Here is a 72089-nt window from a genome sequence, read left to right as displayed (position 1 = left end):
TGATCAACTTTGTGGGTATGGCGAAACTCCTTCGAAAGGTCTCAAGCTCATGTCATGTGTCCAAGCTAGCAAGTATCTCCGCAAGGAATAAAGAGCTTTCTTGGCTAACATTGTAGTAGCGGAGAAGGAAAAGAAAGCGAGTCCTGGAGTGAGCGATGTTCCCGTGGTTTGTGAATTTCCTCATGTATTTCCTGATGAACTTCCAGGCTTGCCGCCAAGTCGTGATATCGACTTTCGTATCGACCACATTCCTGGAGCAAACCCTGTTGCTAGAGCTCCTTATCGACTCGCTCCGTCCGAAATGCGCGAACTCTTGAGTCAGCTCCAGGAATTGCTTGATAAAGGTTTCATTCGCCCTAGCACCTTTCCTTGGGGTGCACCAGTCCTTTTCGTCAAAAAGAAGGATGGGTCGTTCCGGATGTGCATCAAATACAGGGAATTGGAGAAGCTGACCATTAAGAATCGCTATCCCCTGCCTCGAATCGATGATTTATTTGATCAGTTGCAGGGTGCTTCATGTTTTTCCAAGATCGACCTACGTTCAGGCTATCACCAACTTCGCATCCAAGCGGAGGATAAACCCCAAACCGTTTTTCGCACTCGTTACGACCACTATAAGTTCGTTGTTATGCCTTTCGGTCTAACCAACGCAACCGCGGTTTTCATGGATCTGATGAATCGCGTGTGTAAACCATTTCTTGACCGCTTCGTCATCGTGTTCATCGATGATATCCTAATCTATTCCAAATTGAAAGCCGAACACGCGCAACATCTACGTCTGGTTCTCGAGCTACTCCAAGGGTGCCAGGTTCTCCAAGTGCGAAATTTGGCTGGAGGAGGTTCAATTCCTCGGTCACATTGTCCATAGTCAAGGTATTCATGTCGATCCCGCGAAGATCGAAGCTGTAAAGAGTTGGGTTACGCCTAAGAACCCGTCTGAAGTCCGTTCTTTTCTCGGACTAGCGGGCTATTACCGCCGTTTTATCGAAGGATTCTCTAAAATCGCTGTGCCGCTTACCTCTCTCACGCATAAAGACAGATCCTTTGTTTGGGGAACTGGACAAGAGTCTGCCTTTCAAACTATCAAGCATATGCTCTGTAATGCTCCCATCCTTGCTTTACCCTACGGAAACGATGACTTCGTTGTCTATTGCGATGCCTCGAACCTTGGTCTTGGTTGTGTTCTTATGCAACGGGACGAGGTTATCGCTTACGCGTCTCGTCAGCTCAAGATCCATGAGAAGAACTATACAACCCATGACCTCGAGCTAGGCGCAGTTGTTTTTACGTTGAAGATCTGGCGACACTACCTTTATGGTACAAAGTGTGCGGTTTTCACCGACCATAGGAGCCCACAACACCTCTTTAGCCAGAAGGAACTTAATATGCGTCAACGCCGATGGGTAGAACTTCACAACGATTACTACTTTGAGATTCGTTACCATCCTGGCAAAGCAAATGTCGTTGCCGACGCACTCAGCAGACGAAGCTATTTGCATAGCATTTGTAATGTTCAAGCCCAGCATCATCTCGAAACCCTCATCCGCGAAGCCCAACATACTTATTTTACCGAGCGAACTTTGAAGAAGGAAAGGATTCTCAACGATGGAGCCCAGCTTGTGAATAAGTCAAATGGGATATTACATTATCTGGACCGAATTTGGATCCCTAACCGGACCGATTTACGACAGATTTTGATGGACGAAGCCCATAAGTCTCGATATTCTATTCATCCCGGTGCTGATAAAATATACCAGGACCTTCGCTACAAGTGCTGGTGGCTGGGCATGAAGAGAGATATCACTCTCTATGTTTCGAAGTGCCTGACTTGCTCGAAAGTCAAGGCCAAGGACCAAAGACCCTCTGGCTTACTCGTCCAGCCTGAGATCCCTATGTGGAATTGGGAGAGTATTGCCATGGACTTCATAACAAAACTTTCGTGCACGCCACCAGGTCACGACGGCATCTGGGTTGTCGTTGACCGCTTGACCAAATGTGCTCATTTTCCGCCAATACGAGAAGACTACAGGGTAGACAAATTAGCCCGAATCTACACCAATGAGTTCATTTGTCGACATGGGACGCCTCACAACATCATCTCTGACCGCGATGGTCGGTTTACCTCACGTCTATGGGAAACATTTCAATCCGCTCTCGGTACTAGCTTAATCTAAGTACTGCATTCCATCCCCAAACCGATGGCCAGACTGAAAGAACGATTCGTACCCTTGAAGACATGCTCCGTTCGTGTGTAATAGATTTCGGTGGTAATTGGGATGCATACTTACCTTTAGTCGAATTCTCGTACAATAACAGTTATCATTCCAGCATTCATATGGCACCATTTAAGGCATTATATGGAAGAAGATGTCGATCGCCTATTGTGTGGCACGAGATCGGACACTAGTAATTAACCGGTCCTGAGCTATTGCAAGAAACGACTGACAAAATCCTCTAAATTCGAGACAATCTGCTGAAAGCTCAGAGTCGTCAGAAAAGTTACGCCGATAGACGACGCAAGCCCCTTGAATTTGACGTTGGCGACCATGTACTCCTAAAGGTATCACATTGGAAGGGTGTGGTTAGATTCGGAAAGAAAGGGAAACTCGCACCTCGATACGTTGGACCCTTTAAGATTCTGGAAAGGATCGGAAAAGTGTCCTACAGACTCGAACTAACGGAGGAACTTAGCAACGTTCACCCAACTTTCCATGTTTCGAACCTCAGAAAGTGCCTGGCTGAGCACGATTTGCACGTGCCACTTGAGGATCTTCAAGTGAACGAAACACTACGCTTCGTGGAAAAGCCTATCGAGATCATGGACCGCCAAACCAAGCAGCTCAGACGCTCGCGCATTCCCAATGTGAAGGTTCGATGGGAAGGCAAACGAGGCGCAGAGTTCACTTGGGAACCCGAAAGTGACATGAAGGCGAAGTACCCGCAGTTGTTTGTTATGGCTTCAGCCTAATTTTGGGACGAAATTCCCTTAAGAGGGGGAGGCTGTAACACCCCGTATTTCGAAAGTCAAAGTCAAAGTCAACATTTGAAGTCAAAGGAAGAAAAGATTGCTAATTGCGATCTGTCTCTCCTTGCTCAACTACCGTTTGACTTCTTTGACTTGTAGATAGTCTGTTTACTTTGTTACGTTAGTTGTATTATAATCGAGGTTTAACCGCTATATATTGCATGTTTTACCGCTTTATCGCTTATCGCATCGCAATCGCATCCGCAACTCGAATTATGCGTTCTGAATATTGTTTTACGTGTGTGTGTTATTTGTGTATTACTTGTTCATGTTTATTTAGGTTTATATTGTGGTGATTAATCGAAAACGCAAACGCAACGCTATCGCAATGGAATCGCAAACGCTAAACGCAAGTTAATTAGGATGATTGTATGCTAGATATAGTAGTTGGGATTAATGGATAATTCTATCACATCGCTCAACGCATCGCAAAACTCAATGCACGAAACAAAACGCCAAAACTCTACACGTCGGAGCCATTCGATCGAGTGACAACTCGATCGGATGGCCACCCGATCAGATTGTCGTCCGATCGGATTGCCACCCGATCGGATAGTCATCCGATCGGTGACCCACCCTATCCATTCACACTTTCCTTTTTGGGAAACCCTATAAATACCAACCTGTCACATCAGTTGTGATATGACAGCTCCCACTCAACCCAGCCGCACTCTCAAGCTTCTTTCTCTCGATTTCTCACGATTCTAGTAAGTTTTCAACCTAAATCTTGTACTTTCTTGATCTACACGCACTCCTTCACCTTTCTATCTTTTGATTCTTAACTTGTAACCGTGAAATCACCGGATTTGAGGTGTTCTAGGATGATGTCATCATGGAGTTCTTATGAACTTCATGTTTTGGCTTCAATCCACCAAGGACAACTTAGATCTGAATGATTTCCACATGAATAAACAAAGATCTTGCATATATCTGAACATATTCATGGTGAAAAAGGATTGAAAAATGGTTTCTAAATTTCTTTCAACTCTTTTGAACTCAAAACCGATAGAATCGGAGCTTGTTCTGATCTTCTACTCCTTCTTGTTGATGTGTTGGTTCAAGATCTGAATTCTATCCAAGAGACTACCGATTTCGTGTTAAACACGAAACACCGTCTCAGACAGTAACTGGTCAGACTAGGGTGGTTCCTGTCCGATCGGGTCACTTGAGCCATGGCGAGTTTCTGTTGATTAGCACGTTATCAAATCATCTCGAATCAAAACTGCAAACCATCAAAATCACCAAGTGTCAAGACGATCAGGTTGCTGGGACGGATTGCCGTCCGATCGGATTTCCATCCAATCGGATTGCCACACGATCGGGCAGCCACCCGATCGGCTTGCACCTTGGTCCCACACTTAACTATTATTTCAACCTTTTCAAGTTTTGAACGTCGAATGGATTGCCGTCCGATTGGATTGCCATCCGATCGGACGACTATCCGACCATGTGATGTTTGGAACTTCAACACTTAAATAATTTTCAACATGTTCAATGCATTATCAGTTCCAACAGATTGCCACCCGATCAGTAGACCATCCGATCGTGTGACAACACTGCTGTAAACTTGTTCTCTGAGGAATGTCTCACCGATCGGATGACCATCCGAACGGATTGTTATCCGATCGACCGGCCATCCAATCGGATTGTCATCCGATCGAATTACCGCCCGATCCATTGACGCTTCGCATCGTTTTACGCGTCGCTTATCATTTATGCTATCGTTAACTGTTCAGGCTAATCTCTCTCAGCGCTCCCTTCAATCCAAGGCTGTGTTTATTTGTTAAACACAATCTGTGAGTATACTCGATCCCTTTTTGCTTTATGCACTTTTGGGTGTTACATACGTTATCTATATTCAAATCACAAACGACACACAACGCAAACACTCTTTATACGCTAACCGCTATTGCATGTTATACGTGACTCGATGAATGCCTGTTTGTTATGTTTACACATTGATTGCTGTCTACCTGCCTTAGCAACGATAGTACTATAGCTTGGACTCAACACCTGTCGTGGGTAGGGGTTGTTAAGGATATTACTTCACGTGTTCGCAATGGTGAACATGTGATGCGCACTCGTTATTCGCAGTCATTAGTATTGATAGTATCTTTGTCGATAACTTATGCTTCACATTATACGTTGTACATGCTGGTTATGCGTAAACGATTTCGAACTCTATTATGCTATACCAAACTTGTATGCTCACCTTTATACTATGTGTATTGACTCGTATTTTAACGTATGTGACAAGTGCTTAGGATGTTTTTGCTGCAATGTGGGAATCAAGATTAGGATGGAGTCTTAGAAACAAACAATTAAATGAAATCTGAGTTGTCGGAATAGTATTTGGTTTTTGAGACAATTATTTGTAATAACTGTTTGTTTAGATAAGTTGTGGTATAGGACATGACATTTTAATTATCTGGTAATGAATAGTTGTTATGGATACTCATGAACAATCTGTTTCGCTCAGTGTCGCGCCCCGATGATTCCGCCATCGGTTGGGGTGTGACAACATTTATCTCAAAACGCTAACAAATCACGGACTCTTGCATCTTATGCTTCTCGCTTAAGTTACTCGCACCTCGTTCTCGCTACTCTCGAACGCGCTCGCGGAACTTGAATGATAGGTGAATACGTGCAAAATATAGTCTGATATGTGCTTCCGTGCTCTACATGCTTATGTGATTCTGTGGTTTATGTGCCTACGTGATTATGTGGCTATGTGTTAGACGTGTTCCTGTGCTTTACATAAAGTAGGTTTTGGAGATACGCTAGAATATACTCGATTTAATCAAAATCGTGTTTGAGTCCTATGACGATGTCTGTTGCAGACAATGTCGTCGTCTGGATCTCACATTTCTCGTGCTACCCGCCGCAACCACGCTGACAAATGCATCGCCTCGCTAGTGGCCAAGGAAATGGCCAAGGTCATTCCGCAAATCGTCAGCGAAATCAATGAAATCGGTAGCAAGTCCTCTGAGGAATCTAGGACTGACTCGCCCCACGCTACTTTTAGTTTCAAGCAGTTTAAGGCCTGCGGCCCCAAAGACTTCACTGTTGAAGACGGGCCCAGCGCCAGGTTTCAATGGTTTGATTCGATTGAAGTCACTTTTTGCCAAAGTGGATGTCCAGACAACCTCCACACTGTTAACGCAACTGGCGTTTTCCAGTCCAGGGCTCTGGACTGGTGGACTGCCGAAAGAAACAGGCGAGGTAACGATGCAGCCTATGGGCTTTCTTATGAGGAATTGAAGGAAATCATGATGAAAGAATTCTATCCCCCACAAGAGCTTCAGAAGCTGGAGGACGAGTTTTGGAACATCAAGCAGGAAGGTGGAGACGATGCTGGTCTTACTGCTCGCTTTAAGCAGCTTAGCATCATTTGTCCTAGCCAAGTCTCAACTCCCGACATCACAATCAAGAAATATATCCGCGCTTTACCTGATTGTGTTGCTGACTTCGTGCAAGCCGCCAAGACGACTACCATCGAAGAGACTTATCAATTCACTGTAGAAATCAATGACAAGCGAGTTATGGCTAGTTACTTGAAGAACACCACCAAGAGTCTCCACCAAGTTACTGCTTCTCCCACTCCTGAAACCGCTGCATCTCAAGGGTCGAAATCTTCACGCCGCAAGCGCAAGAGAAACAACAACAACAACAACAATAACAAAAAATGTGCTATCACCGCCGCACCTCTCAACGTTGTCCCTGCTTAACCAGAACCAGAACCACCAAGTAGCCGCACCCATGACCAATGCACCACCTGCAAAACGTGCATACACTGGTCTGCACCCTCTATCCCCTACTTGTACTTACCATCATACTGTTGGGATCGCATTGTTAGGGGGGAGGGGTGGTCACTAGTGATACAATTTTATCACTACCAAGCACCAATCAACTCATGCCATGTCATCACCCAATATTCTATCACTAGTGATAGAAATGTAGTGGGGGTGGTCACTAGTGATAGAAAATAGTTATTTAAAAATAGTTATTTAAAGTATAGCTAACAAAATTTGAGGGGCTAAATTTGAACTTTTCATCAAACTTTTCATTAAAAATAGCTAACAAAAGCAAGCCAACGGTCAAATTCTTCCAACTTTCAACACGTGATATATTTCACTCGTTGAAAACTTAACGCGTGATGGGGGTACCGGCGGCGGTGTTCATGGAAGAATAACGAGTGACGGGGGAACCATCACGGACCGCCCCGCCTGCCCTTAGGATCTTAGTTTCTTATGATTGTGTTTGTTTAAATAAAATGAAGATGAACAAAGTAATTGCAGCGGAAATGTGTAAATAAACTTTCAACACAATCAAAGAGAGAATTGTTTTAAGCAAACATGTTTATCATTGAACAGAATGATTGTATTTATTTCAATCTTCAATTACAAAAGCATGCATGCATACAATCTCCCCCTCAGCCAGAGCTCACAGATGGTTTGTTCGTACAGAATGACTTGGAGAAGAAGAGAGCTAATAGAACAGTACATGGTACTGTTCTATTTATAGTACAGAACAAACCACTATGGCATCTTTGCTGACGTCACCATGAAAGTGACATCTAACCTCCTAACAACCTACAACCACTGACCTATTACAAACACTGCTTACTATCTACTGATTACAAAACAATACAAGTAATATACTAAACTACTGCTTTTCCTTCCACTGTTGTGACTCCAGAAGTACTTTGTATCTTCAGCAGTGCTTGACCCATATTAGTAGATTGAGCATCAGTGCTTAGTCTTCAATAGTCTTTAGGTCATCATCAGTTGTTGAAGGTCAGCAGTTGTTGTAGAAGAACAGTGGATGGAGGTTATCAGTTGTTAGGCCACTTTCAAGGGGGAAAGAACTGTTGCATACAACTGCTTATTGTGAATCCACTGGTTTGATCCAGTTTTGGCTTTATCACCTGTTCCTTTGGTAGGGTTCAATCCCCACACGCATGTCGATCCTGTGTCCACTGCAACCTTTACGGGCACTTTACAGCCAACTACCGTACTGGTCCCCGTCAGCAAGCTCAAGTTCAAGCTCCTCCTACACTGCTAGCTCCTCTTCCCGCTCCCCAAGGTACTCAAACAGCTCATGCTCCCGCTGCTCACGCTAGAGCCTGCTTTGCATGTGGTGATCCTAACCACTTCTCAAACATCTGCCCGAACTAAGTGGTGAAGCAAGAGCCACAACAGCAACCAGCGCAGCCACAACATCAACAGCAGCAGCCTCAGCAGCAGCAGCAGCCAGCTCAACAAGCAGCCCGCGGCAGAGCATTCAACATCAATGTCCGCCAGGCTATTCGATCGAATGACTTTACTTATACTGCAACGAAAACTTCAAAAGTTCAAAATTTTACAAACACACCTTCCTCAGTCGAATGACCATCCGACTGAACGGTCATCCGTCCGGATGACCATCCGTCCGGATGGCCATCCGATCGAACCACCATTCGATCACTCTTCTCACCAACACGTTGTTTTACACACTGTGCAACGCTTATACTGTCGTACTGTGATCAGGCTAACTCTCCAGCGCTCCCTTCAATCCAAGCTTGTGTTTATTTATTAATTATTTATTAAACACGAACTGTGAGTATACTGGATCCCTTTTTTCTTAACGCACTTTTGGGTGTTACATACGTTATCTATACTAAATCACATCAACAACAACGCAAATACTTTTATACGCTAACCGCTCTTCATGTTATACGTGTTATTCGATGAATGCTTGTATGTTATGTTTACACAGTGATTGTTGCCTGACACCTTAGTAACGATAGTACTATAGTTTGGACTCGGCACCTGTTGTGGACAAGGGTTGTTAAGGGTATTTCTTCACGTATCACAGTGGTGATATGTGTTACGCATTCTACAACTCGCAGTCATGTCTGTGCATATTTCATTGTCGATAGCCTACTTGCTTCACATTTCAACGTGTTACATGCTGGTTATGCGTAAATCGCTTTTCGCTACTATATGCTATTAAACTTGTATGCTCACCTTACACTATGTGTATTGACCTATTTTAACGTATGTGACAGATGTCTAAGATGCTAGGATTGCTTGACTTTTGTGGAATCAAGTTAGGTGGTCTAGAAACCCACGAATAATTTATGTGTTGTCGGAACAATATTTGTCTTTGAGAACAATTATCTGTAATAACTATTTTTACTTTATCTGTTAGTAGTATGGGATATTAACATTAAGGATTTGGTAACATATTAGTTGTTATGGATTCTCTTGGACAATCTGTTTCGCTCAGTGCCTCACCCCGATGTTTCCGCCATCAGTTGGGGTGTGACAAAAATTCCTGTTGTTTGGTTTTTCAAAGTTTTCTGATCAATTGTTAATCTTTGCAGGTTCTTCTCGATTATCTCAAAGTTTGAAATCATGGAGAAGAGTTTTACGACGAATTCTATGATGCTTTCACGACTTCAGTAACATCCACATCAAAGAATGTATAGAATGTCATATCTGAAAGTTTGAACATTGAAAATGCATACGGAACCTATCAAAAACCACCCAAACTGATGAACATGGAGGATTAGAGTAGGTGGAAAGACATATTTGAGAGTTGGGTTAAAGATTATGCTTATGAAAGTTGGGTTTTGTTAACACTTGGATATGAAAAACAAACAAATGATAAGGGAGAAATAATACCAATTAGAGAATATGATGATAGGGATAAAAAGGAATTCTCAAACGAATAAAAAAATGATTACACTGTTACAACAATCAGTTAGAGATGATATTCTTTCTCTGCTTCAACATGATAAAACTTCAAAATCTATGTGGGAAGCTTTAAGAATTAAGGCTGAAGGTGGAAAAGAGATAATGAAAAACAAAAGATCACTACTTAAGAAAGAGTATGATTTGTTCAGCTGTTTGAAGGGTGAAAATGTCCGACAGATGATAGAATGTTTCTGAATCTTGAACCGGAAACATCTGAGATTAAAAAGGACAAAGAAGAATTCATCGACAAACTCATTGAGGCGTTATCACATGAAGATGATTGGCAAACGTATATCATGATTCTAAAAAAACAGTTCAAAGTTTGATGAGATAACTTTAGACATACTGATTGAAAAGCTGGAAAGTCATGAGCTGGAACTCCAAAAAACAAAACAAAATGAATAGCTCAAACTATCAGCAAAATGTGAATCTCTATTATCGTGGTAGCATGTTGTCTAACAATCAATCGTCAAAGATTGGTATTGCTTTTAGTGCAGAGAATGTGAATAAATCACCAAAAAGCAGTTCTTGAAGTTGTGATTTTGGTTATTCGGGTAAAAATGACAACAATCAATCATCTTCAGCACCAAACAACTCCAATTCAAATGTGGTTCAATGCAACATTGCCATGAATTTGAACAATTCTTAGAGTATGAATGCTAATTCAGCCAAACAACAGATGATCTTCTTAGCATCAATTCTGGAATCCTACGAAAGTCTGGTGGCGGGTAAAATTGGAAACCCAAACATGACCAATGAGGACTATGATCAAATTGATCCGGAGGAGATGGAGTTGATCGACATTAGATGGTGCATGGCAAGTGTAATCAGAAGGGCTTAGAGATTTATGGAGATTACAGGTAGGCAATGTCTTGGAGGTCCTACAACAAAACTGGGATTTCATAAATCCAAGGTTACTTGTTTCAAATGCAAACAGAAAGGACACTTCAAGAGAGAATGTTCGGGGGCAAAAGTGAAAGTGCACTAATTTTAACGTTATTTTAGTTATCTCGTGAAAATAATGTTAAAAGAGGGGGATGGTTAATCATGCATCATGTGGTGGCGTTGATAGCCGAAAGACAAGAGAGTACATGCACTAATTGGTCTTTGTCTTAATTGTCGAGTGTTATGTGTCTTATGTCCAAGGCTTGATGCAAAACTACCATCGAGTCGGGGGTCTCACTGGAAGCAGCCTCTCTATTTCTACGGGGTAGAGGTAAGGTTGTCAACATTTTACCATACTTAGACCCTACTTTAGCTTTGTTATTGGTGGTATTTATTGAGGATGATGATGGTGATGGTGATGGTGATGGTGATGGTGATGGTGATGGTGATGATGATGATGATGATGATATAGACAATTTTCTCTCCATTTTATTCAAAAAGGATTTACAGTGCTTCAACAGAAAATGCAATCCTAGTCCAAATTCAGTTTATTAGGAGAACATGGAATGAAGGTGTGATCCTGCTAACATGGGAAAGAGAACAATTATGATCATGTGTCACATGGGAAGCTATATTCCCCCACTAAACAAATAACATAAATAAATTAATATGTGCTCAATTCAAATAATAATCCATCTTGACTAATTCTCGAGTCCACTGCTTCCCAAATCCAACATGTTGATAGTGGCCTTTGGCCCAGCTGTGGTCATCGGTTCATCATTCATGTAGCAATGGTGACCAATAGTATGAGGGTATCATTTCTAGAGTTGGTTTTTAAATGTTTAGATCATAATAATATGTTTTTATTATTTGAATTTGAATTTATGTTATGTAATATCAATCTAAAAAGGTTTCCTATGAGTTTAATATATACGAAATATAAAAAAAGTAATTTATTATAAATGGAAAAAATTGGACATAAATTAATAAATGTAACGGTGATGATATGGATGCTAGGCCAAGTAGAGGTTTGAAATAGTTTAGGGTAAAATGAAAGTTTTTGAGGTTGGTAGGAAATCTGATAGGTTTTTGGTGATTTGAAAATCATTTTAAAAAGTGTGTCTAAACATACCCGCTCCCCTTTCAAGCATACCCCTATGTGAGATGTTTTTTTTTTTTTTTAACGGTGGATGCCTTCTATCTTACAAATTTATGAGATACGTTTAGCACAACCTTTTAAAAAATAAGATGTGCCTACTCATGTCTCACCAAATACGATAGCTAAGCCATTCCATCAAATTACCAAGAATAATAAACAAACAAACAAAATACATATAATCCAGTCTCACCAAATTCAGTCGATTTAACAAAACTGGATCACAATTTTGTACATAATTTTGACAATGAGAACTGATTTCCCTATTGTTAGAACTAATAGGTGAGAACCGATTTCAGATCATGAGAAATTATGAGCGATTTCCCTAATGAGAAAATCGAAGAAAAAAGAACCTCACTCGTCCATAATATTCTACTCTCAAATGTGTTAAGCAGTCACAAATTTTTAATAATAATATACCTGACAGAATTTGGTAGTAAGAAATAAAAAACTACAACTTGAGGTTTTTTATTACGTTATGATTCAAGTTGATATATACATAATGCTTATATATATTGGCACTAGCTAGAATTTTCTAATATAATATTGACAAAATATTTAACTACAATTAAGAAAATACGTTATTTCGTAATGTTTTATTATTATCATTATTATTTATTTTTAAAAATTAAATGGGTATTCGGCTCACTAACCTAATACCAATAGCTTAATTTCTAAAATCTAAAAATTGTTTTGTAATTGAGTTTATTCTGGAGTTGGTATGAGTATACCATTTAAAGTAAAATTAGCAATATATATATATATATGTGTGTGTGTGTGTGTGTGTGTTTAGGGAAAGATTTAAATAAGAACACTAAATATTGTAAGAATCGTGAGAACGAATGAAAAAAACCGTAAGAATTTAGTTAAAAACAATTCAAATTCAAAATTTCTTTTTACACTTATCATTATTATTATAATACAATGTTATAAATTTAATTTACACGTTTAAATTTACGTGAATTCGTAAATAAAGAAAATTTACACATGTGTAAGTTTGTTATTTATACATGTGTACATTTGTTGTCTTTATACGTGTAAAAATCTAATAAGAGTGATTTTAAGAGAAGAAATAAATTATTTGTGTTGTAAATTTTTTTTTTTTTTTTGATGTTTTATTTTAATTACAATGAGATTCGTATTAAAAAAAATAGTTTCCATTGTTTTTTCTCATTCATTCTCACGGTTCTCACAATATTTAGCTTTCTCAATATAACCCTCCTCTGTATATATATCGGATTTAAAAAAAAAACACGTACCCCTCGAAATCATGGCCCCTGTGCGGTAGTCCTTCACGCCCATGTGAGTTTTCTTTATTATGTAATGTAAGGAATCTAGTTGAGATGAAAATAGTATTTTATCAACAAAATATAATATAATATATTACTTTAAGTATGCTCATAGTTCTACCAAGAGTTAGGATCGGTGTTCAAGTTTATTTGGATTCTGTTACAGATTTGCTTCTTTGTTGTGATTGCAGAAATGACAAGAAGAAGATGGTCATGGATGAATGAGTTGCTGCCATTTGTAGCTATGCTAATGACAACATGTTTGGATATGGGTGCGTTGACATTAGTCAAAGCTGCTATGGATGGTGGTTTGTCCATCATCGTCTATATTGTTTACCATAGTGCTCTTGGAACATTCATCCTTCTTCCTTTTTTCATCATTCATATTTACAGGTTCGTGTTATGCATGTTCATTTGTTATCTGAGTAAAAAATCATATATTATATAAAACTCTACTTTTAACTTCTACAGAAACATTGGGCGTCCGCAATTGACTTTTCATATTATGTTAAGGTTCTTCATCCTTGGCCTTCTAGGGTAAGCGATTCTCAATTCAGAATTTCTGATTAAAGTTTGAGGCCGGTAGTATCTGTAGAGGCACCTGCGGAACCACTTGGAAGTCCAAGGGTCCTCTTGGCCTCCGGCAGGCCAATGTGGAAGTATTTTAGTGACTTTTTTTTTATAGGTTTGATTCGTGAAAAACCATAGTTAATATAGTCGAAATGAAAACACCCACCTCACCCCACCACATCACCCAAAAACCTAAACTTACTACACCAACACCCAAAACCTAAACACACACCCCCACTCTACCACTACCCAAAAAACCTAACCGTTTTTTTATGTAGTAGGTTTATTTTTATAAGTCTTTGTACACTTCTTATTTTTAGGAGGCTTTGTATTTGATTCTAAATCTTTATTATTTTCTTTAATTTAAGGTATCGTACTTATTTACCAAATTTTTACTAAGTTAATTTTTATCTATTTCCTTTTATATATTATTTAAAATACGGAATAATTTTTATCACGTAAAGGCACATTTTTTATAAAATCTACTTTGTTGTGTTGAAAATGCTCAAACCAAGCGTGATAAGGGTGGAGGGTATGGTTCAATCACTCTGAGGTGGTTGACTGATTCTCTAGCCAATAATATTATGTCATGTCAACTCCACATTCCACTCCTCATTTTGCACTCGATCACTAGGTATGGTTCAATCACTCTAGGGTGTTTGAGTTATATATTTTTTATTTTCTAGAAATTATAAATTATGTATAAATAAATAAAATATATTTTAAACTAAATAAAAGTACTTTTAATTAAAAAAATACATTACATACTTAAAACTAAAAAATTAAACCATAATAAACCTAATATTTAGAAATTGCATGGCCAATTATATTTTTTTGCGATATCTCGTTTCCTCGCCAGAATAAACGGCAACATCCCGGGTGAAGCATGGTCGTGTGGCTTAGTAAATGTCTCCAAATCCTGATCATACAAAAGTTGTTTCATCGCCTCGCGTTGTTCCGCCACTAACGCTATGGTGTCTTCCTCGCGTTTCTTTCTTACATTCGTCAACTCTATCGCCCGTGCTTTTTTTTCTTCTTTCATAAGAGTGTATTGCGCGAGCTTCTCAGTGAGGGCCTCTTTGCTATCGGTTGTTGATGTTGCGGGCCTCTTTTCTTTCTTTTTTTGTCTTGTTGGTGAGGGGTCTACGTTTATGTCCGGTATATCGCTATTGAACTCAGTTCCCGGTGTACCCGTATTGTAGTTATCCGAATCAGACGACTTTCTTTTTTGTCCTGAACTTCCACTATCTTCACCCAACAATGGTATCAGTGCCTATTTGTCATCTTTACGAACGACCTCCCATGCCTCAATATGTTAAAAACCACTCGGATATTTTGATTTGAAATCAGTTAAAGCCCTGTTCATGACGTCGACGTCGCCACACCCACTAGCACGAATACGATCGTACATAGATAATAAATATAAAGTAAAAAATAATTAAACATAAACAATGTTATGGAAAATATTTTTTAAATGTTCAAAAAAAATGTTACCGCTTGATGCCAAAGACCGTTGAAGTAGTTTATCTTAGTCAACATAGGCATCCATTTTGAACGTAGTTGATGAACTGTTCGAGTACTTCCGCCGACCGTTTCGTTGTAATGGTCAAGAACTTTTTTCCAAAAATTGTGCCCTTTTTGTTGGTTTCCTTGTTTCTTGTTTAAAGAACAATGAACCCATGCCTTAGCCATGTTTTTTCGTCCAACTTTGACGCTCCGCCTTGACTCCCTTTTGTTTTGGCTCACTTGTTTCACCAATATCATCGTCTTCATCCTCCCCACCGAATGGGGGTCACCGAATTAGAGGAAATGGTTCACCGATCGGTGAATGGGATCCCCGAACCATTCACCGAAACCATACCGAGTACCCTAAGTATATATCTTGATTATGCTGAATAGTGGATAAGCAATCCTCTTACTATACTAAATCGATCACACTCTATCTTTATTTATGTACCAAATTTTAGTGCCAAATTTTAGAGAAAAGTATACTTATAAGCTTATATCCTTAAGATACATATCTTACAGGTAAAAGAGTTAAATATAAGTATAATAGTATTTAAGAGTAAGATTGGGGTAGTTCAAACTAAGTTTTTGTTTTCACTCCAATCAAAATGTTCTAGTCATTACAGTAGAGGTCAAAATTGCTATTTAGTCCGCTCAGGGCCCGATGCTTGGATTAATCTGTATTTTATAATGTACAACTGGAAGTTTTAAAATAAAATTTTGACTAACATATATATGCAAAGTTTCACAAACAGATGGAATGAACTTTGGTTAGTTGTTATATTTCTTCGTTATTAAATTCAAATATTTTTTCTTGGAAATGAAAATTAAAGCAAAATGGTCGTTTCTCTATTTCATATGTAACTTTTACCGGATTTTGGATAGATAGCTCGATATTATATTATGTCATGACCTCGTTTTACATATGTATATATAAAGTAGAACATAATGACATAAACATTATTTTTTATCTTTGAATCTTAAAGGTTAGCATAATTTATCCTTGCCCTATGACACATGCGTCGCTTCTTGATTGTTTTTCACTTTTTTTGGATTTTTTATACTTTTAAAGGGTGGAGATACAATAGGAAGTTTATTTGGCTAGGAAGGATAGGAAGTGATCTTGACCATTCATTAAGTTAATCAAGGGCTAAGATTAAATCAGGGAAATTGAAAAGAATAAAAGAGGCGCGTGAGTTTGTTCAAGGGCATTCTAGTCAATCCAAGCCAATAGTTTCTCTCTCCTCCAATTCCCCCCCATTTTTTAAACGTTAATAACTCTTTCATACGACATTATTTTTTTATAAAAATTGCACCAAAAAAAACGAGCGTTTTTTTTTTCTTTAAAACGAGTATACTATTGCTATATTTTAAAAAAAAAAATTAAAACCCAGTTGCGTAAAACGCAATAGAAAAACCACCAGTTACGTAAAACGCAATGAAAAAAAAAACCTAAAAAATGACATTTTTCTAAAACGCAATGCACCAAAAACACAAAGAAATGACTTATTTGTAAAACGCAATGGCCAGAAAACACACAGAAATGTCTTATTTGTAAAACGCAATGGCCAGAAAACACATAAAAATGTGTTCTACCTAAAACGCAATGCACCAAAAACACAAAGAAATGACTTATTTGTAAAACGCAATGGCCAGAAAACACACAGAAATGTCTTATTTGTAAAACGCAATGGCCAGAAAACACATAAAAATGTGTTCTACCTAAAACGCAATGCACCAAAAACACAAAGAAATGACTTATTTGTAAAACGCAATGGCCAGAAAACACACAGAAATGTCTTATTTGTAAAACGCAATGGCCAGAAAACACATAAAAATGTGTTTTACCTAAAACGCAATGCACCAAAAACACAAAGAAATGTCTTATATGTAAAACGCAATGGCCAGAAAACACTTAAAAATGACTCATTCTAAAACGCAATGGACTGAAAACACCTAAAAAATGTGTCACTGTGAACTGTCTGAATTGTCTACGAATTACTGTCTTCGAAATGAGCCAATTTATGGTAAATTAATTTTTCTGATGCGTTTTTAGTACAGCAATTTAATCGAAAAAAAAATTTTCCGAGCTGACCCCAGCCAGGGGCTCTGCCCCTTGGACCCCGCCAGGGGCTACCGCCCCTGGGACCCCGCTACCGGGGGCTGCCGCCCCCGGACCCCCGCAAAGATTGTAAAACGCAATGACTAAATCAAAAACCCAGATCGTGAAAATGAAATTAAAGAATTTCTTACATGGATCGAAGCCGATTTCTTCATCAATTGACAATTTTTGAATGATAGAAACACTTATCAACGCTCGAATCGAACGAATCGAGTGATTATCTCCAAAATCACCGGAAAAAACGAGATTTTTTTATGAAATTAAACTGGGTTTTCTTCAAAAAAAGCTAAAGAACACGTTGATCGGGTTCTGAATCATTGATTGGTGATGAAAATCGCACTATAATGTAGTGATTATTGAGATAGAAAGTGAAGAAATAGTTGAAGATGGTGGGTTTTGAAAATGGTGGGTTTTTGAATTTACTGGGTTTTGAAAAAGGAAGAAGAAGGAGTTGGATTGACTAAAATACCCTTTCTCTTTATTTTAAAATTTGCCACATGTCATAATCCTATGGCTTCCTATCCTTCCTAGCGAAAATTAACTTCCTATTTGATCTTTTCCCTACTTTTAAAAACAACGGAGGGAGGGATACATGTTAAATTTCTGGACAAAGAATGGGAAGAACATTGGTCTGTCGATCAAACTTTTTGAGTGTTAAGATTGATTAAATCGTAACACTAGAATCAATAGAAACTTAAAATGGGATGGAAAGGCAAAAAAAAAAAAAAAATGTTTGAACTTCTTAGAGATATGAATATGATAACTATATTTGTTATTTTTATAAGAAGATTATACATTGAAATCAGATTTTTGTTTTCTTTATTTGAATAGAGCATTGTTGTATAATGTGGGGCGGACCTAGAGTGATAGAAGGGGTACCCTTTGACGCTCCGGTGACGCTTCGACGGTAGTGTAAATTTTGAAAAAAATTGACGTTTTTTCGATTTCGTTACCTCTTTTTATTGAAACATTACCCTTATGCGGATTTTCTAGATCCGTCACTGGTTGTATGTATTTTTTAAAACACGGTTTTTTTAAAAAGTTTGATACACTACGCAACAAACAATGAGTCTAATTCACACAATGGCGCATCTAAACCATTTAGATTTGTTCCTCTAACATAACAATGGTATGCACAAGTTGTCTTGTCTTCATGCAAGAACTATCCTTGCAATTGGAATAGTGCTTCCATAACTAAAAAAAAATCACTTGTAATCCCTTGCATAATGGATTTTCAGTATATATACTGAAAAACCTAAATGAAATTTTTGTATCCTTCGTTTTTTTTTTTTTTTTTCATTTAACAAAATTTGTTTTGTATTGTTGGGTCAAGTTATTCTACAAAGGCTTCTAATTGTAAGAAGTGTAAGAAGGATTTATAGAGTGACAAGTGTCCAATAACCTAAAACTAAACCCACTACATCATCACCAAAAACCTAAACACCCGCCCCCACCCCACCCCACCACCACCCAAAAACCTAACCCCCCACCCCCCCCCCCCCCGCGCGGCAAAAAAAAAAAACTATACCTCATAAAAAAACCCCCAAAAGACCTAAACCCCACCTCCCCCCCCCCAAAAAAAACCTAAATAAAAACCTAACCCCCCCCCACCCCACCCCTCCAACCCACCCCCCAAAAACCTAAAAAAACCTAACCCCCCACCCCCCCCCCCCCCACCACCCCCAAAAACCTAAAAAAAAAATCTAAAAAAAACTAAACACCCACCCCCACCCAAAAACCTAAACTCCCCACCCCCTCGGCAAAAAAAAAAAAAAAAAAAAAAATTTTTTTTTTTAGGGTGGGTGATGTGTGGGGGGGGGGGGGGTTAGGTTTTTGGTGGTGGCGGATGTTTAAGGTTTTTTTTGTTTTTTTTTTGTAGTGGGGTTTTTTGTGTAGTGGGTTTTTTTAGGTTATTGGACACTTGTCACTCTATAAATCCTTCTTACACTTCTTACAATTAGGATCCTTTGTATTTGATCCTAATCCTTGTATTGTTTGTAGACTTTGTCTATACCAGATACTTGGATATGTAGGTGTTTACTACAGCTCTCCAACCATGGCAAGTGCATTGGGGAACTTGACTCCTGCAATAACATTTGTCACTTCAATCATTTTCAGGTTGGGAGCATTAATCCTTATGTTTTTCACTTCTAGAAAAGTGGACAATTGCAACCAAAATTTGAGACCAAAAGTAATGGTCGCAAAATTAATGGCCGACTAAAATCCAGTTGCAAAACGGTTGTAAATTTTGTGACAACCTAGTTTTAATTTTCGGCCAAAAATGTCATAATTTCCTAGTTTTCTAGTAGTGTGTATCACTAATCATGTATTTTATAGGATGGAGAAAATAGACATGAGAAGCTCTGTCAGTGTTGCAAAACTATCGGGTACCATAATAACGATATGTGGAGCGATGGTGTTCACATTCTATCAAGGCCCTCAACTTTTTGTGACGATCCGGTCCCCTGGTTCACCTGATGATCAAATTCTTTTGTCACAACCATCGAATTGGGTATTCGGAGGTCTAATGATTTTCATCGGTGGAACATTTGGTTGCATATGGAACGTTTTACAAGTAAGATCTACCATCCATTTTCTTAAACCGGATCAATTATCAAACTGCTTATATCACATAAAATCTAATTATACTTTAGTTGTGTTTTTTTATGTTTAAACAACAAAAAAATATAGGCTTTTGGACAGAAATTATATAAACAAAATAATAGATACATTTTTCATAAAACAGTTTCCAGTTTAAGTATCTAGAAATGTAAACCAACATTTTTAGAATAAGTCAGCAAACACTTTAGAAGTTCCAAATTAAAATCTTATAATCTAAAGAAAAAGTCTCAAAAACATGAAAATAACTCGAAACTTGTTCACCGGTTCCCAACGCATTCCCGACATGTTTTGCGGTGGGAAATGACCAACTTTTCTGGTAGTTGCGATAGCGGCTTGATTATGATTTTGTTTTAAAAACATTAATCTTCATATTAGTTTTTACTCTTTAGCTACTAATTCTTGATTTATACATCTAGTCAGCAATAGCTAAAGAGTTCCCGGATCAATTCACCATTGTCTTTTTCTTCTGCCTCTTTGGGACGATACAATGTACAGCTCTATCTCCTTTCCTAGAACCAAATCCAAGTGCTTGGTTGGTGCAATCCGGAATTGGGACGATTGCTGTTGTTTTTGGGGTAGGTGTTCTGCCTAGAATAAACTTAATTTTATTACTTAGTATTGGTAGACTGACATACTCCGCTTGAAGGCAGTGTATTCTGTTGGTATTCGAATTAGTATTCTCACTTGGTGCTTGGAGAAGAAAGGGCCCGTTTATGTGGCCATGTTTTCACCACTCTCCATAGTTATCGCGATCATCATGGGTGTCACATTTCTTGGTGATGCACTTCATATAGGAAGGTAAATAGTTAACATGAAAACATAATGGATGAAGATGATGCATTTAAGCCTTTATGGAATTATGTTTTTTTGTGTAACTTGAAACGTTGATTCCTATCCGGGTTAGGGTCTTAGAACGCAAGTTTACGTTAATCAGTAAATGCTAATGATCATAATCATAAACATAATCAGACATCCAAACGGCCCATGAATATTGGATAAGCTTCATTGATTCATATCAATATAAATGTACAATATCTTTTAATTCTTGAATTCATATAATAATCAGTGCTATTGGAGCAGTGATAATTATTGCAGGATTTTATGTTGTGATGTGGGGGCAGGTACAAGAGAAGAACAAATTAGAGGATAAGCATTTGGATGTTGCAAATGAATCTGGACTGTCAGACCAAACTGCTCCTCTCCTTTTTCCTTAAATGAATCAACATGTTAGTATGTAATGGAACTCAGACCATCAACTAATTTGTAAGCAGATAGACTATTGAAATGAAAACTAGTAATTTAAGATAAAAAAGATAAATAAATAAAATTTAATCTTGTAACTTATTAATCAGTCAAGTTCGTTGGCATATAAATTTTTCTATTTGTTCTAGAAGTTCAAAGTTTGTCTATGGTATAAATTAAAAAAATGCTATCATTTATTTTTGGCAAATTGAAAAATAATAAGCCAACCTATCTGAATTTGGCCAATAATCCCAAGTCACGAATTAGTCGCTAATAATCCGACCTCGTCCAATTTTTTTTTGTAAAATACTCCATAGTTAAATCTAGCTAACGGTGTTATAAAGAATGGTGACGTGGCTGCTACATGTTAAATGACTCAAATGACATGGATTTTTTTAAATGACATGGATTATTTTAAATCTTTTATTGGTTTTGTTGACTGAGTATAAAGGGGCATTGACCCCAAATTAAAACACCATACGATCAAAACACACCAACATGGACCCTAATTCTACACATTCATAAACGAACCCTCAATTCTACACACCGCTGTACTCAACCCGGGAACTTCAAACCCATTTAACCCAATAAACCCATAAGGGTTCTGATCAAAACCCACTTGGGAATTGTTCAGATTCCAACACTCCTCGTTTGTATAGGTTTCTGATTATTATTTGAAGATTCTTGAAAAACCAGATGATCATCAACGGTTATAACAAGCTGGGGATTGGAATTTGAAGATGAAATTAAAGGGGTTTTGAGATCTTTAGGTTCTTCTGCCATTTTTGAGTGAAAATGGGGGGGGGGGGGGTTGCGGTCAAAGGTTGAGACTTTATTGGGGAATCTAAAGATTGGTGGCCCTAAATTGTGGATTTTGACATTAGAGATTATGGGTTGTGTTGTAATTTAATTGAGGGTCGAGTAATCTGGACCATGAAATAAGGGGATTGCGTAGTATTATGATGTTAGCATACCTGATCGTTTGCAGCTTTCTTCTTTAGATGAATTTTAGGGTTTTCAAGAGATGGTGTTTTGATCGTTCAAGTGTGTTATGTTGGGGTCAATGCCCCTTTTATAGTCAGTCAACAGTAAAGGATTAAAATAATCCATGTCATTGTTAATAAATAATCTCATTTGAATCATGTTAAGATGTGGCAGTCACGTCACTATTTTTAATAACGCCGTTAGCTAGATTTAACTGTGGAGTATTTTACAAAAAAAATGGACGAGGTTGGATTATTAGCGGCTAATTCATGACTTGGAATTATTATTGGCCAAATTCAGATAGATGTGATTATTATTTTCCAATTTGCCTATTTTTAAAGGAACTCATATATATAATTTTTAAAGGAACTCAAAGGAACCTATAGGAACAAGCTGAAGTATCTTATAGTAATACATAAAAACATGTGTCAATGCATCATTTTATAAATCGGTGTACTAATACACACTTTTATGTAAACGAGCTAAAGTTTTTTCCTTTTTTTGAATCATATCAAATTTTACAATTTTGTTAACCGAAAATAACTTAAAAAGTAAGATGATAAACATTGAAGCCGTAGCGTATAATATTTTGCAAGTTAAACTGTAAGATAGATTTATCTGATTATCATTCACTAGTACAAATTTGATCAAAAGATGCGGTTAAATTGGCTACGAGATGCGGTTTTAGACCTGCATCTTATGGCAAGGCATCTTTTAGCTATATGCCAAAAGATGCGGTTACAAGAGATGCGGTTCTAGAACCGCATCTTTTGATATATTAACAAAAAAACTCATTTTCCTAATATACTCAAGAGATGGGGTTCTAGAACCGCATCTATTGGTGTTTAGAGTAAAATAATATATATATGTATATATATTGTTAATAAATTCCCATAATTAATAAATTGTGTAAAAATTAAAATAAAATATACAAAAAAGAACAAAATTAAATTAGAACCAATATAATATGACCCAAGATTACAAAATACAAAGGTTTCAAAGTAACACAATATTACAAAAGTTTTCCAATAACACAATAATACATATAACTCTAAAGATGAAAGTGATATACAATAACTTCCTGAACCGAACCGACAGACGTCTTCATACTTTCAACCCAAACCAATGTCTTTAATCCATACTTGCAACCGGAATCGTAGAAGAGAAAAAGTTCATTCAACTAACCAAAAAGGTGTTGAGGTTGTAGATAGCCCTATGAAAATCAAATTCCAGTTGTATAGCAACACGAACCGGGCCATGCCATACCGGAAGCCGCTGTCTCTAACCTATCAGCCATATTCATAGACAAACTATCAAAAACCAACACGAAATCAAAGCATATCATTTTTTACTCCGTTGAAGTGGCCAACTTTCTTAATTTTACAATTGAATACGTTATCACATATTCACACCCTATTGAGAACAATGGAATTGAGTGTTCTATTTTTTCATAACTCACCATAACACTATGAGAAAAAAATAGTTAGTGTAGGAGTAGCACCATGTCCCCACCATCATCCTCCAAGTTTATAATATATATATACTGCATTTCCATGGAGGAAGACTTCTATTCTGTACTATTTGGCTTATCCATCAACCTTTCATCATAGCCAAATTCACAAGTATCACGTACAAATTCATTAATCATATTCAAATCTATAGATGAACAACAGTTTTAGTATTCATATTTAACACCTGAACTATTGAAACGTTAAAAGAAATGGACTAAAAAAGTGAATAGTCAGCCCAACCGACCATGACCCGTAACCCATACTAAAAAACTTACATGTTTGACACCCACTCGAACCACTCATTTTGACATTTCGAGTAAGAGAAAAGAGGATTCAAAACATATGAATGTAAGATAACCAGTAATATGACGATTGTGTGAACTTTTATTTTTATATATATGGCCATAGGATACGAGAAGAACAAGTGAACAAACCAATTCGGAAGATACATGTTCTACGATGAGGTCATACATAGGCCAAGGGGCAAGTATATGGCAAGTATGTGAATATAAGAAGTGCATAGAAATAAGAAATCACATGTGCAGTAACAACAATAACATGTTGAAATCTAACCCAAAATGGAAATGAAGCATGGCAGTTCAATTGTTGATTGCATATATGATTAAAGTAAAAAGAACAGACCTTCCGTTAAAGAGCTTCATTTTCACAACTTCAAACAAACAACCAAAGTACTATGATGTGAGCTCTTTTCATAAACCTACAAATACCATATAACAGGCCAACAAATTAACACACAATTTGACATGTAATTAGGAAAAATAACTACTTTCAGAAGATCAAACGAAAGTTTTGCATAAGAAGGCTCTTTATCAAACTTCAAATTAACAACATATTCCAAAAGATTTCTAAATGGGGCAGGACAAGATCCAGAAAGTGTTTTGAGAGAGGAGTTGCCATCTTCTTCTTGCACACAAGACACCCTTTATTTCGTCCCTACAACAGTTAAATCACTTCATTAGAAAACATCTTTTTAACGGGTGATAAATATGTCCACCTTAACCGACTAAACAGTAAACACTAAATCATCTATTTGATAGATTTTTATAGAACAGGTATCAACGGGACCTGTAATTTCTACCTGCATATTAGATCACAAATCAGAAATCAAATTCGAGTTTAGCACTAAGAATTACTTACGAATGTTCAACCCTAACCACCGTTCACTCGTTGTTCGGTTACAAAAACATCAGCGACTATCAGCACTGACCCACACAACAGACAGAGATCGCAGTGGGTAGTTAACCTCCATCTCGATCTTGCCGACGCTTCCACATTTAAAAGCCTTCCATGATGGGGAAATGAGAATGAGTGTGTGATGGAAACAAAGATTTTGGGGGGAAGACTGAATTTTTGAGAGAAACATGGGGTATTTGAGTATTTGGGAACTTTTGGAGGGATAATGAAATTGTTGAGGCGGGATATGAAAATCAAAAGTTTTTTTTTTTTGTTTAATTAAAAAATGTAAGAATAATAAAATCTAAATCTAAATATTAATAAAAGACTACAAATAATGTCACATGTCATTCTCTACTTCAACCACATAAATTTTATTTATATTTATTTAATTAATATATTTCTTTTAATACTAATAACCAATATATATAAATATCACTTATCTTTATTTTTATCCTTATCTTTATTTTAATAAATCCAATTAATAATATTATAAATAACTAAATCTAATATCTAATAAATTATTAATATCCTTGACCCTTTGTTTTTTTACTTATTAATAATATTACCCAAAATTTTTATACTTTTGAAATTTAGACCCTTTGTTTTTTTACTTATCAATCTATAGCTTTTCATCTTTTTTAATTTAACCCCAGCTCTTTTTAATTTTCAATTTTGTTCCACCATACTTTTCATCATTCCCAAACTTTTCGTTTCATTCTAAATTTTGTGAGTTAACGTACCGCAACGTGCGTGTGGGGTTCAACATTTTTCGTATATTTTTCTCGTTTGGCCCGTCAAAACACATCTATTTTTCTCCGTTTGACACGTTCGTCGCAACACACGGGTCCTTGATTAACTTAGTTATTTTTCTATGTTTTTTGTTTCGATTTAATTTCTCTGCAACGAGCATGCATAATTCAAAGATTTTACGTCTGCTTTTCGCTCGGCTTTATTTTTTTTCCATTTTTATTTATTTTGTTTTTACGAGTTTTCCGGTGTTGGTGATCGCTAATAATGGTATAGCATTGATACTACTTGACACAGTTTTACGACAACCGCTGCAACGCAGGGGCTTAATACTAGTGTTTATTATAAAAATAAAACAAAAACTTATATAACAATAGAGTTAAATACAATTTGCGTCACTGATCATTCTGCTCAGGAGTATGTCGAGTTCTCAAAATCCTTTTTTTACTCTTGAGTCCCAGAGTAATAAAAAGTGCTTGCATCTGAGTCACCCCTCACTAACCGAGTTCACTTTTAAGGTTAAATGACCAGTTTGCCTTTCAATAGGAACCCTGTAGTATTATATATGTTGCAATTGAATCCCCGACGAGCCTGTTGATTTTACCCGCCTATTTTAAATAATCCCAACTTTTATTGAGTCCCTAAGGTGTTTAGTGATTACTTAACCAATGTTGATTGTTATTAACCTTATATGATCATCCTTGATAGTTAGTTACCAATATTAAACCTTAATGTTAACCATTAAGTAACTTTGACCCTAATTGACTATTATTAACCCTTTGGGACAAGTATTAACTCTGATTAAGTACCATTGGCCATCAATGGGGTGGTGGTCCACTGCCAAACGCAAAGCCTTTAAACACTTTATGAGAGGAGGAGGTTTTGGGTTCAAGTCTCATAGACAGTAGGGAATAAAATAAATTGTCGTTAAAAAAAGTGCCATTAAAATCATTGGTTAGAAATCAAACGAGTTAACTAACACTGACCCTAAGTGGCCCATTAACCATCCTAGTGGACCATTTATCACCCTAAACGCCCTTCGGTGACAATAATGGAACATGAACAACCTTAGTTAAGCACCCCTGTCCCTAATTTGGTTATCCTACGAAAAATATCTGTTTATTATTATTAATTATCAACTAGTGAATTAGCCCGCGCTACGCTCGAGTGTTTGTATTGATACGCGTAATGATGTTCGGTCGTAACCTAATTGATATTGATATGGTTTAGATGGTATCATGTTAGTTCATCACCGATACCAACACTTAACATTTAACTGGAAGCGTTTTGGATTTTGGGAAGGAAAGTCAAGTATAAATGTCGTCACCGTTAATCTCTTGTTTCTCAGTTATGTTGTAAATTAATATAAGCATAGAATACTATATATGAAAACCTTTTTTTTATATTTTGTTATCTAATATCATGAATAACAAAATCAATCATATTAGTATATACTTATCTTTATAAATAGTTTTTATTTATTAATCACAGAATTTACATAATACTATTTTTTATTATTAGTTTTTATTTATTACTGTTATATCAAGAGATGCAGTTCTAGGACCGCATCTTTTGGCTCTTGAGCTTTTTTAAAACACCTTTAAGATGCGGTTACATAAAAACCGCATCTTTTGTCTAATGCTTTTTTTTCAAAACAAACAAATCTTTTATAAAACATCTATAAGATGCGGTTGGAGAGGAGAACCGCATCTTTTGAAAACACCCATAGCATCTTTTGCTCACTTATGTACTAGTGATTATTAATTCATTTATATATATGTAGTGGCTTGTTGACCCAAATTGAATTAAGAGATGTTTGACAAATGACAATAATGGAAGTTAGATAACGGCTGGTATATTTTCGTTAGTTATACAACTTAGGCAAAACTATCGCCTCCTAACCATGATGGTAACGAAAGACAAATATCTTACTTTAAGATACAAGACCTCTTAATTTTAATTTCATTTCATTTATGTCTAACATGTTACTTTGATCGAGTGCGTATCATGTTGTTTTTTGTCATTGGGTGACCTCAGGTATCAGAACTTTTATTTTGTAGGCCGCTAAAAAACAGACAATTAATATATTTCTTTCAAACTTGTAAAATTTAATATTTCTATAAATCATGCTTAAAAAGCATTGTAATTATGCAATAACAACATAAAAGTATAAAATTATCTCATCATCAACTCTTACGTATTTAATATATACATATGGGTGTGAACTGATAACATAACATAAGACATAGGGTGTGATATGGCCACATCACCTCTATCTCATTTCCACATCATCACCTTCTTCCCCTTCCTCTTCCTCTTCCCCCAACCCTAGAAAATGGTTTCCTCATCCATCTTCATCTAATCAAAGCTAGAGAGAGTGTGAGATTCAAAAGAGATAGAGATAATAAAGAGAGGCAGCAAGATTTGAGACGAATGGGTATTATTTTCCGATTGCATTGATCGAAGGACGGAGGGCAGTGTTCCCGTCGGAGGAGGACCTCCACATCAGCCTCCCGATGTGTTTCCTTGAGACACACCCCACCGTCTAACAATTTAAACATAACTAGACATATCTATTGTTATTTATTTAAATTGTATTTTTTATTATTTATTCATAACTTTAGAGCATTAACATGTAGAAAATATTAAAACTTCAAGTTAGACGTATCATACTTGTATTAAACCACGAAAACTAATGGCTGATTAGGTTAATGCAACTGACACATTTTTCAAGTAAATGTTGTATTTCATATTTTCATTTTAATAATTTAACTTGTCTAAACTACAAACACGATCCATTTAAAAGCATTCACATCAGCTTCTTCGTTCACACATTGTCTTTATAATTTAGAAAGAAAAATAATGAATTCTTGTATTTACATGCTCTATTGGGTTTTTTAAAATAGAGAACAATTACCGAGAATGCTTCTTTATTCACACATTGTCTTTATAATTTATAAAGAAAAATAATGAATTCTTGTATTTACATGCTCTATCGGGTTTTCTAACATAGAGAACAATTACCGAGAATAAAAAATGATTCTCTAAGTATAAATATTCATCATCATTATCTATAGTTATTTTTTATAATATTTATGAGTGGAAAGAGTGAAGAAGTATTATTAAATTAATAAGGATAAATATAGATAATGATATGTTTGAAATTTTTAAGTGTATAGAGTGTACTTCAAATGTTTGTACCTCATGTATTTTATTACATATCTCAACAATATAGAGAATGATTGATAACAAACGTAATTTTCTAAAACTAAAATTAAAAATTCCAATGTGAATGCTTTTATATTTAAGAATTTATTTGTTTTTTACGTAATAACTAGGATTAAGACCCGCTCGCGTTGCGGCACATGTACATCGTAAACATTAAATGAATTGGTCCAAACGTTATATGATGCATTAACCATAGGAAAACACATATTTCGACGTATCCAGTTGAACTCAATGTAACCTGTATAAGCATTGTGATTTGATCAAACGTAAAGTAAATCAAATTCATATCGAACAATCATAATGTATTATATGTGACCCAACTCATGCATAGAAAACGTAACGGGTATGAAGGAAAATCTGCACATGTAATCGAAAGGAATTAATTAGAGCTTTCGAAAAAAAGGGAGAAAAAGAAACCATAATTTACTCCACTCGATTCGAAACAAACTTTACGAAACATACATAAAATAAACACGAAAAATATTATATTTGACCAGAATCATTTCCCAAAAGATTTTACGTCGAAACGTAGAACAACTTGAATTTATACCAAAATGTACATAAAAATATGCACGTAAAAATGGTTTCTTTAAATGAAAATGTATTTATTTGACTTGACTCGTCTATAAAAAAAGTTTACGTCAGAATGTAGAACAAATCATATTTATACTTACCCGTACATAAAATATGCATGTAAAAAATATTTTTAAGTAAAGGAAGTATAGGGGTAAACCGAAACAAAATATTAGTAAAAAATTTAATAGGTTAAAAACCTTCGTAAAACAGTGCCAAGTAGCACCAATGCCACAAAGGCATCGACTCTCAACATCGTAAAAATAAAACAGATAAAATGGGAAAAATTACACTGAGCGAAAAGCAGATTTAAAATCGTTGAACTGCGCACACACGTTACAGTGTGTTAATGCGAAAAATTAACCGGAAATGGAAAACGTAGAAAATAATAACTTAGTCGATATAGGACTCGCCTGTTGCGGCGAACTTGTCAAAAAGGAAAAAAATGGACACGTTGCGACGGGTCTGTCAAATATGAAAAAAAATAGAACAAAAAACGTTGAACCTCACATGCACGCTACGATGTGTTAACTTGCAAAATTTAGAACGAAACGTAAAACTTGCGAAACATAAAAAGTATGGGTGACCAAAGTTGTAAATAATAAAGTGTTGTGTTAAATTATAAAAGATGGAAAAGTTTGGGTTAAAAGAAAAAAAAACTAAAAGGGGGTTAAAATACAACATATGAAAATGTTTGGGTTTAAAGTGAAAAATCAAAGTTTTTTTGAAAAACCCCCTAAGCCCATAGTACAACCAACATATGCACATTTTAAGTAAAGGAAGTATAGAGGTAAACCGAAACAAAATATTAGTAAAGAATTTAATAGGTTAAAAACGTTCGTAAAACAGTGCCAAGTAGCAACAATGCCACAACGGCATCGACTCTCAACATCGTAAAAATAAAACAGATAAAATGGGAAAAATTATACTGAACGAAAAGCAGATTTAAAATCGTTGAACTGCGCACACACGTTGCAGTGTGTTAATGCGAAAAATTAACCGGAAACGGAAAATGTAGAAAATAATAACTTAGTCGATATAGGACTCGCATCTTGCGGCGAACTTGTCAAAAAGGAAAAAAATGGACACGTTGCGACGGGTCTGTCAAATATGAAAAAAATAGAGCAAAAAACGTTAAACCTCACATGCACGCTACGATGTGTTAACTTGCAAAATTTAGAACGAAACGTAAAACTTGCGAAAGATAAAAAGTATGGGTAACCAAAGTTGTAAATAATAAAGTGTTGTGTTAAATTATAAAAGATGGAAAAGTTTGGGTTAAAAGTAAAAAAATTAAAAGGGGGTGAAAATACAACATATGAAAATGTTTGGGTTTAAATTGAAAAATCAAAGTTTTTTTTTTGAAAAACCCCCTAAGCCAATAGTACAACTAACATATGCACAAAGTTGTTGCTTATTTATAAATGAAATGAAATATATGGGTTTAAATTGAAAAATCAAAGTTTCTTTTTTGGAAAACCCCCTAAGCCAATAATACAACTAACATATGCACAAAGTTGTTGCTTATTTATATATGAAATAATAATATCAAATAACTATTTTTCCTATTTTTATAAATATTAGAAAAGTCGAGTAGAGCCAGCCACGTAGCACCTTCACTTAACAGTTATCATCTTCCACCTATATATAACTAACCTCATCCTTTTCATCTTCTCAGCTTATTCATTATCCACAACTCTCTCTCTCTCTCTCTACAAACCACTGGAGAACAATTTCTCTCTCACACCTCAACTGAATGGATCATGCCTCGTCCGTACAGATTCCTCTCTACCATCACAACAAACTCATCATCAAAAACCGTTGCAGAATCGCCTGAAGAAGTTACCGCCGAGTCCGATTCCGTCGTCATCTTCGCCGCTCTTCTTTGCGCTCTCGTCTGCATCGTCGGATTAATCGTCGTTGCTCGATGCTCGTGGCTTCGACGCGGATCAATCGCCAGTTCTGCTAACAAAGGAATTAAGAAGAAGTTTGTTGAAGCGATTCCGAAATTCTCATATGATTCGGCTAAGGAAGATAAGCGCGATTGTGCAATCTGTTTGGCGGAGTATGCAGATGGAGATGAGATCCGAGTTCTGCCGCAGTGCGGACACAGATTTCATGTTGAATGTATTGATAAGTGGCTTGGATCGCACTCTTCGTGTCCTTCCTGTAGGCAGATTCTGGTGATTACTAGATGTAAAAAGTGTGGTGATTTTCCGGCGGTTTCTGTCGGAAAAGCATCCACGGTGACGGAGCATGTAGGCGGACAACATAATGGAAATTTAGTTTGACTAATTAGAGATTAAGTTGTTAATTAGTTTGTGTCCAAGCGAATAGCCTGACAGTGAAGTGGTGTAGGTGGGTGGACGGTTGGTTGGGCTGGGTCCAATTAAGCCTCCTTTTAAAATCTCATGAATTTAAGCTGTTAAAAAAAAGTAAAGTGGTGTAGTTCATAGAGCGAAGTAGTTATGGGTTTAAATTCTTGGAAATGAATTTTAGTCCTTTTTTAACTGTGTTTTTTTTTTTTTTTTTTTTTTTTTTTTTTTTTTAAGGCGAACTTCATTAGAACCGGTAACCTCAAACCCGGGCGTACAAACAAAACAAGGAAGCAATTACATAATTACAAAATTACACCAATCTTTCCAAGTAACCGACTTAAACTTGGATCTACTTTTAAACCAAAGAAAGCTCAAAGACTTGACTTCGCCAAAGACCTCTTCGGCTTTAACTTGCTTACCGAAGAAGATGAGATTGTTCCTTGCTTTTCAGAGAGACTAGCATCCGATCACCATAATACCTTGAAGAGCTAATTTTTCCGGGTCTTTGATTCTGCCAACACTAGACACCTCCAAAGTATCTTTGAAACTGAAAGCAAAAATATTTGGAATCTTACACCAGTCGCTCACGAACTACCAGAGAAAATATTTAGAATCTTACACCAGTCGTTCACAAACTGCTAGAGGATCACAGAGCAGAGGATCACAGCCGTGAGGCAACCCGTAAACAAGTGATCAATGGGCTCAACACCCATACCACAAAGCGGACAGGACTTAACTGTTAATAGTTTGCAATAATGCCTAATTATTTGGACAATGGGTGTTATTGGTTTTGTCTTGTAGCTAAAGCTAATTTGCATTAGAAAGTAAAAAATAGCAATATATATATGTGTGTTATTTTAATTTTATATGGATCAAGCGTTTTGGTGATTGTTCTTGTTCTTATCTTGTTGGATATCTAGTTTTGGTGATCGTTCTTGTTCTTATCTTGTTGGATATCTAGTTTGTTATTTGAGATGCTTCAACTTGAAGGCTACCGTTATTGGTGGTTTTAGAACATTGATTGTGATGTTAATTTAGTGGCATTAAATGAACGATTTGAGATTTGTAGGTTGAAACTTAAAAATGTAGAGCATGTGTAAATTAATTCTTACGAGTCGGATCGTCGTTGTTTCCAGATTGAGGATTTGACAGGTAACTTGATGGAGCTTCTGCCATAGAAACAGAAGAGAAGATGAATCGAACGAGAAGATGAAAAAGAAATTGAAAAATCGGTGGGCGCCAATGAAGAAACAGTGAGTGATCAGAATGATCGGAATCAATCAGATCAGGGGTTTAGTCTCTACATAAAAAGGGTTAATCCTCTCATTGATTTGGAGGTTTGGCTTGATTCCTTCTCCGGTGATCACTGCAAAACAGAAAGTCGTTAGATTCGCCACAGGGAGAATGGGGGTTCTCTCCGTGACCACCCTCCAGCGTGAGAATAAGTACAATGATCTCGATAAGAAGAAGAAGTAGTAAAAGTGAAGTGAGAGAAACTTGTGAGATCATACCTGGAATAACTTATTTATAGCTGGATTTGGGCGGGAAATGGGTGTGACAGAGGAAGTAACGGAAAATATTTTCCGTCGGCGGTTATTTCCTTTTCCGTCAATCACTAACGTCACATCCATGCACACGGATCGTGAGTGTGATCGACGGCTGGGGAGATGCCACGTGGAAAGTGGGTTTGTTGTAGATCGACCTTCAAAGGAGTGCCATCACCATGATCAGATGAGCGTTCCAGATCATGCCACGTCACAGTTAGTTATAACTGAATGACTGTGCACGATGGGCATTGAACAACCTTCTGGAAGATCTACAGCTGTAAACCTTTATGTCATTGCCACATGTCTATTCTACTGTAATAGAAAAAATACTTTTGTTCAAGTCTCGATTTCAGGTGCGCGGAGATGTTTTAGCATTTTATCTTCAGGTCTAACTGTACCCTTGCGCGAGCCCGCGCACAGGGGTTAGTTGAATGTTTGTTTCACCTTTTCTTCGGCGCAGGGTTATCGAAGACTGCTTTCTTCCATATCTCTGTTTAGAACCGCTGCGGAGCTGCACAGGGTCTTGTTAAAGGTGTTCTTGGAATAAGACTATGGTATGGTCTCGTGATCTTGCGCGAGGTTTCCTAGACCATATTCCTTTGTCTTTGAACTGTTTCTTCCCAAATCCTGTTCAGGACCGCCGCGCAGCCGCGCAGGGTCTTTGTTCAAGATGTTTTGTGATAAGGTTGTGGTATGGTCCTATGCGCCTACGCAAGGTTTTTGGGACCATACCCCTTCTAAAGTTAATTTATAAAATATCGTATCTTATCTTAAAAGTTATAAAAAAACAAAATATATTGAAAAATAATAATAATAATAATATAAATATATAATTATAAATAATAATAATATAATTAATAAAAATATTAATTACCTAATTAAGCAATGAAAATGTATATAATTTTTTTGATAGTTCTTTACGTTTGGAAACTAAAATCATATTATCGATTAGGTATCTATCACCCATTTCCTATGAAATAAAGTATTGCTTTCTTTAGTGATGGTAATAAAAAAATCAAAATTTTTGTTACTGTTCATGAAGAGATTGAATACATATGTACTAGTAGGTTTGCCCCCCCCCCCCCGCTATGCGCCGGTAACTCAGTTATTATCAGTTCGGTTGGGTTCGTTTCAATACCGACACTCGCTATAGTAACTGAAAGAGAAAATTAAAGAAATAAAGTCGCGATATGCTCAGAAGGATATCGACACATCTTTTATATCAATCAAAAACCTTAAAAACGAATACTGGTTCCTAATATTGCCGATATCGGTACCAATATTATTTGGTCGAAATCGATTAGATGCGTCACATATCGAGACTCGTATAGTTTACAATAAAAATACATTTTTAATATTGTTATCGGCACTCGTATAATATACAATACAAAAAAATATGTTGTTTTGAATAAAAAAAAGTAAATACTATACATCGTCGGTTCCGGTTCTATTTAGTACTATAATAGCGGCAGGATATCCATTTTCATGAAAAACTGTACCACAATGTTTAAAAAGTATAGTTATATAGTTTGATTAAAAAAACTAACATGAGCAAGGTATTAAAAAAATAAACTAAATAGTAAATAATCTTTCATAAAAAAACTCAAAAAGAATATTTAAAAAATTCAAAATACTATTCGTCACCAAATTAAATTAATATGTACTAGTTTTTTTATATCGCGCCTTGCGCTGAAATCGAGCAAATGATAATGTAAAACAAACGTGATTTGAAAATAAAGCTTGTTGTTTGAAAAGTCGAACCATTAAAACGATTTAGTTTATCATCGTACCGTTTTATAATACCAAATAAATACTTTATTTTGAGTATAACCTCGTTTTTAACAAAACTTATAACGGAATGTCAGGGAAAGAAATCAAGCACAACTACGCACTTGAGTTTTTAGAAAAAAGTTATAAACGTAACTTATTAAAAAATATCAAATTAATCGATAAATTAATGTATGTTCAAAAAAAGAAAAAAAAACAATTATTAAAAAATGGTAAAGGAAATATATGTTTAAAAAAAGAAAAATACGTTACTAAAAGTAAATATAATACTAAACTATTATATTATAATATATTAAATAATAAAATAATAAAAAATATATATTATTATAAAAATAAATTTACTATTCATCATCCCTCGAAAACAATATATATAATTCTCGCAGGTATAATTCAATTTAATTATATATTTATGTTAAAAATTTGTTATTTTTTAAAAACCTCATTTCCTTTTTAAGTAACTGAAAGGAAGGAGCGACTCCATTGGGGTTTCTGAGGGTGGCCGGGGCACTCAACAGGTAGGGGTCTGTGGGTAAGGTATCCGTACGGTAACATCACTAGCACTCCCTAGGGTAGGCCATGCGGGTTCCGGTTACGGGTTTACCTACTAGCGTTATGGTCGTGTAAAGGTTTGAGGCTTGGGGCGTTTAAGGTTGTGTGGAGTAAAAAAGTGGGGTTTAATTATGGTTTTAGAGTACTTGTAGATAGACGCTGCCAGTGTTTGTAATTCTAGGGTTCCTTGGGTGGAGAATTGACAAGGCTATACAGAATTAATCAGGGCTAGGGTAATACCCTTAAGACCATGTGTAGTGATAGGTGAGTTTCAAGCCCCTCCCTTGTGCATGATCCGACATGTAGCAACCAAAGGGCATTATTGGGCTTGAAGTTAAAAAGGGTGTAGTGGCATAATGCCTCATGCAATGATTATCCAATTATTTTTTTAATTTTTTAAAATTAAAAAAAATATTATTTTATTAAATAAATAAAAATTATATTACCACTAATTAAAATGCTAAAAATTAAAGAAAAAAAAATGCAAAATCCATATCTGAAGTCCGTATTTGTTGCCTACACATTTGAGCTAAGAGTAACGCATCTCCTTGAAGGTGATCGATTGGTTTGGATAGAAACTCGATATCTTTCTCCATTTGCCTCGCCTCTTGTAATGCGAAAAACTTTTTGTTTTCGGCGTTTCTTTGTTGCATTGTTTCCAAACGCCTATGGCCAAGGTATCGTATGTCTTGAAGTCATCGAATCATCTCTTGAAAATCTTGTTTCATTTCGACCCCCGCCGAAGATGACTCCGCCCTATCCCCCCCCCTTTTCCTACTTCTTCTATCGGGCAGTCGGGGCAACTCCACTTCCTTATCTTCGTCATCCTCATTAATATTAATAGGACTATTTAAATTGACCTTTCAATCATCGGATGTGGGTGTTTCCGAATCAAAAGAAGATGAGGTTTGGACCGTTTTGCCTTACGCCTACTACTAGACGTCATGGTCAGTACGTTCAACCATTTAGGACTTCCACGTAGAAGCTCCCAACACTTCATGTACGTGAATACCCCTCTCATTACGTTGAACTCCTCCAACGCTTTATTTAATATATCCGCATCGCTTCGATCGCTACCCCAATTATCCTTCGTGTGTTGGAAAACTTCCTGAAAAGCATGGACTTTAGAATTTATATCGCTCCATTTCTTGATAATGAATCTTTGTCCCGATATTCACCTTTACCCATCTCCTTAAATAAAGTTTCTCAAATTTTTATCCAAAATACAGGTAGCGTTTGATAGTTGGCTAATAAAAAATACCACATATATATTATTATACTTTTAAAAAAAATAGTCCAAAAATAAAAATAAAAACTACTTTAAAAATGAATACAACTTATAAAAATAAATACTACTAAAAAAATAACGCTTACCAACATCCGGATCCTCAGAGATGTCGAGCCACGCCCGTGCTAACATATAACCCTCGTCTTTGTTCCAAGCTAGATAGCTTCTTTTCGCACGTAGAGCTTTAGTATATTTTTTATGGGAGCGTTTTCACGTTGAGAACCACCTTTGGCTTTGGGCACCGGTTATGTCTCTAGCACCGTGTCGATCTCGGGCTCGCCTTCTTTTTGAGAACCGCTCATGGTTATGTTCACATTCGATGCGAAACTGTGTGGACCTTGAAAGTATTGGGGGGCATGTTAAGTAGTTGCGTGTACGCCATCATATTCGGGTCCATATCTTGGTAATTGTATGATGGTAGCGGTTGGTTGGTTTTCGGACGATATGAATTTGGGTTGTTAGGTCGAGACAAAACACCGAAAGGAGGGGTGGAATGTATGCATATTTTTTTTTTTTTTATAAAAAGTAATAAAGATGGTTAAAAGATTGAGAGAAAGGTGTATAAAACAGGGTTGAGGTGGGGCTTTTATAAGTAAAAAATGAAATGTAAAAAATGAATTTTTTTTTATTGAACACTGAGTAATGGTCGAAAATCTCGAACATATCAAATTTTCCAACGCGTTTTGGAGAAAAAAAAAGTTCAAGTCAAGCCCAACAACGGGTGGTGTAACTGTCTCTTCCTCCCTCCATAAGTGTTCTAACATTTTTTTTTTAACGGCTAACTGCTTTTCACGTGTAAACCCACCCTTTCGGAGCTATGTCCAAAGACCGACTACTCGACCATCGCAAGAAAGCGTAGCACACCCCTGATGCGCGGGAACCCCGTGGAATGGGAAAACCCTCAACCCCCGTTAGACTCGAACCCGGGATGAATCCCGGACCAAGCCTTCACCCGAATGTCTTACCCTGCAGCAGCCAGGAATCGAACCGACGCCTCTAATAGAGACAACCAGCCGACCCACCAGCTAAGATAGAGATTGTTGACATAAGTGTTCTAACATAAGTATTTGTGAATTGGGTTTGAGAATTATGAATAAAATAGTTTTTTTCTCGAAAGAAAATAACCACAATTGTCTTTTTCGGTATTAAATAGGTGGTTGGGAGTTTGTTAGGTGTCATGCTAATGTAAATTATTACTTTACTAGTGCTAATACCCGCGAATTTCGCGGTGTTGAGAAATGATATGTTTCAATCTAAAACTGACATGAACCCATTTAGCGTAAATCCAAACCCAAAAATTACATGTTCGGTTCGTATCGTGTCGAAAATTTGTGACATGAATGTACCAAAATTTGTGACATATTTCAACTTCAATAAATATATAAATTTCATTTTCATAACTTCTGATTTTAACAATCTCATTCAATGTTGGTATTCAACTCTAACCACTACAAATTAAAGCAGATAAAATAAATCCCAAAATGTCTGTTGTTTGTTACATCCATCAAATTACTTCCATTTCTAGAGTTTTGATACAAACTCGTACACATTAAAACCTTCATTACCGCCATGCTTCAACCTCCCACCACTATCCAACCCTAAACCCATCCAAAACATGAACATAGCAAAAACAAAGCTTCTAGCTTCCTGGTGCTAAAATTTTGTCTTTTCCTCCAAGATCTGGAAACCTTACCAAGCTATCTACGGCAATTCCATTTCTAAGAACAATGACCCTGGATGAAAACCAATACTCAAACAAATAGTCTTATAATAAAGCTGACCAGAATAATACTAATACGACACATGTCAGTGTTTTGATTCCTAGTTTTGTGACAAAAACAGATTGTTTTGCATGACAGTCGAAATTTATAAAACCATATTGCAAGGATAGTTAAATACAACATATGCCAGTGTTTTATATATAAATAGACCTCTGCATCTATTTCAGTAAAGTTGACATCTAGATGATTGATGCAAGAGACTTTGAATGCTTGTCAATTTTGACCCATTACTTGATCCACCTATTTATTATGTTGGCCAGTGAGTACCTCAATGAAATACAGGACAATTATTGAAATGAATTAAAACATAACTGAAAAAAGAGAGTTGAACTTACAGTAGCTCCATTTCTTTGCTTCACCAACTTCCTACAACAGCTTCAGCAATGATAGTACCTATTGTCATTGGTTCAAAGTGAAGATTTAAACAAATAGTTTATCAAAAACTTATGTATATATGTAATGAAAGCAAATCTCACATCACAATCCAATAATAATTAACGCTTCAAAACGCGTGAAGTTGAAACTCATATTACCTTAACCATTCAAGAGCCATTAAAATCACCAATTAGATGATGACAAATTGACAATGGCTAGTTAACAAAACCAATAAATTGATTATAGTTCAATCTAATCTTCAAATACCTCCTTAAAAAAATAACATGTTTTAGTAGCATAAGATTTCTTTAAAAACAAACTATAATAAAGTTGACCTAGTTCAGTATAGCCAAGGTCTTTAGCAGATTTAACAACTTCACTGAATGGTTTTCCATTTTCTACCTCACTCATTACATAGCCCAAAGTAGCAATATTTGGCTCCAAAAAGAGATGTTAAAATATTCATTCATTTTGTCGGTAATCACAGCTAGAGCAATCCTAACAAATGTAAGTTATTAGTTGTTTAAGTTTCATTACCACTCAAGTCCACAACTATTTGAGTAACTTCATCTTTGGATGAAATAAATACGGTTTAATGATGCTATAACAGGGAGGCCAGCACCAACCTAATTACCATATAAAAGAGAAAATGCAGGTAAAGGATAGGAGATGTTTATCAACAGTCAGCCACATTAGGGGTACAGGTTGAAACAGGTCAATTTTTAGTATGGTTGGAACAGGTTGTGCTGGTTGACCCGCAAACCTTTTTCTTAATCTATTTTATATATATATTTTATTTTTAAAATCAGTGTGTTATTTATGATTATAAAAGAAATATTATAAAAATAATAATATCATGTTTGAAGAAACTATTAGGGGGTTGTATGCGTGAGAATTTACTGGGTATATTTGTTTTTTTGTATAAATTAAAAATATATACACCGGACGAATTTCAACATGTTTGATTCATTTAACCCATTTAATCCCTTCTAGCTTAAAATGTTATTGACCCGTTTAAGCTAAAACATAACCTAAATAGATACATTCATAAGTAAACGGGTCAACATTGCCAAGACTAATTATGAAGGATAATCAGTTATAGGACACAAAATAGCACTACTTACAGTTGATTCATGCCTAATGCGACGTGGATGTAAGAACAAATGCTCTAATTCTACTTGCAAAAGACAAAATTCAATAGCCAGCTGGTTGCTTTGACCAGTTCTCATTTCATACTCGTTGGTCAATGTCAAGGGGCAATATATTAATGAACAAAAAAGTTCAAAATGCTAATAGACCCATTCCCATTGAAGCATTAAGAGGTTTCTTATTGGCAAGCACAGTGTAGCATCCCAATTTTACTATAACTTTGTTATTTGGGAGTAACTTGTCTATAGAAAAACAAACCAAAACCGCCCTTCTGTTATGTAGGCAAGTAAGAGAAACCTCAAACATTCAACATTAGGGATGAGCTCGGTACTAACTGGTACCGAAAATCCCCAAAAACCGGTACCGGTACTGAAAAGGTCAAAAGTTACCAAATGGGTATCGAAAATGTATCGGTTCAGTAAAATCGGTACCGGTACACGGTACCATTTGCACATCCCTATTCTACATGGGCAAACAAAGCTTACCTGTGTCTGGTTTTTAAAAACGTCGTCTCTCCAATAGGGTTTGGCTGTAAAAAACTCCAACAGGGCTAGGCTGTAAAAAAATCCAAAAATTATGTTTCAAATTCTATAAAAACAAAATTGAAAATAATGAACATACTTTCTAGCATTGTGTCCTTTTGGATAAGTTTCTAGATTTTTAGATTGCCGCAGGGTCTTTGGTGCAATGCTGCTTCCATGTTCAGATAAAGAAGCCTCTTCTAGTCCAGAAAATATGATATCAGCAACAACAATTGACACATCCGCAGCAGTAAAATCACGACCCATACGGTCAGAAACACCACCTGGAAGAAACAAAATCAATATTTCAAACTTAATTACAAAAGAAATGAACAAAATAGTTGAGTCACGAATAATTAATCTTGTAGACGACGATAACTTCTTTGTACATGGGAAACGAGTGGTGATCTCACCCATTATATAATAAGGGAGAGACTATACGGTGATCTCTATAGAGCTTTTGAAATCACTCCATCAAAATCTTAGTTAAACTTACAATAACTAAATGAAATAAGTATCCCAGTTACAGATAAACATGTGTATTGCATCTTCAACATCGACATTGCAAGATCCCACCTTCAAACATCTCATTTTTGGCAATATCTTAATCTTCTTGGTTTGCATAACTCCTGAAAACAATAGAACCATTTCATCGAACTTGAAGAGAATCATGTGATTGTAATTACATTTGGTTATGAATACCAGGTAGTTTCCTGCCAAATAGAGCTCTGCAACTGCTACCAAAACCTACGAAACATGAAGAAATTTAAAACAAAACATCCAAAATTAGGGTTCCGATAAATGAGGTAAACGAAGCACTACCCATCAAAGCTAGAATTTTATACCCAAATCTTTCAGGAAACAAAGCAATACCCATCAAGCTGGATTTACAAACACAAATCTTACAGCAAACAAAGCAAATACCCATCAAAGCTGGATTATTACAACCCAGTTCAAAATATTTAACTAAACCCTAAATGTGATTGAAGATGAAGACATACATGCTATGCACCGAAGTGACGATTGAAGCAACATGGAGTCGAGCAGTGATGACGGGTCGTCTATGGGTTGTTTGGTGGTTCGTCGATCACTAATCAGTCCTTACCCACTGGTTACTAATATTAAACATATTAAATATTAAACATGAACATACTGATTCAAATCACAAAAAGGATCAAACATGTTTAAAATTAATAGAATAAAACAACAACCATGTACACTGATTCGAAAATACAACACCCTGTTAAAAGTTTTAGATTAATAGACCTTTCACAAACTGGCACGCAAGAAACAATGATATTTATGGTGATATCAGCGTCTCTTTCGATGTGATTTTGTTTGTAATTTTTAAAAGCATAGTAAAACTAAGACAAATTTTCATGTTTTTCACTTCATGATGTTGAAAATGAAATGCTACATGCCTACAGAAGTAAAGATAATCACCCTAGAAGATTAGTATATTCTCAATATCCTTGTTCTTGGCATCATACATTGACCAAAAAAGTCAACACAATAAACCATAAATTAGAAGTTGATAAATATATAATGTTGAAGATTTTTTTTAGCCCATATAAAATCAATATAATAATGAAATAAGCGTACAAACGAACCTCGGATCTGAAACTTTAACAAAATCTGAGGTTTTTGCAAGCTCCAAACCATTGCCTCTGCCCTTCAAAGTCATAAAAGAAGCTGGAACAGCTCCGGTTGCCATTGTTGCAAATAAAATCCCACAATCTCTACAATCATGAATAGTAAACCGAGAAAGGTTCTTTAATGTAGCTTCAGTGGGGTGGAATAGTAAGCAAGTGTATATCATATATATTTATCACTATTAACATAAAGAAAAAAGGATGTGCTCACCATTATAGGTACCCAAGCATTTAAAATCAGTTTTTTATTAGATAGCATAGATAAATTATCTCACTTGTGATAAACCGGCACAAGTTGACCAGATTCATTTTGAATTAATGCTCACCATAGTTATATCTAACCCGGTATACCAATATCAACCCCTAGAAGAGTGAACCTTGCCCTAGTCAAATAAATTGCTTACAACTCGCACCTGTGAAAGGAACCAAAATTGTAAACCTGGAGAAAGTGTCACTCTAATAAATACATACTACAAATTACAAACTTGATAAAGTAATAAAAAGTACCCATACATAGCTGCCACCATGATTGATGAAAGCATACCAAATGATCTATAAAAAAGAAAATAATCATGATAAAATAAAAAACTAACTTATATTCGAATCAGAAGACTATAAATCAAAATAACACAACGCATCAACAACTAATCAACCAAAAAAAAACCTAAATCGCACATCAAATCGGATGGACCAAAAAACCCTAAATCGTACATCAAAATCATTAGCTGAACAAAACTAACCATAAACATTAGGAATGTACCTTATGAGAATCATGGTGGCAGGGTTTGAATGCAGATTTGTGCTTTAAAGTTTTGAGATTTAGGGTGGGTTTGCCTTCATCTTATTGATGGCTAATTGAGAAACCATGGCGGCTCTGCATAAGGAAAATGGCAAAGTTGAGCAACTGTGGTGTAGAGATGGCGAGGCCAGATCGTTGCACCCTCGATTGGAGAGGATGACATATGAATAAGGCGAAACTATTAGATTGTAGTAATACCTGCAGATAGGAGATTTCAATACTATCAGATGCTGAAGATGCACCATAAATGATGTCTTCCAGAGCCCGAAGCAAAATCCACTCTTAGATGCATCATCCTTGACTAACTTGCCAAGCGTATACGTTTTTCCGGTTCCTGTTTGACCATAAGCCATAATCGTTCCGTTATACCCATTTAACACACCCTGCAGAAATCAATTCACAATAGTGTAAGAACGAATTAGATATAGTACTGCAATTTCCAAACATGAAGTATGCAAAAGTCAAGCGATTCCCACTTACCTCAACTACAGGTTTTGCTACTACCTCATAAACTCGTTTTTGAGAAGCATATTCTGTAAATACTTCATCAAATCTGTAAGACTCAGAAATCAAGTTATCTTTCCTAAGTTTCAACTTCTTAAGCTGCATGAGGGAACTTATCTAAGACGTTAATCACAATTCAGATAAGCAGGTGTGTTATGGTCTTTGATAAAGAAAATTGGGGAAATGGTCTATTATTCTAGATTATATCGTGTTCGCCTCTGGTTGAGGTTCAACTCAATAAAAAAATAAGCATCAACAGAATCTCCTCTGTGTTTTTTTGGTCTCAGTCTGATATCAACTCTAACTACTGATATGCTTCTTCGAATCAATCAGCCCGTTCAAGTATATAATAGTCGGATTAAGGCATAATAATCGAAAAAAATATCCAAATTAATAATCTTTTTTTTTAATGGCAACAATCAGGTACATAAGATCAACTCAAACGATTTGAAAGAAACAAATCCCTAAATACGTTCTGTTTAGATTTTTTGATTTTCCATAGAATAAAAAAGAAAATCTCAAATATCAAATTCAAAATCGGAATAATAGATAAATCCGTACCTTGGTGTCGACCACATTTAACTGTTAGAAAAGAAAAGCGATCGAAGATCAAGAAACCCTGGGCTATAACAAATAAAAATCCAATAAATCAAAGGTTAAAAGGAAGACTGAATGTTAAAAGAATGATAAAATCATCATGGTTAATTCGAGATCTAACCTTGATTTGAAGACGTCTGAAGATCCCAGTGCGAATCGAGATGGAGCGTCGATGGAGGAGCAGGGAATCTAGGGTTTGATCCTGGATCGTAGCAAAGAAGAGGAGGTATCGCACATGGACCCTAGATTGTGAAGGACGTAATCGCCGTTTGGGGAGAACGTGAGGTATATGAAAGAAAAGAGCCGGGTTATAACATTATATATGCTGCGAATTCTGACCCGTTTTATGAGATGGATAGTCCATAGCGGATACATCAAAGGGAATTGTTGTGAGTTTTGGCGGGAAAATAGAGAATTGAGGCCCTAGATGGATGCCATGTGTCCCCTAATTAAGGCTTTTATTAGGTTGTATAGATGAATGGTTTATTTCAAAGAATTAATGCCGTATACTAAGGTCACTGGGGGTGAAGCGTTGAACTTCTGTGATGGTCTTTTTTCACGAGTGATGTACCACCGACACCATAATGTATAGCGCGTGCAATATTCCACACGTGGATTTTATCACGCCGTGGAAAATGGAAATTGTGAGGGAATATGGGGGTTTATTTTTGGGTGTTGTGAGTGATAGACAATGCCACTAAAAAGGTTGTGAGTGATGGAAAAATTGTTGATGACATAGTCGAACTTAATTGGGTGCTTGTGAGTGATGGAATTCTATCACTAGTGACCACCCTCACCCCCTAATACTTTGTGAAAGGTTTATTGCAGATAGTTAATACCTTTTTATTATATAGAGAAAAGTTTAGATAAAATTGTGAACGGCTCATTTCAAATATTTTTTTGAACGGCTGATTTTTAGAAGAGTAAGGTATTATAAAAATCGATTTTAATATATAAATTGACTTAGTGTAATAGTGAAGGAGAGAAACCTTTTTTTAATATTTTTTTCTCATCTTATTAAGCATGCATTCTTATTGCAAAATTTAAAAAAAATTGTGTAAATAACACTAGTAGAGTAACTTATAAGTATCCTAGAGTAATAATACATGAATTTTTTCTTTTTTTTTTGTTCTTTACATTTTGTAACTAAACATCTTAAGTAGATTGGGAAAAATTAAATATATGTATATATATACATAGGAATTGGGTAAAATAAGAACCATCTAAAGTTGTGAGAACCGTAGGAACCAATATAAGTCATTGATCAAAAGTCTTTTAATGGATGAGATTAAAAGACAATAGAGTAGTTGTAATCATTGTGCTTTAATTAATGAGTTTTTGTTTTTAGTGGGATAAAGGTAAATTGGTATTTTTACTATGGTTTTCAATGATTGGTATCATTAATGTTTGCGATTTAATTATATATTATTATTATTTTGTAACATGTTGGTGCATTAGGTTGTTGTAACATGTGCTTATATTGTGTTTTAGGTTTTGGCTTTTGTACTTTCATTATATATATATATATATATATATATATATATATATATATATATATATATAAAATTTGCAACATATCTATGCATTATGGTTTGTAACATAATGCTTAGTGGGTTGTACCCCTAAAGACAAATTCATATCTATGTATTATTGTTTGTAGCATAATTCTTAGTGGGTTGTACCACTAAATACAAATTTGTATTTCATTTAAATGTATTATGGTTTATAATATAATTCTTAGTGGGTTGTACCACTAAATACAAATTTGTATTTCATTTAAAACTATAAATAATTTTACGAGTTAACACGGCGTAACGTGCGTGTGTGGTTAAACGTTTTTACGTCGTCTATTGTTTCCCGTTTCACAGGTTCATCGTAACGCTCGGGTCCTAGATCGACTTAGTTATTTTTTATATGTTTTACGTTTCGGTTTAATTTTTCGCATTAACACGCTGCAACTTCAGTGTGGATGGTCGCTGGTAGTAGTGTGGCATTGATGTTCGCCCCCGCCGCAACGCGGGGGTACTTAATACTAGTTAATGTTATTTTTTAAACATGCAGTAAGAAAATTTTATAGTGAACTAGTTGGTTGCACCCGCACTCCGCTGCTGGGGCTTCCCAACTTTGAACAAATTTTAAATGGAAACGTAGATGCAATCATAACGTGAATGGTGTGAATTTGGTTGATATTTGTTTGGTTCGTTACGGTATCAACATTTGCTGTCACAACCAAAAGAGAGAAAAAAACAAAGTCATGATATGACCAAAAGGATATCGACACGTATTTTACATTCATTGAAACAATAAAAATGAATATCGATAACGGTACCCAACTTGTGATATGACTAAAAGGATATCAACACGTATTTTATATACTCAAAAACTATAAAAACCGAATACCAGTATCGATACCGACGTTGTTCAATCGATATCAACGCGGTTCATTTCGTTACCCGTAGAATACCAGGAATTTATAAAATAAACGAACGTAAGTTATTTAAAGTATAAAATTGCGATTAAAACAAAAAAAAAACAAAAGGACAACAAATTAAAAGAAAAAAAAAGAAAAGGACAAAATAAAAACACTGTAGCAAACAAAAACATAAACAATAAAACCGAATACCAATATCGATACTAACGTTGTTCGGTCAATATCAACATGGTTCATTTCGTTACCCATACACTATCAGGAATTTATAAAATACGTAAATTATTTAAAGTGTAAAGTTATGATTAAAAAAACAAAAGGACAACAAATTAAAAGAAAAGAAAAGAAAAAAAGGACAAAATAAAAACACTAGGATATCGACACGTGTTTTATATCATCAAAAACTATAAAAACCGAATACCAATATCGATACCGACGTTGTTCAATCGATATCAACGCGGTTCATTTCGTTACCCGTACAATACCAGGAATTTATAAAATAAACGAACGTAAGTTATTTAAAGTATAAAGTTGCGATTAAAACAAAAAAAAAAAAAAACAAAAGGACAACAAATCAAAAGAAAAAAAAAAGAAAAGGACAAAATAAAAACACTGTAGCAAACAAAAACAATAAAAACCGAATACCTGTATCGATACCGACGTTGTTCGGTCGATATCAACACGGTTCATTTTGTTACCCATATAATATCAGGAATTTATAAAATACGTAAATTATTTAAAGTATAAAGTTATGATTAAAAAAAAACAAAAGGACAACAATTTAAAAGAAAAAAAAAGACAAAATAAAAACACTGTAGCAAACATGGTATAACATTTGATATATATAGTAATCAGAAAAAATTAATGTGATTTAGTTTTGTACTGTATATTTTTTTTTTTTTTGAGCTTCTTGCTCAGTCTGAGAATCAAGAGATTTGAAATATAAATAAATTACAAATAACATTGTCAGTAAATCACCAAAAAAATAAACTAAAATAAATTATAAAATAAACTAAAATAAATAAAGCGAAGTCATATTTTTCGTTTCTTATAAATGATAGTTTACACCTCCATCGTATGAGATCTGTATGGACACAACACAAAAGTTATAAAAATCGCAAAATTTTTACGCCCCCCATTGCAATTTTTTTACGCCCCGGTTGCGAAAAGATTTTCACACCGCTGTTAAAAAAAGTTAAACCTTTTTTATACCACGGTTGTAAACTTTTTTTAAACCGCGGTTGTAAACTTTTCTAAGCCGTGGCTGTAAACTTTTTTTGGCACCCCGGTTGTAAATTTTTTACGCCACTTTTAAAAAAAATTAAACCTTTTTTTACACCGTGGTCGTAAACTTTTCATACACAGTTTTTTCGTGTATAGTTTTTTACGGGTGACGTAAAGTTTTTAAGTAAAGTTTAAAAAAAATTTACAGGTTTTTTTTAGCCTTTCATACACAGTTTTTTACTTGTATAGTTTTTACGGGTAGCGTAAAGTTTTTAAGTAAAGTTTTAAAAAAGTTTTTTACAGGTTTTTTAGCTTTTCATCACAGTTTTTTCGTACGTGAACCATCTAAAAAATAGTTTTTCGCACGGTGTCGTGTTTTAAAACGTTGCTATTTTTACATGGGGCGTAAAAAAATTTGAGTAAAGTTTTAAAGTTTTTAAGTAAAAACATTTTAAACTTTTTTACGCCTTAGCTGTAAACTTTTTTTTACGTCCCCGGTTGAAACCTTTTTTACATCCCGATTAAAAACTTTTTTACGCAACTGTTAAAAAAATTTAAACATTTTTTACACCACGGTTGTAACTCATACGTAAAAAATATTTTTTTACGTGTCGGTGTAAATATTTTTTACACGCGTTGTAAAAAAACATTCACAGGTGTAAAAATAAGGTTTCTTTTTTTTTTTTTTGCAATGACGTAAAAAAACATTTACAAGCGTAAAAATCCAGAATTTTTTTTACGGTTGTGAAAAAACATTCACAAGTGTAACAATCCGGAATTTACATGTGGTTTGCAACAAGTTTTTGCGCACGGTGTCGCGTGTGAACTTTTTACGGATGTAAACTTTTTACATCCCCGTTGTAAAAATCTTACAGGTGGCGTAAAAGGTTTGCAACAATGTTTTTACGGGTGGCGTAAAAGGTTTCGACAAACTTTTTACACCCCCGCTGCAAAATTTTTACGCACGTGTTAAAAAAAATTAAACCTTTTTTACGTCCCCAGTTGTAAACTTTTTTTAAGCCGCGATTGTTTAACTAGGCGTATGTATCTAAGTTTTGAAAAAAATTTACGTAAGGCGTCACTTGTTTTAGTAGGCGTCGATTGCGAAAATTTTGCACATGGCGTAAATGTTGCAAATTATTTACATACTGGTTGAAAACTATGTTATAGACTAACTTTACGCCCCTGTTAAAAGAATTTTTAACTTTTTTTACGCCCCAGTTGTAATTTTTTTTACGCCCCGGTTGTAAATTTTTTTTACGTGCGATGTAAAAAAAATTCACAAGTGTGTTTATTACAAAAAAATGAGATTTGAACCGAAAATTACCAATTGGATTGCCCCCGTTTCTTATTCCTCCAAACTAGCACCACCACCGGTTGATATGTGACTCATCTTGTCAGCTAGTCCAACTTTCTCAACCGTTGCAACCGAATCACCGCCTCCAATGATGGTTGTAACATACTTCCTACTAAGCTCTGTTAGCTTCTTTGCAATAGCCTTAATCACATTAACTACCTCAAATTTCAGTCATTAACATGTGAAAAGAACTGATTTATAATTTTACATATGTATATATGTGTTTATGTACGTACCTCTGTGCCTACGGCAAATTTGCCAAACTCGAACACACCTATGATCCGATATCCAATCCCATCCATCCATCCATCTGGAATACTAGATGCTGGAACAACTTGTATACATATTGAACATACAAACATATAGTCGTATATTAAATATTATCTTGACTGTAGGCCAAGTTCCGATAAAAGGCGGTAGGATATAATAGAAAAATCAGTACACGAGTAAAACTAACCTATGAAAAGGATCTCTGTCACACTCCAACCGATGGTGGAAACATCAGGATGTGACACTAAGCGACGAGATTGCTCGAGAGAATCCATAACACTAAGATTGCGACAATAATAATTAATTTCTTTTCATGGCAAAACTAATGTCATATAAAGTTAATTACAAATAGTTCAAATGAGAGATGAAATAGATTGATAATAGTTTAGGCGTGTATCTAAAGTAGCCTAATCTTGATTCGAGATAACCTCCGTCCCGTGAATAGATGTCCACGAGAGTTTGTTAGTATGGCAAAACACTTATATATAGGAAGTACCAGCGACGTATCCACCATGCTTTGACCACACCACCTCCGTCTTGTGAATAGATGTCCCACTTTGTTGACATGGTTAAGACGCTTATATATAGGATCTGCATGCACCTACCAAAATAATCTCGTGTGCACCCGTGATTAGTTTGGTCCTTGCATGATTATCGTAACTTATTCTAAAGGTGCATAGTCAGGGCAAAACACATTATATCGTGATATACTATATAGTGCTTAGTAATAGAATCTGTGTGTGAGCCTAGGCTAAGTGTGAGGATAAGAGAGGGAGAGAGAGAGTCGGGGATCATACCATTAACTACGTCGTTTTGCACCTGGTCGGTGTTGATGTTGAAGACTCTTGCCTGGGCTATGGTTGCTGTTGGAGCTTCTGCTGCTGGTGCTACGGGTTGTGTCAGCGGTGCTGGAAGTGCTAGTATGCCTTGTTGTCGCGGCCCTGTGCGGCAGTGGTTGGTGAAGTGACCAAACAGTTGCAATTTGTGCAATAGCAGTAGTTGGCTCCAGCCTGGTGGTGATAAGTACATCTCTGACATAGGGGAAGAGTTCCAGTGTAATTACGCCTTGGGTAAGGTGCAACTGTTTGGAGTGGTTCAGGGTTTAAAACTGTTTGGAGTGGTGCTGTTACTGAGCAATTAAAACTCGAGCGCTTCCTCTTGCGGCTAGTGTTGTCGGTGTCTTGTGGTAGTGCGGCGTCATCGGATGATTCGGTGGTGGCTTGGTTAGCCTTCTTGGTTGAATTCTTGGAGAAGAATCCAACCAAGATTCGCTTGTCGTTGATCTCTGCGGCCAAGAGATAGGCTTCTTTGATGGTAGCCGGTCTTGCAGCTTCGACAAAATCGCCTACACACTCAGGCAAGGCATGTATGTACTTCTTTATGGCCTTTTCGGGAGTGTCGACTTGGCTTGGGCAAATGATGCTAAGCTATTTGAACCTTGCTGTAAGGCCGGCGTTGTCTCCTTCAACTTTCTTGATATCCCAAAATTCGTTTTCTAGCTTCTGGACCTCGTAGGGAGGGCAGTACTCTTTCTTCCTGAGCTCCTTCAGCTCATCCCAGGAGAGCACGTAGGATGCATCGTTCCCACGTTTGTTACGCTCGGCTGTCCACCAGTTGAGGGCTCTTGAGTGAAATACTCCTGTAGCGCATGTGGTACGAAAATGCTCGGGGCACCCACTCTGACGGAGGGTAACCTCGATAGCATCGAACCACTGAAGCATTTGAGATACACCTTTGTCGCCGGTGAAGACCATCGGGCCACAAGCTTTGAACTGTTTGTAGGAGAAAGTAGACTTTGGTGCATCGATCTTAGAGTCTTCCGATGTATGAGAATTGCTGAGAGATTGAACCTGCGTGACGATTTGAGGAATAACCTTGGCCACGAGCGAGGAGATCCTGTTATCGGCGTTTCTTCTGGCTTGATGTCGCGAGTTGGAAGCGTTCGAAGACATCTAGATAAAGAGATTGGAATGAGATTCGTTCATAATGATTTTGAAATTGCGATGCAATTTAGCGCGTTAAAACTTGTCATAGTTGATATAGTAATATGTATTCACATAGGAGACACGAAATTCCTAGGTTCTCACGCATTCACGTAAGCACATGTAATCACATACTATATATGTATATATATAGCGTGAGGACGCATTTAAGAGAGAGTTGTTAGAATTAAGTTTTGGTGCGGATATTTAGCTCTTGTTTTAGATTGCGATGGCTGTGCGAGTTGTGCATATATTTGGAAAGCGAAAAACGGTAAAACGAGAAATTGATAAAGCGTAAAATCTCCAATTCGAAAACACATAACATGACAAAATTCGATGATGCGTAAAATCGGCGATTGCAGGCTTAAAATTGATAGAGCGTCCTGGGATTTGAGACAGCGACTACCTAAAGTGATTCGACCATTCGCATGAGTACGGGTGCACGCTTTGGCCTAATACGTAAATGCTCTTACCGCATTGCGGCTAACGACACTACCCTTCTGGTTACTACGCGTCCCGCGTCATTGAAACAACCAAGATTTTGGTGAGATTTGTAAAACGTTGAGTGGGTCGAGTTATCAAGATTCAGGTTTCACCCCTAACTCAATAACTTCGAATCCCTGATCATGGTTTCCCTCCCGAACCTATCAGGAGGTTTCCACCGGATAGAATGGGAAATCGTTCATTAAGATGTGGATATCACTCCTAACTTAACGGAGAATTTCATGCTTAGACGAAATACGCGGATTGAGTGGCCTTATCGAGAGTTCTTGGTTTTCACACCTAATCTCGACACATCCACTCGTTTGTGTTGTATGAGTATCTTCGCAGCTTCGTGGGTTGTGTCCAAGTCTTAGGAAAGACTTTGTATTGTATTTTAAGTCCAAAGAAACGAGAAGAGAAAGCAAGGCAGGGAGAATAAAGTTTTAATCGGATAACAAGGATAAGCACATAGTTTCCTACTATAGACTAGGCAATTTACTTAATTCCCTATAGTTATGGCTCTGATACCAATCTGTCACACCCCAACCGATGGCGGAAACATCGAGATGTGACACTAAGCGACGAGATTACTCGAGAGAATCCATAACATTAAGATTGCGACAATAATAATTAATTTCTTTTCATGGCAAAACTAATGTCATACAAAGTCAATTACAAATAGTTCAAATGAGAGATACAATAGATTGATAATAGTCTAGGCGTGTATCTAAAGTAGCCTAATCTTGATTCGAGATAACCGACGATTAACCTGCAACATACGTTAAAATAATGTCAATACAAAAAAAATGTATTGGCGAGTATACAGGTTTGACATAGTAGTAAAATAGGTAAAAGCGTTGCGAACTTCTACATACATAAACGAGTTGAAAGTGTTGTTGAACCGCTTGTTTGATTGTGTGGCTTTCGCCTCCGGATCAAGGGCACGTAGGCGGTGAATCGGGTTGAAAGTGAAAGTTGCCAAAAAGTGGTGGAATGCTCTCGAAACCAATTCACTTGAGTGAGACAGAGGAGAGTGGAATTTCGTGTGTAGGGGTGAAATCCGTAAATATACGAAGGAACGCCAAAAGCGAAGGTAGCTCTTTGGGTCCCTACCGACGCTGGGGTGCGAAAGCATGGGGAGCGAACAGGATTAGATACCCTGGTAGTCCATGCCGTAAAAATATACTAACTAGACAATCACTCAAGCTAAGTCCCGAGATGACTGCGAAGGAGAGGTGTGAAGCCCTTAACTAGACCCCGTCGGGTGTGAGTCGAACTATAGTACCATACTAGCTAAGGGGGAATGTCACACCCCCAAAATCCACTCGCGGAGTATCACCGCTTGGAGGCGTGACTGACCAGGATCAAGCCACCAATCATATTGAACAATATATATATAAATGTAATTCAATCAAACCAATATGAAAGGTGTTCAAAACATAAGTATAATATTAACGTTTAGCGGAAGCATCAAAATAAACCCAACATAAGTATAAGTATGTAATGTCATAAGCGTTTAACAAAACATTCACGATTCACGATTCTTGTCCACAACGAACGCGCCTCCCAGTGCAAGCTCCAAGTGTACCTAACGACCTACAAGGCATGTAACAGAGAGTCAACAACTAGTTGAGCGAGTTCACAGTGGGTTGTTTAGTAATAGTGTTCATCTCGTAAAACGTTTGCTTGTTTAGTAACCCATATATCGTTTATGATTTCATCGCGGCCCTCCAGGCATGTTTGCGAAGATTAGTGGGGGTTTCCCATGTGTTGTAGACTAGTTTTATTTGTATCGCGGCCCTCCAGGCATGTGTGCGAAGTTTAGTATCAGTATCGCGGCCATTCCAGGCATGTGTGCGAAGATCAGTATCAGTATCGTGGCCATACAGGCATGTGCGAAGAGTAGTGGGGGCTTCCCCATGTATTACTAGTCTAGCAGTATCTATAAGTGACCTTTCCCCACCGAGGTCAGTAATCCATAATTCCCAATAACAACGTAAGTACAGATAATCATCCAATCCCATTCCCTACCCCGGGAATCCCATGCCTTGGTAAGAGTGTGAACTCACCTTGGTTTGCTCGGTATGCTAAGGTATGTGCTCACAGTTAATCAATCACATCCTAAAGTACGCACGTATACATAATCAGTTTGTATGTCACGAAGTTCACGTACAAGCACAATCATAATGGACATCATATCAAAGATCACCAAGTAGCACATAACACGTGTTCAAGTTCATTCAAGTTATGTTTAACATTTAACGGCAGTTAACTAACTGGGTTAATTCTTAACAGAATTAAGTTAAGTTATTGTGCAGTTTGATCACTCGACGAAACACCCCTTGTTTCGTCGTATTTACCCTTGGCGAAACACATCTGTTTCGCCGTATTAGCCCATGACGAAATTCATCTGTTCCGCCATAACTACCCTCGGCGAAACACCCTCTGTTTCGCCGTGTCTGATTCGTGGTGACCTATGTTGACGAAACACATCCGTGTTTCGTTGACATCTGCGTTTCGTAAATACACATGTTTCCTAGTATAACAGTTACATGCAGAAAACCCTAACTGCCGTCATCATTCACAACCGTCACCTACTATCATCAAGCATCATTGTACAGCAACCATTACACAGAAATCATACGGTGTTCAGCAAATCATCGGTTTTCATTGATTACTAATCATTGCATAATCATAATCATGTGCTAATCCTAAACCATCTAGCATGTATGTTGGCCTTTACCATAAAGCATAATCATAGGTTTATCAACAGCAAGCAATCCAAATCTCGATGCACAGGAATTGTAATCGATGGAACATATTCAAGTAATATCAATTAATCATCAATATGAACACAAACGCTATATAATATCAAACCTCATCGTTTTCCAGCAAAACAGTTAGCAACGGATATAAATCAAACAATTACGCAAAGCTTAAACACTAACTGATGTGCATTAGGTGTAATATATTTTTGATGTATATTTTAAGCCCTTTTTACACTTTTAGCCAAGTTTTAAATTTATAAAACACGATATTTACCAACACTAAACACACATATAGGCAAGTGCACCCATCATGGACGTAGTATAGTGTTGGTAAGATACCGAGGTCGTCCAAGGACACAAGAGCTTTTAGTACCGGTTTATCCTCAACGTCTAATCAAATCAAAAAGTTAGAAAAGATTTTTAAACTAAGAAAATAAAAACTAACTAAATGCTGAAAAATAAAAATAAAATAAAAACAGATAGACAAGATGAATCACTTGGATCCGACTCGTGTATTAGTATAACCTTGATTATTTTCGCACTTTTGCATTTGTTTAAGAGATTATTTTAGTTATTGTAGTAGGCCCCTCTTTTGAAGGCGACGTTACCCTCAACCCAGTAGTTTGAGTCAGCAAGGATACAATCCTAAAGGGTTGGATTATTGGAAGATAATGAATTAAGTTATTAATGCAAATTATGGTAGGCCCCGCTTTTGGCGGTGACGTTACCCTCGACTAAGTAGTCTGAGTCAGCAGGGATACAGTCCTAAATAGCCGGGTTATAGTATTAATAGTAGTTAACTTATGAGGGGGTCAAAGAGTTTGGATCCCCGCCATCCAATACCTATGGGTATTGAAGGAGATCCTACTAAATTTGACCCAGGTCCCTTGCAGGACCTCTAAACGCTGAACAAGGGCAAGACCCTTACCAAACCGTTCCCTTAACCCCCGACCAGGTAGCCAACATACCTCCATATAGACCGTGGAGATATGAATGGTGAAAATCTTTTATTTTATATAGACAGTAAAATAATGCCAAGACACCACGGAAAAACGATAAGGAAAGATCACCTTCAACATAAGTAACTAGTTATTAAAGTCATTAATACAAAACCAAATAAAAAGTGCAAAAGATTAAAAATAAAAAGTATTATACCAAACACTTGTCTTCACCAAGTGATGTAAGAGACTTAGGCAAACATGGCCTTGATTGTCAAGAACTCTTACGATCAATCTTGGATCCCGAGACGACTCACACACTCTATGATGGACAATGGATGATGGTGGTGGATGATGGTGTTGTGATGGTGGTGGGTGGTGGATGAAGTGTGAGAGAGGTGGTGTGCCAAGGGATGAGTTGAAATGAAGCCAAGCACTCCTATTTATAGGCTGAACAGAAGGCTGGGCACGGCCCCGTGTCCGCTGGACACGCCCCCGTGCCTGTCTGACACTCTCTCTCTTCATTAATTGTAATTCGCAATTACAATTAATGCGCCTGCTGTACTTTTGCCACACCCTCGTGCTCACTGGACACGACCCCGTGGTGGGCAATAGAAGCTTCTATAGGTTTGTCTTTTCGTCTTTTCTGCTGCTTCTTGGGCACGGCCTCGTGCTGGCTGAGCACGGGGCGTGTTCAGTCTTCTGACTTCTCTATTTTGCTTGGGAGGATGCCGTTGAGGGGTAGGGCAATCCACTTTTGTTCCTTTTCTTGTATTTATGTTAGATTTAGCTGTCTTTTTGCTTCTTTTGTGAATTTGAGCTCATTTCATCCTGAAAATACAAAAGGAAGACAAAAACACTCTTTTTCCAACATTAGTACTCAAAAAGGGTTAGTTTTATGCCTCATTTGATGTAATTTATATGTTGCATTTTACACACATCAAATACCCCCACACTTGAACTTTTGCTTGTCCTCAAGCAAAACTCTTTAATATGTGGCTTACACTCCCAAATGGAATGGGTAGAAGAGAAGGTTTTGGCTTGTCATAGAGTGTTGTGAATCCAAGATTTTTTTGGGTTTTGTTTTTATTTATTTACAATCCTATACGTTATGATTTATTTAGAACGTTTCATAGGATAAATTACTTATTTGGGCATAACATGCCTTTTTAAAATTCCATTTATATACAAGTTCACATACCTCACGGGAGAAATCACTCACACTCGGCCGAAGGTGTATTTTTAGTGAATCACTCGAGAGCGGCATGGAACTTATTCCTACCATAAGCTTGCCAAGCAATCAATCCTCCTCCTTTTTAACTTGTTACCTTTGTAAATATCAAGAGGACTTTTCGAGTATAGGCTTGGGCTAAAGGTGGGTGAATGGGTTTGTAGAAAAGGGCGAAAAGCGTAAAAAGCATCGGTTTTCATAAAACACTTTGTTTTAGTGACTTTTTATTTTGAAGTATTTTTCCAAACAAGTTTTTTGTTTTGAGAGCTTTGTTTGTTTATTTATAACTTCATCATTCATTTTTTTTTTCGATCGTCACACGAAAACCGAGCTTGTTACTAAAATAAAGGGTAAAAATAAAAAGGGTTTTTGGTGGATAAAAAGGTTTTAGGGTAAAGAAATGAAAGGTTTAGGCTCAAAGGGGTTAACTAGGGGGATTTTTGGGTAGGTGGTAAAAAAAATGAAAAATAATGGTGTAGAAAGAAAAATGGTTAGTCCTAATGCCTCCATCATTTACTTACTTGGGTTTAAGTTGGTAAGGACCGGAATGAATCGTCGTGGCAAGTTCTAGAGTCGTAAGAACCAAGCGGCTATTCACACAAGAAACGAAAAATGAGCATTTAGTCTAAAGATGTAAATTTGTATGCTCAATAAAGGCTCAAAACTCACTTTTGTGGGAATGGGTTTTTCTATGTGATCAAGTATATATAATCAAATTTTAACCAAGCTTGTCATGCCTTTTCATAATTTTCTTATGTCGGTTCTTATTATCACGACGCTCTCGGTTGTAAATTTGTAAAAATATAACCTTGTTAATCTTAGGATTCCTAACTTAAACTTTAGACAAGTAAAAAAAATGAAAATTTTTGAAAAAAATTTGGGGTGTTTAGCGGTTCCAATAGAGTTTTGTGTAAGGCTTGTTATTAGGACTTGCAAATTTCAAGATTTTAGCATCCCCCCACACTTAATTTACACATTGTCCTCAATGTGTCCCAAAAATAAATTTTTAGGTTGATTGGATGTGTAATATGGTGTTAAAAGCAAAGATTTATGTTACTGGCAGTCTGGACATGGCCCCGTGGGGACCAGACACGGCCCCGTGTTCAGGTGCCAGTAATGAAAATTAAAGAAAAGAAACAGAAGCCTGGACACGGGGGGCGTGTCTGGTGAACACGGCCCATGTCCAGTTACCTGAACTGGGCATTTTTCTGCAGGGGGTTCAGCACGGGGCCGTGTTGGTTGGACACGACCCGTGTTGAACCTTCTGTAATGGAGAAATTGATGTCGTGTTGCCTTGTTCTTGTGTATGGGGTCATTTTTCTCGTTCCCCTTTTCATCCCTTACCACCACGAGTGTGTTTTATTTATTATGAACCATCCAATCCTTAAAACCATCGTTCCATTTAGTCAATAGAGAAATACATATAATTCCTAAATAAAATAAAATTAAAACTTAACTAACTAGGTCAAGAGGTACAGGAGGTTATCATAAAGGGTTCTACTTTTTAAGAAAATTTCGAGAATAGTCTCCCGATATAGTAGGACCTTCGGCCGATGGTTCCCTAGATGTCGTTTAAAGCCATTCTTCTATCTCCCTTGGAAGGAAGAAGGCGGCTTCATTTTCCTCAGCAACTTGTGGCTGAGGGGGAACATTCACCGGGATTCCTTGCACCACCCTTTGCGGACTCTCAGGGTGCATGGCGTACCATTCGGCCGGAATGATGACTTCGGGCACCACGTTCCACGCCCTTTGGGTTATCACAGGCACTAAGGGCGGGGAGGCGAGAAGGTTTAACCTCTGGTGCAAGAGGTTCACCTCTCGGAGACAACCCTCCAGTCCCACCGTCAGATGGTTGATACGGTCCACCAACGCTTCCTCCTCTCCCGTCATTTCGTCAATAGCCTCCCTTAGGGCGTAAACATAGTTTACACGAGAGTCTTCTGCTGTTGATGATCTCCTCCCTTGTCGGTTACTTCTTGAAGATGATCCGCTTGTTTTGCTTGCCATTTTCAGTGAAAGAAACCGAAGAAAGCTAAATTTTCACAAAACAGTGCCTCGGACACGGCCCCGTGCTGGCTGAGCACGGCCCTGTGTCCATTTGTCTGCAGGATTTTAGGCTAAGGAGTTTTGGAGTTTTAAATTATTTTCATGGTTTTTAACTGTGTTTTAAGCTTAGATAATTTAAAACAAAGTTATACAACTAACTTTAAACAAGAATCCTTAGCAAATAATCTTACAAACTTCACATAGAGGGTTGGAATCATGGAGTTTCCAAGCTTCCATGGAGGAAATGTTGAAAAAATTTTGAAAGAAGAGGAAATGAATAAAAGAGGAAGGGACAAGATGGTCCTTGGGAACCTTCTTTTAGCACTTACCTAGGATGGTATGAGTGAAGATCACAGGAATCTCTGTCTATTGAAGTGGTAAAAAATGGGCAGGAATCAGGCTGCATTTAAAGAAAACAACAGCGCACTGGACACGACCCCGTGTTCGCTGGACACGGCCCCGTGTGCAGAGGAAATCCTGACACATTTTGTCCGTATTCTGACAAAATCAGCAGAGAATCTTTTAGGTGAGCATGGGGGCGTGTTGACCTGGACACGGCCCCGTGTCTGGCGGCTGTCTTATGGAGTTTTGTTACTTCTAAGGATTTCGTTGATATTGGGTGGTTCCTTACTGGTTGGGACAACCCCAAAGTGCCTAAGATACCTTAATTATCCTAGACTAAGGCGAGAACGCAAGAGGTTGTCGGTGAGGGTAATTCCTATTTTCATTCTAGGTGGACAAGTCCAACCCTTTCCCGGGCTCTCGTTAAAGAAGGTGTATGCCGAATCGCTCAGGTCTATGTATGCACCGAACGAAGTCGATGGAGAGTCCTTCACGGCACAATCGACACAGGGACGACTATCATCCAAGTCTTCGCTAGGTATGAAGGTATTTTTTGGAGCAACGAGGTTGTCGGAATGCGGTTCCAACATTTCTTCATGGTCATCGTCTTGGGGCGGATCAATAAAGTCCTTCCTAAGCTCTTTTGACCAATTTAGAATTAGCTCTTCTAGTTGAAATAACTCGTCAAGGAGCATTTCCCCTAGAATATCTGGCTGGGCGCATTCGAGGGAGAGATAGTGCTTATTTTTACTTTCGCCCATCTTAAGGTTATAAGGAATCGGTGGGTCTATGTAGTGGGGCCTATAATTTAGAAAGTAACATTCTAATTCTTTATGTTCGCCTCCACATAATTGACACCACGTACCATAAGAATGCCGAAAGTAAAAAGAATTACTATCACTCATGTGTATGTTAGAAATTACCAACCGCCGGGATCTAACGGTTCTGTTTTCAGTAAGTGAATCTTGGGCATGGGGGCGTGTTGAGTGAGCACGGCCCCGTGTTCAGCTTACTGTCTGACTTAAAACAGGATTGCCAGTTCCAATGATTGAGCACGGGGGCGTGTTCAGCGGGCACGGCCCGTGCTGAGCTCCGCATAAGCTGAAAAACTATGAAAATCCTAAAAAAATAAAAAGAAAAATAAAAAAAAACTGAATTTTAGTCTAACGTTTTCTTTTTAACTTATGTCAATTACTTCAAATCAAGGAATTGACAACAAGGAATTTATCCTTTTACAATCTTTGTTTTACGCGGGGATTCTCAACTGGTTCCCTTGCTTTGTCTAATTAACTCGTAGGTTCTATCACTTAGCCTCGTGGGCTATTTCACTAAGCTTTCACCCCTTTAAGGCGAGGTCTTTATAATCTATTTCTTTCTATTCATGACCCGTGGGTCATTTTAGTCCTGTAGACCTTTATGCTATTTATAACCCGAAGGTTATGATGATCCCGTAGATCATTCCTTACTCATGTCATTCTTAAATTACATGTTTGGTGTCAAGGCACCCTGTTTATGTTTGAAAATCATTTGGTTTCAAATTTAAGATCTGTTTACTTTGACTGTAGTTTGTGACTACAATTGTTTTATTTCGGACCTTTCTCCCGACTCTATGACTTCTCATGTCATTTATGCGTCGGTTTGTATCTTGCTCACCGTTATCCGGTTTACATATATTCATATTTAATCATGTCCCATTACCGGGCTCCTTGGTCTTTTGCATTTAACGATACCGTTATCCGGCTTGCGCTTACTTACGCCATCCGGCATTATATTGTGTTTAACCCGTTTGACTTGTTAATGTGAAATCCATCACTTATAAACAATCAAACTTTATTCTTTATTCAACCCGTTCAACCTCAAAATAGTTGAACATATTTATTCAAAATTTCTATTTACGAAATTTTGTAGTCCTTTAGTCATAACTCATAATTCGAGTCCCTTGACTTTCAATCCGCGTTCCCGTCTCTTGGTTTACGCATGTGTTTAAATTCTTACCCATCAACCGAGTAATTTACCAAAGTCATATTAATGCAACCCTTGAGGTATGCATTAAGACTTTGTTTTGACTTGTTTGGTTGTCTTAGCGAAATCCATCGCTTTATTTTGTTAGGACCGGCTTTTACTCCGTAACGATTGCGAACCGAACGTGTGACGTGCGGAATCCGTACACGAACGTGACCGAACACACGAGACATAATATAATCGTTATTCTATAATCAGATCTGAAATTGTACATGAACCTGAATCACGTGCACAAGCTTTCTCTCTCTAGCTCTAGATCTCCTAAGCTCCAAATGTGCAAAAGTGGCAAAAAGTCTATAATGCTAACCCTAACACATCTATTTATAGGCCAAGGAATAAGGAGGTTCTCCTTATTTACAATTATGCCACCTTTCCTTTTAGTAACTAGATATTACACTATAAGCACTAAACTTCTTTTGTTTCTGCTACGAACGGAATTGACGGAGGCGATAGACATTACTGCACTAACAGACTCCCCCTTGGATATTGCCGTAGTCAATCCGTAGACAAACTTGTAGCATCTTGTCTTTCTCTCTCTCTCTAAGTCTTCTTGAAGCTTTATCATCTATAGTAACACAGACTCCCTCTTGCTTGAACAGAATCCCTGTGGATCTGTCTTCAGCTTCAGCTCCCCCTTTCAGAAGACTCTTTTCTTCAGGCTCCCCCTTTCATCAAGCTTCCGTGCTTTAGGATCAACACCTGCTTTCCGAGTACAAGCTCCTTCAGGATAGTTTCCTGGCACTTTGAATCCACGCTTCCTCTTGCTTTGAGCTCGTCTTCAGACTCCCCCTTAGACTCGGTTGTCGGGATCGTAGTCTGGTATCTGCAATTTTCAAACATTTATAACTACAAACATTTTGATATTGTCCAGAAATCATAATCTGGCTCTATTAAACTTTCTAAATCAAGATCCTGGCTTTAAGATATAATAATATGGATATATCCAGGAATAACTTGATTCTCTCCCCCTATCAACAATCTTCAAAAATTTTGCAATTTTAACAAACAAAATCGGAAACTGGCTCTTTTACAGATTTTAACAATATAAGCAACCAAATCCTTCACGGTTAATCATCTAAGTCCAACTTAATGACCTTGGAGATATCACAAACTGTTTTTTATTTTTAATTTTAAAATTTCAAGTTTCAAATTAATGAACTTGTTTATTTTCAGATACACGATCAGCATACTTAGATTTTGAAACTTAGCACTCAGACATCGGTTGTCGAAACTAAAGCAGAATCAAAAATCTTTTTGTATTTTTCTGAAAATATAAAGCAGTAAAGAAATATGTACAACAATATTTTTGTTTGAGTATGCGTCAGAGGATCATATCAGTTTTTGACAAGTCACAAGTACCGTTGAGCTTAGTTACACATTAAGAATTAAACAATTCACTTAGATTGTCGATATACTGATCCACTTAAATTTTCACACAAATTTCAACTGATTCAGGATACGAATTAGGTGTTTTAAGAACTTAAACTCATTCATGTGTCCCACCTCTTGAATATACTCCCGTATCCAGATCCCAATATTCAGTCTTACAGGTGAATATACCTAGATGATATCTGTAAGGGGTTAGATGCGAAACTGTGAGAGCTCAGGTCAGAACTTCCGTTCAGCAAAGAGATAACGGTTCGACTTTAGGTGTGTCCCCTTTAGAGTATCTTTTTAGCAATGATTATCAATTTTATTGTTTCATCAATTTGCTGAGGGCAATGCTATGTTTCAAGCAATGCGGAAAGTATTATTCGGGGACTAGGTTAGAACTTCCATTCAGCAGAAGTCCCGGAATAATACCCCAGATATCACTGAGTATAAAGACCTAGTATTTCAGAAAGAGGGACCTTTCAAACGAGATTTCAGGGGTTACCTATATAACCAAGTAGTGTTCACCACGAAATAAGCAAGTTTGAATTTATGTTTATATCCCGAAAAAGTTTACTAAATGTATAAAAACCTATCGTCATATCATCAGTGAGACTGTTTAACGCTATTTAATCATTACATTTCTTTAGCATACTGTAACTGTCTACTAATGTACTATCATTTCCTCTTTTTACACAAAACTCAAATTTTGAATTTTATCATGTTTTTGGCTTTTTCAAATTTTCTAATGTTTTTGGATTTTCTGACAATTTCTCTTACTCCCCCTAAAATTTAAAACCATTTAAAGAAAATTTGACAAACCGATACTGATAGCTTAGTCTCGCCATCCATTTTCTGCTTCTCATGCACTGATTTGCAGAAAATATAATGTACCCCCATGATTTACAACACATTGATCTTTTACAGTTTGAAAACCGTTTTTCAATCTTGTGAAATTAATCATGTTTGTTCCGCCGTGAGGGTTTCGGCATATTCAATCAGAACTCCCCCTGACAACAAACTATTTTCCCATTATGATTTCAAAACACTTATGTTTGTTTTAATCAAAATGGTTTTTCCGGAAAATAAGTTTTGTTTAATTCACACACGGGGTGTATTCATCACCTTGTTCTTTCATCAACTAGTACGAAAGTTAAATCATGTACAACTTAATGTCCTTGATAAATCATTTCTCAAGAAAGATGCCGATTCCTACTCCCCAATTACCAACCTGGGGGTTCCGGCAAATTCAATCAACAAATTTTGAAATTTTTGAATTTTTGACAAATTTAAAAGTAAACATATTTTTGATTTTTCAAATTTTGACAAAATGAAAACATATTTTTGTTTTTTTTTAAATTTTTCAATTTTTAGGGTTTTTGAAATATTATTTATTTATGTACAGAAAACAACTAAACTCCCTGTTTCAACCAATACAGGGTTCAGCAGCCTTCTCCTCCTGTGCTAGGCTGCTCCGACACTCCTCTGGTTGACATTCAGTTGTCTTGAGCACCTGCACATTCAAAGTATTCAATCACTTGAACAATTTAGCCCAGGTCTGTTGGACCTTAGGCATTTCAACACAATATGCTTCATTCAACTTCGGAAAATCTTTGTCGTTTTGAACAAAGACTTTTTCAACTTTAGCATCGTCTACCGAAGTCACTTGTTTCTTAACACTCCATGTTTGACCTTTTGGAGTCCCTCTTTTGTAAAAATGTGTCTCTTTTTGAACATTTTGATCCTGAACAACAACTTTTGGTTTCCAAAACTGGTTTGGTTTTGTTGCATCAACAATTGTTTTCCAACTTTGTGTTGTTCTAAGTCTGGGTGTCACTGGTTTCCATGTTTGTTGTGAGTCAGTCTTTGACATTTTAGGCTTCCAAGTTTGCTTTGAGTCAAACTTGGTTGACTTTTGATTCACAACTTCAGATTTCTGTTTTTGAACATAAACAAACTTCTTTTTCGTCTCAACACCAACAGGTTTCAGATTTGGACACTTGCGTGCAAGATGTCCTGTTTGATCACATTTAAAGCATGTTCTCTTTGAGACATCTTTGACCTGTTGTTGTTGCTTTTTCTGAGCATGAAACTCTTCATTAGACTGTTGTCTAAATTGGAGTTCTTTCTCTTCTTCTGAACTTGTTCCGTGAACAAAGTTCATTTTTGCCTGAAAATTCAGAGTTTCATTTTTATTCCTACTTTGTTTCTTCTTATAACCCAACCCAGCCTTCATGTTTTTCTTCTTGTAACCAGGTTTGTTATAAAAAATTTTGTGACCTTTTCCAGCAAACTTTGAAATCTCAGACTTTTCAGTTTCAACCATCTTGAAAACTTTATCAACCTTTTCTGAAATCACATTCTGAATCGGGAAAACAACATCTAAGAATAATTTGTCCGATCCAATCATGGTATAAACCAATCCTTTTGAATCTTCATTCAAATTTTTCTCGGATTTTGTGTTTTTCAGATATCCATCATGAAAATTACCTTCATTTTCATCCTGTGATTCAGAATTACCTGTATCAGCTGACTCTTCTTTCAAGACGCTTTCAACGACTTTACCTACCACCTCTGAATCATGAGAATCATCAGATTTGGAATAGGTTACGTCAATGTTGTCTGGCAATTGATCTACCAGGTTGAAAGCTTTTTCGACCTTTTCTTCATCATAAAATGCAAACTTTTCCGGTGGTAGAACTTGATGAAACTCTGAGCCAATGCCTTTCTTGTTTTGCTCAGACTCACCATCTCCCGGTTTTATATTGAAAATACGTTCAAGCACATATGATGACACGTGATAACTTTTTAACTTGTTGTTGTCCTGTTCTAAATCAGCAATCTGTCGCTTTAGCTTAGCAACATCCTCAATATAGGAATTAACAACACCTTGTTTTATTTCATACATTCGTTTAAGCTCTTTAGTTGTTTCTGAAAGATAATTTGTGACAACTCGAGTTTCCGACTTTCACTTTCGCGTTTAATGCACGTTGACTTTGACTGTTGACTGTGACTATTAGTCGTTTGTTTATTTGACTTATAACTGAAACCGTTGTAATGAGATAAAGTGCATTGTGTTTGCATGAGTATGTGTTATTGTGTTGCATGGTTATGTGTTTGTTTGTGGCATGAGAACTTAACTGATTAGATCATTACGGACCTAAAAGCCCATTAAGGACCCGACGAATCAAATGTGATTCGCCATACAACCTCTCGACGAAACAGGTCTTTGATTCGTCAAGAGTATGTCGACGAAACAAACTGTTTCGCCAAGCCCAGTTTCGCCAAAGCCCAGTTCGGGCCCAGTATACTTTTGCACGTATAAGTCATACGGAACCACCCCATTCGTCACACTTTAGCAAAATAGAAAACCCTAGAACTCTCTTGCGTGTGACGGCAGCACTGTGTTCCTCCAGTTCTCTCTCTAGCGAATCAAAACCATTACCTTTGATATTTCGGTTAGTTGATTTCTGAATACATACTTGCATGTGTTGGTGCAGTTGTCTGTCGACTACATCTTAGTTCGAGTCTTAGAGTGTTCTAAAGCCTAAGAGATAGAAGCCCAAAGACTGATCAAGACAGAAGATCTGAAGATGCAGCATTGGTGTGACTCGATAATAGACTCCATCAACATCTGAGGGGGAGTCTGTTGGTGCACTACATCTGCTGATTCCGTCTTGTATCGAGTCATAGTCTTAGAATGATAGATCTGGGCACGTAATACCAAAAATTGAGTAATTGTATAGAGTTAGACATGTTAGATCGCTTATAGAGTCAAATTAGATGTTAGGGTCGCTCGGATGGACGTGTACGGACCGCTCGAGTGGTAACTTGTATGGACCGCTCGAACTACATGTGTGGGCCGCTTATTGGGCCTGTCCAATAAGCGGTTCCAACTGTCTATATATACCTCAAGAGCGATCTTAGTTGTAACAGTGAGGAAAATCGTGCCGAAGTGCTGCCGGTGCGAGATTTGAAGTGTAATCAGCGTCAAATCAGTAAAACAAGTAGTTAAAGTGATCTGTGTGCTATTTCTACCTTAGTTTCTTGTTATTCCGCACCTGAAACCAAGGAGAAAGCCTCTGAACGACTCGTTTGGGTCAGAATACGATCCTACAAGTGGTATCAGAGCTTCAGGAGGAGGTTCTCTACAGAAATTAGCCGGATTTCGTCACTTTTTCTTACTTCTACACCTTCTTTTTCTGATTCAGGAAGATTTCACGGTCGAAATTCGCTAAATTTTTCACAGATTGTGCGCAATAGCATCGAGATAAACCCTAGAAAGTTTCGGATTAAAATTCAAAGTTTAAGTGGGTCAAAATTGGATTTGAATGTGGTCCGCTCGATCGGACTGCTCTTGAACCGCTTATTCGGACGGTCGGGAACCGCTCATTCGGATGGTTGAGGATCGCTTATACGGACATTCTTTGAACCGCTCGAACGAATTAGTTCTGAACCGCTTATTGGACAATTAGACTGGATCGCTTATTTGGATCATCTGGAATCGCTCGAACAGACATTTCTAAACCGCTTATTCGAACTTATTTGGACCACTCATTCAGACAAGTGATTGGACCGCTTATTTGGCATATTATTGGACCGCTTATTTGGACAAATCCTAGTTCGCTTATTTGGCCCAATTAGTTTGCTCTTGTGTTCAATTGCTGTTTGGTCTGCTTTTCAATCACACTTAGCTTGCTTATTTGTCAACAAACACGTGTCGGGTTTTTGCGAAACATGGCAATGATGTTTGACGAACAGGAGAACTATTATTTCGAAAGATTTAATGATTGGAATCACGGATTTCTAGATGAGGGGTATAGAAAAGTGAGCAAAGATGGTTGGGCAAAAAGGTTCAAATATTTTGTGTGTCTGAAAGACGAAACGTTGGATGATCTTAAAGACCGATATAGTGTTTTACTGAATTATATGAAAGATCATGAGATATATCCGTCAAATGTTGAAAAATTAGAGAAATTTGCAGATGCATTACCAATTGAATGGGATGAATGTTTGAAGAATTTAAGGGAGAACTCAAATTTTTCAAAACTATCTCTAAATCAATTCATCAGCAAACTTAAAGCTCATGAACTTGAAGTTAGAAAGAAAAAGAAAGATTTGATCAAGGTTTTGGAGTATAATGTGCTAGATCTAAGTTCAGATGTGATTGAAGAAATGCACAAAAGAGTTACTAAATGTATCAGGACAAAACATGTGCTGAAATACGATTTCAAACGAGGTTGTTATATTGATAATAATGGAAATCCTTTTGATTTCGTTAAAATGTTCTGTGCAGGTACATTCATAGCAAAAGAAGAAGAAATTTCAAAAGCTGAAGAATCGGTGGAGAATGAAACAATGTGCTCAACATGTGACAACCTTAAGACAGACAATGACAAACTCGTGAAAGATATGGCAAGTTTGGCATCTGAAGTCAAAAAGTTGAAAGACGAGAAGCACGTTGTTGAAAATCAGATTCTTATTTTGAAAGAAAATTGTGAGAAGTTGAAAGCTGAAAATGACAAACTGTTGGTTGATTTTAACAGTTTGGCATTGAAAAATCAAGAATTTGAAGGGCAAATGAAAATTCTTGAAGATGGGAGAAATGTGTTCAGTAAAAACAACATTGAAAAACAGAAAATGATAAATTCCCATCTTCAGAAGATTGTCGAACTTGAAAAAGAAGGTGAAAGCGCTCAAAAGAAAATCGAAGAGTTGGTAAAAGAGCTTGAAAGCAAACATAAATCTTTAGAAGATTTAGATTTCTGGATTAAGCTTGAAAACAAGAATCTGAAAGCGAATGAATCAAAATTTCAGGAACAGATAAAAGTTTTGATGAATGAAAAATCTGTTCTTGAAAATTTGAAGAATGATAATGAAAAAACTATCAAGTCTCATTTTGGGAGAATATCTCAGCTTGAAAGTGAAGCTGAGAATTCGAGGAACAAAATTGATAAACTTGAGAAGAAATTGATAGGTTTTGTGACTAAATCTGACAGTTTGAATTTTCCCTGTCCAAAACCAATCAATTCAGTCCCGATAAGTGAAAAGGTTACAAACTTTGACAAAGTCAAAGTCGAAGATTGTGATGAGAAAACTGATGAGGAAAATGAGAAATTTTATTCAGCAGATGAGTCTGAGACAGAGTCTGATGCTGAAATTAAGAAAAAGAAAACAATTTCAAAATTAAGAGAAAAATTTCAGAAAACTGTTTTGAAATCGACTGAAAAGGGAGAATGCTCTAAGCAAAAACCTGTGAAGAAGATTGTAGAACAGAAACAAATATTTAAAAATGAAAGAAAAAACTCATCAGTACAATCATCGAATCAAAAGAAAAAATTACAAAAAGTAGAAAATGAAAATTCAAAAATTATTGTGTGCAGGAGGAACTACAGTGCTAAAGCGTCAAAACCAGCAAATTTGAGGAATGAGTACCACCAGGCCAAACAATGTTACGATTTGAATATTTGGTATAATGGTGATAACTGGTATGATAACAGGGTGTGCTACAGCTGCGGATATCAGGGGCATATTGCTGTTAACTGCCAGTATTGGAGTTATGAGACCAGGAGGTTCTATAATTGCAATTTCAAAGGTCACATTGCTAGAGATTGCCCAAGAAAATCGAATGACAGGTTAAGGGCCAATTCTCAGAAAATGGCAAAGAAGAAACCAGTCGTTGTCAAACCCAAAGAACTGAAAGTTCAAGAACCAAAAGTTCAAAAACCAAAAGTTCAAGAACAGAAAGTTCAAGAGACGAAAGTGAAACTTTCGCAGGGGCAGAAAGACCGACTGAGGAAAAAGAGAAAGAAAGCGAGAGAATATCTCGAGAAGATTTTGTCCTCGGGTTCATCCGACAGATCGAAGAAGAGTGCTGATGAATCAACTCCCTCAACTGCAAAGTTAAGCAAGTCGAATTCATCAGATGCAAATCTGAGGACAAAAGAGGAGAAAAAGAAGAAAGTGAAGTTTTCACTTCCTGGCGATGAATCTGACTCATTAAAGTCAGACAAGCCACATTCAGGCAATGATTCTGGTATGGTAAAACTAGAGGAGCCATGTGTTGAGGTAAAAGTCGAGAATTCTAGTTTAACAATGGATGAGAAAAATTTTCCACCATTGTTGAACAAGAATTCAAAATCACCCAAGGCTGGTCAGGCTTGGGTGAAACTTTTCAAATAGAAAAACCTGACTTGCCGGAGCTCCCAGGTTGGTAAGCGTGGAGCATGAATCGGCATCTTTCTCAGAATTTAATTCGGTAACGTCAATCATAAAAAACGGTAAAGAGGTTTGTTTGTGAATGTTTTACAATTGGTACAGAGGATTCTGGACTGCATATGGTAAATCAAGGACATTAACTTGTACTTGGATTTTCCTACTTTTGTGTAGAAAACAAGATGATTAAGTAACCCCGTACCTAAACTGTTTGGTAAACAAACTAAGTTTTCCGGAAAAGCCATTTTGATTAAAACAAACTTAAGTGTTTTGAAATCACAATGGGAAAATCAGTTTTGTTGTGAAAAAGAGGAAATGATTGTAAATCAGTGGACTATCACAGCATGCTAAAGAAATGTAATGTAAAATGTGATAAACGGTCTCACTAATGATGTGACGATAGGTTTTTGTACATTTAGTAGATTTATTCGGGATATAAACCTAAAATTTCAAACTTATGAAATTCGTGGGGAACACTACTTGGATATATAGGTAACCCCTGAAATCTCGTTTGAAAGGTCTTGTATTCTGATATACTAGGTGTTTATAATCTATGATGTCTGGGGTATTATTCCGGGACTTCTGCTGAACGGTAGTTCTGACCTAGTCCTTGGCTAATACTTTCCACAAAATGCTTGAATTATAGCATAAAGCCCTCAGTTGATTAGACAATAAAATTGATAATCATCTGTTGTAGCTGAAAAGATCCTCTAAAGGGGACACACTGCTAAATCGAAGCTGATATCTCTCTGCTGAACGGAAGTTCTGACCTGAGATCCCTCAGTTCTCGCATTTAACCCCTAATTTATGTACAGATATCATTGTAGTATTCTTGCCTGTAAGACTGAATATTGGGATTCTGGATACGGGAGTATATTCAAGAGGTGGGACACATGAATCGAACTAAGTTCATAAAACACTTAAATAGTATCCTGAATAGATTGAAAATTGTATGAAAATTTAAGAGGACAACTATATCGTCAATCAACGTGAATCGTTTAGAACTTAAAATGTCTAAAAGCTTAACGGTGCTAGTGATGTGTCTCAAAAACTGATATGATCCTCTTGCACAAACTCACAAAAATATGTTTGTTTTGCATTTAAATTTCTGGCTTTGCATTTTACATTTTATATTTTGAAAAATCCAAAAAGATTTTCGACAACTGATGGTGAAGAGCTGATTTTCAAAATCTCAAAGGCTAAACTTGATGGACAGACAGGTTGGTTAAGTCATTTGAAATGTTTAAAATGATTCATTAGGTTGAATCAGAAATTGGAATGTTTCAAATTTGTGATCAGTGTTTAATTTGTAAAAATTCTCAAATAATTTGTTGATTCATTAAGTTGAATCACAACTTTATTTGTTTGTGATAGAGAATTTGAGATGTATGCAGATGATGCAGATGATGAGCTGAACAGAGAGAAGCCAGGAGATAATTTCTATGGTGGTAACAAATCCCAGACGACTATCCTAGCAGGGTGATAGGGGGAGTCTGATGAAAGTTATAGCCAAAGAAAGAATAGATCCAGGCAGAATTCTTGAAGAAGACCGAACAATATCCGAGAATGTCATGGTGAAGACTCTCACTGAAGATTCCGTCAACATTCAAGGGGGAGTCTGTTGGTGCAGTTGTCTGTCGACTACATCTTAGTTCGAGTCTTAGAGTGTTCTAAAGCCTAAGAGATAGAAGCCCAAAGACTGATCAAGACAGAAGATATGAAGATGCAGCATTGGTGTGACTCGATAATAGACTCCATCAACATCTGAGGGGGAGTCTGTTGGTGCACTACATCTGCTGATTCCGTCTTGTATCGAGTCATAGTCTTAGAATGATAGATCTGGGCACGTAATACCAAAAATTGAGTAATTGTATAGAGTTAGACATGTTGGATCGCTTATAGAGTCAAATTAGATGTTAGGGTCGCTCGGATGGACGTGTACGGACCGCTCGAGTGGTAACTTGTATGGACCGCTCGAACTACATGTGTGGGCCGCTTATTGGGCCTGTCCAATAAGCGGTTCCAGCTGTCTATATATACCTCAAGAGCGATCTTAGTTGTAACAGTGAGGAAAATCGTGCCGAAGTGCTGCCGGTGCGAGATTTGAAGTGTAATCAGCGTCAAATCAGTAAAACAAGTAGTTAAAG

The 72089-nt window shown here is 36.8% G+C and overlaps 3 protein-coding genes and 1 long non-coding RNA gene across 41 annotated transcripts; 2 read left to right on the top strand and 2 right to left on the bottom strand.

Moving 5' to 3' along the window:
* The first annotated feature begins 13238 nt into the window (after positions 1-13238).
* LOC110915584 (WAT1-related protein At3g28130) lies at positions 13239-21255 on the top strand. 4 transcript variants are annotated; one of them, XM_022160307.2, is made up of 7 exons: positions 13239-13488; positions 13567-13632; positions 19295-19411; positions 19631-19868; positions 20332-20490; positions 20562-20713; positions 20982-21255. In XM_022160307.2, the coding sequence occupies exons 1-7, from the start codon at positions 13289-13291 to the stop codon at positions 21127-21129; spliced, it is 1080 nt and encodes a 359-aa protein (XP_022015999.1). In that variant the 5' UTR covers positions 13239-13288; the 3' UTR covers positions 21130-21255. The 4 variants fall into 4 exon arrangements, with proteins under 4 accessions (XP_022015999.1, XP_022016001.1, XP_035841007.1 ...); XM_022160309.2 differs by having other exon boundaries at positions 13240-13488; positions 21037-21255; XM_035985114.1 differs by having other exon boundaries at positions 13240-13488; positions 20996-21255.
* A 1815-nt stretch (positions 21256-23070) lies between these two features.
* LOC110915582 lies at positions 23071-25062 on the bottom strand. Of its 3 annotated transcripts, XR_002579095.2 has the most exons (4): positions 24811-25054; positions 24295-24606; positions 23601-23739; positions 23075-23427 (listed from the first exon to the last, which is right to left on the bottom strand). It is a non-coding gene; the product is annotated as an uncharacterized LOC110915582 (long non-coding RNA). The 3 variants fall into 3 exon arrangements; XR_004883500.1 differs by having other exon boundaries at positions 23071-23427; positions 23601-24606; positions 24811-25062; XR_002579096.2 differs by lacking the exon at positions 23601-23739 and having other exon boundaries at positions 24811-25052.
* Positions 25063-31072: 6010 nt separating this feature from the next.
* LOC110915581 (RING-H2 finger protein ATL8) lies at positions 31073-31886 on the top strand. The gene has a single exon (XM_022160304.2). It carries the CDS (start codon positions 31161-31163, stop codon positions 31686-31688), a length of 528 nt encoding a protein of 175 aa, XP_022015996.1. The 5' UTR covers positions 31073-31160; the 3' UTR covers positions 31689-31886.
* A 6450-nt stretch (positions 31887-38336) lies between these two features.
* Positions 38337-44540, bottom strand: LOC110915579. Of its 33 annotated transcripts, XR_004883495.1 has the most exons (16): positions 44387-44540; positions 44230-44292; positions 43645-43717; positions 43363-43547; positions 43126-43239; positions 42873-42917; positions 42692-42778; positions 42324-42452; positions 41715-41828; positions 41536-41594; positions 41416-41460; positions 41290-41322; positions 40814-40997; positions 40678-40747; positions 39004-39061; positions 38337-38620 (listed from the first exon to the last, which is right to left on the bottom strand). XR_004883495.1 is itself a non-coding variant. In XM_035985113.1 (6 exons), exons 2-5 carry the CDS (start codon positions 41297-41299, stop codon positions 39035-39037), a joined length of 291 nt encoding a protein of 96 aa, XP_035841006.1. In that variant the 5' UTR covers positions 41300-41342; positions 41416-41460; the 3' UTR covers positions 38337-38620; positions 39004-39034. The 33 variants fall into 33 exon arrangements, 5 of the variants coding, with proteins under 5 accessions (XP_035841006.1, XP_035841003.1, XP_035841004.1 ...); XR_004883490.1 differs by having other exon boundaries at positions 40814-41342; positions 41536-41614; XR_004883489.1 differs by having other exon boundaries at positions 40814-41342.
* Positions 44541-72089: the final 27549 nt, after the last annotated feature.

This window comes from Helianthus annuus, chromosome 16 (assembly GCF_002127325.2).
Source record: "Helianthus annuus cultivar XRQ/B chromosome 16, HanXRQr2.0-SUNRISE, whole genome shotgun sequence".
Taxonomy (NCBI): domain Eukaryota; kingdom Viridiplantae; phylum Streptophyta; class Magnoliopsida; order Asterales; family Asteraceae; genus Helianthus; species Helianthus annuus.
The sequence above is the reverse complement of the archived record's forward strand: the minus strand, read 5'-3'. Positions and strand labels throughout refer to the sequence as shown.

Excerpts from the sequence above, each read along its gene's own strand:
- LOC110915581 (XM_022160304.2), top strand. The coding sequence starts at position 31,161 with ATGCCTCGTCCGTACAGATTCCTCTCTACCATCACAACAAACTCATCA.
- LOC110915579 (XM_035985110.1), bottom strand. The coding sequence starts at position 41,130 with ATGGGTGAGATCACCACTCGTTTCCCATGTACAAAGAAGTTATCGTCG. Across the intron at positions 40,748-40,813 it reads AAAGGACACAATGCTAGAAA|CCTAGCCCTGTTGGAGTTTT; the intron begins GTATGTTCATTA and ends ATTTTTTTACAG. Across the intron at positions 39,062-40,677 it reads TTTTTAAAAACCAGACACAG|GTACTATCATTGCTGAAGCT; the intron begins GTAAGCTTTGTT and ends CAATGACAATAG.
- LOC110915584 (XM_022160307.2), top strand. The coding sequence starts at position 13,289 with ATGACAAGAAGAAGATGGTCATGGATGAATGAGTTGCTGCCATTTGTA. Across the intron at positions 13,633-19,294 it reads TTCATCCTTGGCCTTCTAGG|ACTTTGTCTATACCAGATAC; the intron begins GTAAGCGATTCT and ends TATTGTTTGTAG. Across the intron at positions 20,714-20,981 it reads GATGCACTTCATATAGGAAG|TGCTATTGGAGCAGTGATAA; the intron begins GTAAATAGTTAA and ends TATAATAATCAG.